Source organism: Camelus ferus, chromosome 2 (genome assembly GCF_009834535.1).
Source record: "Camelus ferus isolate YT-003-E chromosome 2, BCGSAC_Cfer_1.0, whole genome shotgun sequence".
Classification (NCBI taxonomy): domain Eukaryota; kingdom Metazoa; phylum Chordata; class Mammalia; order Artiodactyla; family Camelidae; genus Camelus; species Camelus ferus.
In genome coordinates, this window is record NC_045697.1 from 6,868,660 (window position 1) to 6,940,748 (window position 72,089).

Here is a 72,089-nt window from a genome sequence, read left to right on the forward strand (position 1 = left end):
AAGGGAGGTGGGGGAGTTGAGCCAGCAATCTCTACCCTCTGCGGCAGTGGAAAACTTATTGGCTTGAATGAATTCTCACAATGTATTTTTACAGAAAAATAGCTGCTCTTAAAATAGCAGAGACAGTAGGTGTGTGTATGTGTATGTGTGTGTATGTGTATGTATGTATGTGTGTATATACCTGTGTGTGTGTGTGTGTGTGTGTGTGTGGTAATTTTATTTACATCGAAAATGATCTGGAAGGATGTGATCTGATAACAGATCATCTGGAAAAATGAGATAATGAAAATTTCAATTTATTTTTGTGTCTCTGCATATTCTAATTTCTTTGTAATGAACTTACATGGTTTTGAAACTGCAGGACCAGTTAAATAGAGAAACGAGAAGTGAATTGCCCCCTCCTGGCAGGGCAGACAGTGAAACCCACTTGAGAAACCCATCTTGAGCTAAATTCCATCCTGTCACCAATTTTTCACTTCTCTCCTGGGTGCTGGTGACAGTTGCCTTTTATATCATTTCAGCCAGGCCTTATTCATTCCTCTGTGGGGCCAATTCAGTTAAAAGCATGCTGACCCCCAGAAAAGGCAACATTCTGGGTCTGCCTCCCCAGGGAGATCTCCACATCGCAGCTATGAAATAGGGCCGTGCAAAACTCATAAATCCCCTGCCTTGTTAAATTAACCATCCTGCAGGGTGGCGAATACAATCCCCATTGCCAGCTCATCCATCTCAGGGAGCTGAAAGCAGCAGAATCGAAAGCAGGGACAGTGAATGGAACCCTCTCTGTGGCAGTGAACTCCCTGCTTCACGACCCAGCTGTGGCCTCACCCGTTGCTCTGCTCCTTTTAGGAGTTGGAATTCTTCCACCTAGAGAGGCAGTTTCCCCTAGTGGAGAAGTACATGGGGCCTGGAGCAGACATACCCCGAAAGGAGCCCTGGCTACTCCCTGCCCTAGTTGGTGACCCTTCTGCGGTTGGATATACTTGGATCTTACTAACATGCAACTTCTGCATCTTCTAAAAGGGATGATGGTCTGGACCTCCAAGTTTATGACAAGGATTAAACATACAGGAAGCATTTGATTTAGAGGGCACATCAGAAGCACACACGGTGTCATCCCTTGTTAATTATTAACCATGTTTATCATTGCCATCCTTGTCTTATAGGTTATCTCTCTGGGATGCTTTCTAGGAAATGTCACCTCCTACTCCCAGATTTGCTCCTCAGGGTGGCTTTTTCAGGGGAAAACATTTTTTATTTATGTATGTAACTCAGCCAAATGCCAAAAGGAACTTGAAGTAGCTTATAGAATTTCATAACTTAGTACAAAAAACTCTTGTCAATGAGTAAAGGTGGTGAAAGATGAATTGAGATAGGAAAATAGCCAAAAGTAGATGACCAAAATGGTTAATTCCCACAGCTGAGCAACTGGTTGTTACTATCCAAATTCTGTACCTTTGCTAGGGGCATGCTGTACATTTGGTTCTGGATTTCTCAGTGGACCAAGAAAAGAGGGAATGATGGTAAGTTAAAAGCCTAGAAAAGGTGTGGATGTCTTTATTCTAGGACTGAAATCTGAAGGGAATTCCTCTGCAGCACTGCAACAATGGAAACAACTCAATAATATAGGGGGAAGAAAAAAGCACACTTTTTAAAATGATGTTATTGGTAAAGCACAAAATATATGCATAAATGCAATTACAGAAGGTCCAGACTCACACTACCAGGGAACACCGCTCCCAGGGTTCTGGCTGTGTCCCGCAGCGCGGGCTACAGCGTTGAGAGAAGCAGCGGACTCCTCACCCACAGGAAGAGAGCAGTGCTTTGAGTCAAAACGGACTCAAAGCTCAAAAGTCCCATCTCAGCGGTGTAATGGTTTTGTGACTCGACCCAGTGACTGAATAGTCCCTGAACATTTTGAGTTTCTCTTGCCTCATCCTCAACCTGGAGGGACAAGTCTCATCATGTCATTGACCTTCTAGGACTAATGTGAAGAATCAATGCAATTTTTTTAAAGATGTGTGGGATAGTTAATTGTTGTTCAGTCCATGGCAGATCCCTCTTTCCACTTCCTCACTCCAGCCAGTCACTAAAAAAAATATATAAAATAACAATCTAAAAATAAGCAGGAAACCACTTCAGTCTTGCATAAAGCCAAGTGAAACTGTGAAGGTAAAAATGCTCCTCTGCAGTAAGACTGAAACCAGTTATTTAAGGCAGTATTCTCACGGTCTAGACCCTTCCTCTATCATTCTTAACCCCATCAACACCTCTGTTTCCTCCTCTGGGCAGATAATAATAGTTCATATGTGCTTGGTTTATTGCAAGAATATAGGTCAGAGTTGGTGACAGGGAGGGAGCTTGTGCTTGCTGCTCTCATTACTCATGGCCTCATGATCCACTAATGTTCTGACACACAGAGAGGACCCTCTGCGTCCTTAGAAAGCCCACCAGTGGAGGGCCAAGAAACATCTCATGCCCTTTTTTAATAAAGATTAAAAAAATAAAATTTCACCACTATGCAGAATTTAGTTGCTGCTGGAAATAAAAGGGACCACCTTGTGGAGACCTGTCTTGTAATTTTAGGGAGTGAAAATTAAGCAGATTTCTGAAAGGACATGGCAGAGTAGTAACCACTATGCAACGGGAAATGATGCAGGGTCGAAAATAATGGGATGTCAGAAATGCACACCGTCAGCAAATGTGTGAATAAATTATTCAGCTCCAAGGAATCACACTGCTCTACAGATCACAATGACATTTTGGTGATTTTGCAGAGGATTCGGTGCATATACTCAAGAGAAACCTTCCTGTACTGTCGCTGTTTGCAGAGTGACTTCTTTATTCCAACTTGGGAAGCTAGATAGGTCATTGTGGTTTTGTCAGAAAGCATGGAGGCAGCATAGTCTCATCCCAGCTCTATGATAAGATCCTATGACCCATCCCTGCCACCAGCACAGACCTCTTTCTAGACTCAGCATTTTTCATCAGGGAACAGTGCTGAGTACACATTTTTGCCTCATTCAACCCACCTCCAATGAGTACCAGTAATGTCCTAGACACTGTTGTGGGTCGGGGGATACAGATGTTACTAAGGCTCATCTCTGCTTATGAGGGTTGTAACTTCCAGAGGGGGAGGCCTCAGAGCAGATCAGTTCAATCCACAGCCCATCCGATTGCTTGAACTCCCTGTTTTTTTTCGGGGACTTGTGGCTGAGCAGATGGTTATGTGGCACACATTTCTAATTTTCTTTCATATTTCCTTTCTGGAGTATAAGCCCCATGAGAGCAGGGAGTTTGCATGTTTCCAAAGCATCCCATGTAGAGGAGACTCAATATCTGTTCAATGAACTCCTGTGCCAACCTCAGTAAGCACTTCTCTTAACAATATTATGTTACTGGAATTGTTCTGAGCCTCAGAAAGGACAACGACTACACATGTAATGAAAGGTGGATCTGAAATTCAAACCAGATTTGTTGGACTCCTTGTGTCAGGGCTGTTGCAAGCTGTTCTTAAGAGGAAATGTTGCTAAGACTTGCAACAGGAACTTCAGACTGAGCAGTGAACAAAGTATGTTTCCCCCAGTAACCCCCATAACCAAGAGAATGGCACCACTTTGGCCAAACTGACTAAGTCAGGGAGCTGGAAATGAGCTTTAACTCCTTTGGTCTCCCCTTAGCCCCATGTAGCCACCCAATCCTGCTGACCCTGTACCTGTGTATCTCTTCCACTTGATCTCCCTGTTCTGTTCCCACCCATGTGGTCCAAGCTGTCATCACTTCATCTGGACCATTGCAAATAACTTCCAGACTTTTCTCTCCCTTTCCAATCTCCTCCCCAGCCCCCAAAAGCCATCTCCCAAGCCCTGTATATTATGCGTGTATTTAAAAGCACAAATCTCATCCTGTCCCTCCCTGTCTGAGCCCCACTCATGCCTTGTAATTCTAGGGACAAAGTGCAGTCTCACCTGGAAAACATGGTCCTGGTGCTACAAGCCCTGCTGCTTCCTTCTGACCCCTTCCAGGCTTCATCCTTTCACATGTGTGTCCATATTAGAGTCACTTGGACTTGCTTCCAGTTCCCAACCATATCAGAATGGCCCTTACTGCCAAGCTTTTTCTTAACACTCTCTCCACTTGAAATGCTTTTCTGCATCTGACCATCTGGAGAGCACCAAATGGCTTGGTTAATCATGCAGACCAAGGGCCAGTCAGCCTGAGTTCCCCAGCTCCACCACCAACTGATTGTATGACCTTGGGCATGTTACCTTTTGTGGCTCAGTTTCTCTATCTAAAAAAATGAGATAATAAAGATTTCTGCCTCAGGGGATGCTTGTGAGGACTTACGGACTTAATATGCATAAAGCACTTAGAGAAGAGACTGGCCCAGAGTAGGCACCCTGTCAGTAGTGCTCGGATGATGGTCCCTAGATCATCAGCGGCAGATCCCTGAGAACTTGTTAGAAATGCAAATTCTCTGGCCCCATACCTTACAAAATCAGAAACCGTGGGGATGGGGTCCAGCAGCTGTGTGTGGCTCCTCCTGTTTACTCATCTGGGAAATTTTTGCTCAAACCATTGATTTGATTGCAGCCTTATGAGACCCAGAAGGAGAGGACCTAGCTAAGCCATGCCTAGATTCCCACCCCATAAAAACTGTGAGAGAATAAATGTTTGCTGTTTTAAGCCTCTCCATATTGGAGCAGTTTGTTACACAGCAATAGGTATCGAACTACATCACACGTGGCCAAGAGTGAGCCATGATGGAGGGCTTTGTTTGTGGTCTCAACATCAGTAGTTCTAAACCTTTGTGGGGAAGCAGAGTGCTGTTAAATGCTAGACTTTTTGTTGCTGGATGTGAAGATACTAAAATACTCAAAAGTTATCAGTAATTATAGAACCACCTCTAGGAGTGAGCACCTGACTCTTGGTTACTTCACTTTATCACAGGCACCAGGCTGTTGTTGGGAAAAACAAAAACAACAAACAAAAAAACCTTGCAGTGCACCCACTCAGTTCTCTTACACTTGTTAGTTGAAATCCTTGCACTTTCCACTGCTAACTACACATTATGCTTTACTTTTTACCCCTTACCAAAAGCACATTGGACTTCATGCTTCTCTGTGTTATTTAACCAGCTTAGCTCTGTGAGTTACCAGGTAGGCATCATCCTAATAGTATTATACTCAATTTTAACTACACTTAATTTTGCACATGGATGCACACTGACTTGCATACCTATGAAAGTTTTATATTATGCCAGATGAGAGTGACTGTCCCAGATCCCCCCCACTAATACAGTGGAAGCCCTCCATGCATTGCCTTTGGCCAACTGAGGTATCCCAAGATCCATCTACCTAAAGCAGTAGCAGACAGAACCTTCTCACAAGCTCTAGGAGGGCGCAAGCTGGCTTCTAGAGTCCCACACTTTTCTGTAACTCTTCTCAGTTCCACAAAGGCTTCCTAAGGTCCATGGGTATATTTACACGCTCAAGCTGCTTCTGCTTCTAATGAAAGTATTAAAGGCTCACTCTCTGGTTTCCTCTTGGGCCATTATCTCATATATCTATTCGACATTCCTCATCTCTTAACTCAATTCATAATCACATGCTAGTGTGACTTGCAATGAGATTTCTTGAGGCTTCATTTAAAATGAGGAGCCCTGATTATTTTTTAATTATTCCTTATCATCATCATCATCATTATCATTATGCACATTATTTACTAAAGGTCTTTTATTGGTCAGTGACTCTGTAGAGTTTTTTCCTAAGTAATAATTATCCCATAATTATTCTGTTTTAACAAATGAGATGACTGAGATTCAGAATGGTTCTGACTTGCTCAAGAGCACATCACTAATTAGAGATGAAGCTAAGGTTCAGATCTGACCCTCTGCTCAGTGCTCTTTTTGTTCCAAGGTTAGCAAAAGGGAAGGGAATGTATCCTTGTGCATGATTAAAAACATTATAAAACTCACTTCTGATTATTTTACCTTTTGCAAAATCCTCACTACCTATTTTTTCTAAATTTTCCAAGACATGTTCTCTGTACTAATGGTTTGGTTCTTCCCGCTGATTCTTTCCAAAATGGTATCTGACAACTGCAGAGTGCTTCATCCCAGCTGCAGACGTGGCACTTCTTCTGGGAGAAGTGGCCATTGAAGGGCTCCCAGGCAGATAAAATAGCCTTCCCAGAACAAGGATTCTGCTGAACCAAAGGAAACCAAGAAAATGGAAGCATCCTATAATTAACGCTGTTAGTTGACTTGGCACATTGTCTCATTGGAAGCTACCATGAAATATAAAGAGAACCATTTTCATCATGAGAAGTTCTGACATATGAGCTCATCCTTAGCAGCTCCTAAAACATCACTCAGTGCGGTTACTGGGTATCAGTGAGACCTGCAGTCTCATGTTCCTTTTCGTTTCCCATCTGAGGTCAGGTCCCCTTGCACTTCGCATGTATTCCCATCTTTGGGATCTACCAGTGTCTTGGAGCTGATGGCTTGTCTGCCCCACACTGTGGCCCCTGGGAGCTCTTAAGGACAGAAATCACGTTCTGTACTTCTCTAAACTCTCATTGGTGCCTAGCACACAGCAGTCACTCCAGAAATACTTCTTTAAAAATGCTTAAGTAAACAGTAAATAGCCATTTAGAATGGAAATTTTCCTTAAATGAAACAGATTTAAAATTACAATAATTAGCGTGTATAGTGTGTATTTTCAGACGCGATTCTTGTAATTCTATGTCATTTAGTGCTCACCACAGTCTCTGACATAGGCGCTACACATGCAAAATTCAGAGAGCTCATATTTCTTGCCCAAGGTCACGAGGACAGTTAGTGTCCAAGTTGGCTTTGGAAGCCGGAACCTGAACTCTTTGCTTCCACGATGATGGTGTGCAATGATTTCTCATTTCCAGGATAACCAGGATATGGGCAGGTGAAGAGGTGGCCCAAAATTCCAAGAATTCAAACTATTTGTCCTTGGTTCTTTCAAGTGCATCATACCATTTCATCACGCTAATGAAGTCTGGCTAGCGAAAGACAGAGACTGGATGGGAGCTCAGATTTTCTGCATCTAAGTCCATCATCTTTTCCAAAATAAGGTCCATCAAGTTATGGTCAAACTGAGGAAAGACAGGAAATAAATAAGGAGAATAAATATTTATTTACTATCACACTGAGAATCTGAAACTCCAATGAAATTTTTTCTTTTCATTAAGCTCTCATGATAATTCTGCCAAACGCATTTTATCCTCTTTAATCTAGGCCAAGGTTGAGGTTCAAAGAAGTTAGGGAATAGGTTTAAGGCCACACAGACAGGAAGTGGCAGAGCAGGAATTCAATGCAAGTTTGGGGACTCCAAAATCCAGACTCTTTTCATAACATCACGCTTTTTTCAAAACGCAGCTTAAAATTGGCTTTTTCTGTGTATATTCGAGAGAAAAAGATCTACTGCAACCAAGCCAGAAACAAATCGTAAAAATAAACCCTTAGTAAGTCTATTTGACTCATGTTACAGGGTGAGTCACCACAAAAGATAAAGGCAGAAGCAGGAAGAGAAATTGGTCTGTGCCCCTGACTTTCCCTCCACCCTTGTGGAATTCCCCCTTTGGAGCTGAGGGGTTTGCAAGTCATACAATCACCGGGAGGGCACCTGACTCTGAAAGTGTTTCTTTCTTTCCTTTTTACTTTTTATAAGCTCCAGTTACATGGTTCAGTTATTTCAAGTTGTCTGATGGCTTTGGGACCAAAATAGGCTCTCCTGAAAGACACAGTGAGAACAGCAACTAACTGGGATGCTCTGCAGACAGTGAAATTCTGATACATCTCCGGGTCTGAATGTCACCTTCAACGTTCCTATTCTTGATTAGAGTTTGAAGTACAGATGCCTTTCTTGTTCTGAGACTTGCATATGGTCCCTTTATTAGGAATAACACATATAGTAAATAGCATTTATCAATTTGATTTGAGGACGGTATCCCTTCTGTCATGCACTGAATATATGCCCTTGTTCAGCTGATTCAACCTCTCTGTGCCTCAGTGCTTCACCTGTGAATTGGGATCAATAATGGGAAGTCAGAGGAGTGGCTCTGGGCGGTGATGAGTTAATAGCCAGCACAGCATGTGGTACAGAGCTGGCAGTCAATCAGTGATGCTCCACTGCATGCTGTATTATCTTATGGATGAGTCCCAACTGTAGCTCCAGTAAATCCTAGAAAACACTTCTTAGTGGTGACTTTCGTAAAAGAATGCACAAATTACAGATGCCATCTTCTATTTGCCGGTTTGTTCAGGTTTGCCATATTTGGTGAAGATGAATTATTGAGCAGCTGAAGTTAATGAAGATGAAACTCCCAAATTTAACTGGGTCATGATATTTAAAACAAAGAAAGGTGGACTCTCTGTCCTTGCACTATGATTTTAGATTCCATGGAAGTAGTAATGACAGTAGTGATCATATTATTGGCAACAGTAATAATAATAATATACTATAATATAATAATGGTGATAATAGCAATAGAAGGGAAAACATATATTATAGGAAATATATCATACGTTAAACACTGTTTTAACCATTTATATACACTAATTTCAAAATAATCTTAAAAAGTGGATATTTTAAGCATTAGCTGATGGCAAGTGTGAGTTTTTCTCAAAGGATCTTTGAAATAAGAAAGAAGTAAGTTAAGCCAAAACAATAGCATAAAATAGTCATTTTTAAATTGAACAGAATAGACAGTAGATATGTTAGCAATATAATAATGACAGTAACAACCATCACTGCAAGTAGCATGCACGGAGCATGTAGCACTTGGCACTGGGTTAAGTGATTTGCGTAAATTGTCCTACTTAAAACTTATGGTTGGAACATTCCAGTTACACAGAAGTTATACCTCATTATACTCCGAAAAGGAGGCACAAAATGCAGGATTCCATGAATTTTAGGCAGCAGGGAGGTACTCTGGGCTGTAGGAATAGAAGGTGATTTTTCTTTGTGCTCACCAAGCAGCAACAGGGTAATGAGCTCAGCCTCCCTATGCCCCTAGTTTGAGCTTCCCTCAAAACAGACCCTGAGACGAGGATTTGGTGAAGATTGTATTTTTGGGAAATGACTCCACCATTTAGGAGTGAGGAAGTGCTGAGAGTGAGATAATGGAAGTGAAAAAGTGAATGGAGTGTGCATTGTCGAGCTGGGTACCAGGCTCAGAGCTGGGCTTTAGCTGTACTGTGGGTCATGTCAAATACTCTCAGAATTGTCTCTCCAAGGGTAGGAGTCTGCAGCACTTATCTATCAGCTCATATGCCCCATTGGTTGAGGGCTTCCATGAGAGCAATGCCTTTCTGTACTTCTAGTTTTTCCTGCATGTGGGTTCGGATGGCATCAGAGAAGCCCGGGGCAGGAAAGGAAGAGATGTTGAGGTGAGACATGGTCAGCTTACGTGGAGCATCCTAGGGCTGTGTAGAATCAGAAGAAATGGGACACAGAGCACCATGAGTGTCTGCTACCTCCTACATGCTCAGTTCTAATCATGCCCTCATGAAGTCCATTCTGTCACTGACTCTTCAAGGTGGTTGCCAGAAGTAATCTCTAAGAACAATCTCTTAGAACAGTCATGAGGGCTAGTGGGACAAGTGACGGTGCCACACCATTGCAGGGCTCCTGGGGCTGTGACTGAGAGTCACCATCTCCTTCTTCCAACGTCCAACTTATATTTTTCTCACCCTCAGCCAGCATTTCAGATAGTCTACAGTATTTGCATGTTGAAGTGATATAGACCATCATCCCCCTCAGATCTTGCCCATTTTGGGCAAGTTTGCTGCAATGGACTGATCTCTGTTACAATCAGGCATAGGAGCACCAAAATGTGACTGTGAATTCTGAGTGGATCTCTTTGCTTTCATCATTATAACAGCAATCCTACTTCCCCATGAAGATATAGAGTCAGTTACCCAAACCAGTGATAATCCTTTTTCCTGATTGTATACTGGCGTGACAGTTCCAAAGGGAGCTGATGGCAGTCACAGCTGCAGGTCTGGCAACACGCTTACTGGGTTCCCCAGTTATGAGAGGAAGCACGGTGTCATTGGGGATAATGAAAGGGGCCAGTTTTACTTCCATCCATAGATCCTGTACCTGTGAATCCTGCTCATTGGGAAAAAATTATCATATATCAGTCATTGTGTCCAAGCATGGGTCTTAACCTGAAGGATAGCATTCCAGCATGCAAAATGTTTGTTCTCAAATGGTACTTTAGCTTAGGTTTTTATTGATTTTTCCAACATTCTATTAGTCTGTTGCTTCTAAGTGATGAAGACTGTGGTAGGATCAGTGGATCCCTTTTATGTGTTTCTATTGCACATTTTTTCTCAATAAAATGTTCTAAGACAATGTAATGCAGGATCTCATGTTTATTAATCATGTGCTCTCTACATCCTTGAAAATTGCTTCTGGCAGAGACACTGAAGTTGGGGAAGGCAAATACTTATCCATGTACTGTTCCATTTAAGACAATTTGCTGTCCTAACAACTATTGGTCCCAACATAACCAAGCTACCAAGTGTCAGGCTGGACTCCTTAAGGGTTAGGTACATACTGAGGATTTAGAGCTCATCTCTGCCACTATAAGTCTGGGCATACAGCAGCAGAAGAGACTGTAATAAGTTTGGGTAAGAATCCATCCTACTGGGCTCAAGGCATAGCTTGCATGCCTGCCACCATGGCTGTGCCAATCTTGGGCCCATTATCCAAGCAGTGGGTGGCTGAGGACACAGGAGCTGGAGGGGCTTGTTGCCATGCCCTGGATGAATCCTTTAGCTTGTCTGGTTATTCAGTGATTCTTCTGATGTGTCTATTTTCTGGTGGGCATTGACATGAGACACAAAAATTCATACCCTTTGGCTCTACTTCTGAGTGTCCATCTACATGTATCTTCCCCAGAACCCTTTGCCTCTGATTTTAAATTTTTCTCCTTCCTGGCTCCTCCTGCTAGCCAAGCTATTTGTCACTATTCAGGAGTTCATTTTAAACTGTGTAGCTGAGCCATGTCTCTTTCCATATACATTTGTGAAATTTCACTCTCTGAGTCTGCCTCCTTAGGACTGAAACTACATCCCCAAACCACAACAAATTCACCGTGCCATCTTGAGAGGCTTCACGGTGACCACAGCTCTCATTTTCCTTGCTCTCTGCCCACAGGCTGCTTCTTCCCATTCTCAGCATCTAGTAAAATGCACTGTGTCTTCTTTCTTTCCCCCTAGTTTTTAACAATGACAAAGTCAAGAAACATTTATTTGTTTTTGTTTCCACTTTTACCATGAGGCAACCAAATCTCATTCCTATTTTGGGGTGAGTTTGTCACTGGGGACTGTATTTGTAGGAGGCGATTTCCCATCTCTTGCTATGGAAGTTGAGGCAAAGTAAGGCTCTTATAATTTACCTAAAGCAACATGGTTCAGTCTCCACCAAGCAGATGGTTCTACCAGATTTAAATATTGTGTTATTAGGGCAACGAGGGATTGATTATGGAGAAAGTACCTGATTCATAGACTAGTCATGGTGTTCCATAGCAACTGAGGTCATGGCACAGATGTAAAGTCATAATCAGACAGTCCTGTAAGCATGACCTTGACTCAGGTTACTGCTGCCAGACCCCTTGGGTTGTAGCCATTCTCCACGTCTTGTTTTCTCCCAATCCAATGAGAGATTGCATATCTTTATAATAAGTTCCTTTTCTCCCTACATCAGAGTTATTCTTTTTTTGTCATTCACTACCAAAACCCTGACTAAAACAGTGTCAAACCCAATTTTATTCAGATGCACATGATGCCATCAAATTGAGGGAAAAGGTAGATATAAATAAGTTATGGAAGCTGTCACAATGTAGTAGAAATAAAAGACTGGACTCTGAGTCAGGAGATGTTAATAATGATAAGGAAAATATGCATTTATAATAATGACTTCTACTAGCATATGACTCTATAATTCTTAATTCTTTCAATTCTACTATCCTAGATCTTGCTCTGTATTTTGCTAATTATGTGGCATGCTGGCAAATGTTTAACAACTAGCATTCCAGAAAAGAAAAAGCCCTGAATTGTAGCATTTTGCCAATGTCTATAGTGTAAATACTCCCATGATAGCCAAGTTCAATCTATCAATCTGACATCGCTGACAGTGTGGTTAGGAGCAGGTGCCCACATTTGGCTCTCATAAACTGATATAAGTGGACCCCAGGACACCCCTACCTATGACTTTGATGAAGTAAATTAATTTCTTCACATTCAGCTTCGACTCCTTCAAAACCCCAGAGTGAAATGATATAATTTTAATTGTGAGTGGACGGTTGTGCAAAAGATGAATTAAGCACAGCGCCATCCTTTTGATCAAAATATTTGGTAAGATTTGTGGACTCACTGTAAATAGAATCAGCTGTAAATATTTTTGAATGGGTGTATCATGACAAGAAATGTACTGTGATTAAATTTCCATTTTTAAACAGAAAACATGAAATATGTTTCTACTTCAGAAACCCCATTGCCAGCTTGTTGGAAATTTGTGGAAACAGTATTTTCAGTTGACAACGCACATCAGCGTGGCGGGCAAGAGACCAGGAAAGAAGGCCGAGACTTGGAGATGTTATACAAAGTGAAAAACTGGAAACGCTAGCTAAAAACCTTATGTTTAACTCAGCCGATATCAGATGGTTTGCCTCACACTCTGGCAAATATTTGAATAAGTTGAGAGATTATCTAGACAAACCAAAATAAGTCCATTTAAATGTTTGAATTGTACACCCACTTCCTAATAAAATAGTGTGTGGCAACCTCCCTAACTATGTACTTCCCATCTTTCTTGCTATGAGAACTCTGTTATTGACAACTTCAGGCAGCCCAATTCCTGGCAGAGGTGGGAAAAGAAACTTCCATAAGCCCAAAATTGAGGAGAAGTCCTCCTCCTCAGTGAAAGTAAATTATGTGGCAAAAATAGTAAAGAACCCATTAAAATTTACTTGGCTAGATTTCTTATATGCACCTGATGTGGTACAATAATCACTAGAAAGTGGACTGTAATAACTTTAAAATGTATGCTATAAAGCCTAAAACAATAATTTAAATAACACAGATGTGCAGGTGATAAACCAAGAGTGAATATAAATGGAGTTATAAATGCATTCAGTTAGTCCAAAAGAAATCAGAAAAAGGAGACAGAGTACAACTCACACAAATAGAAACCAAATAGCAAGATGACAGACTGAAATCTGAACATATCAATAATCATATTAAATGTAAGTAGTCTAAAGATCCCAATGAAAAGGCAGAGGTTGTCATTTTGGGGCAGAGGGATGCAAAGCCCAACCATACCCTCCTACAAAAAAATGCACTTGAAATATGAAAACACAAATAAATTAAAAGCAGAAGGGTAGAAAAAGGTATGCCCAGCAAACACTAACCAAAAAAAGCTAGATGGCTAAATTAGTATCGAAGTGGATTTCAGAGTAAAGATAATGATAAAAAGGTTAATTTATCAAGAAGAAATAATAATATTGAATATTTATTCACCATAGAACAGAATTTCATAATACATGAGGCAAAAATTGATAGAACCGTAAGAAAAATAGAGAAATCTAAAATTTTAGTCATAAAAATCAAAACTGCTTTTTCAACAAGTAAATAGACAACAAGGATATATAAGATTTGAATACTATTGAATGACTCAATCTAATTGACATTTATAGAATACACACACACAGACACACACACTCATATCCTTGTCCACAGAAAATTCAACAGGAGAGCTAACACTATGGGTCATAAAGTAAGTCTCAATAAATGTAAAAGGATGAAAGTTACATGAAATTTGTTTTCTGATCACAATGGAATTATAATAGAAATTAATAACATAAAGATATCTGGAAATCTGCCAACTTTTTTGAAAACAAACACAAATGTATCAATGAATTGTATGTATTGTATCAAATGAAATATATCAACTAACACAAATGAATCAAAGAAGAAATAAGAAAGTATTCTGAACCGAATGAAAAATACAATTACATATCAAAATCTTAGGATGCTACTAAAGCAGAATTTAGGGTGAGATTTGTGGCACAAAATTCACACGATGGAAAATTGTCTCGAATTAAATACTTCAGCTTCCACATCAAAAAATAAAAACAGAATTAAAATAAAAGAAAACAGAAAAGAGATGGTAATTATTAGTAAAGATTAAAAAGACAATAAAATAGAAAAAAATTATTAGAATGGAAATCTATAAAGTAGAAAAAATCAGTAATAATAGAGGTTATGTCACTACAGATAGTAAAAAGATAATAAGGGGGTGTTTTAAATAAGTTTGTGTGTTTAGATTGATAAACTGTATGAAATAGAAAAATTCCTTGGAAGACACAAATTAAAATGTACTCAAAGTATCATACGATGGTGCTTACATGTGGAACTTAGAAAAAAAATACAAATTTTATTTAGAAACCAGAAATAGACTCACAGACAAAGGGGTTACCATGAGGGAAAGAGAGAGGAGGGATGGCTTACGAGTTTGGGATTAACAGATACATATTATTATATAAAAAACAGTTAAACAAGGACCTACTGTATAGCACAGGGAACAATATTCAATTTTTTCTAATGAGCCATAATGGAAAAGAATCTGAAAATATATACATGTATGTATGTATATGTATAACTGAATCACTTAGCTGTACACCTGAAACTAACACTGTAAATTGAGTACACTTCAATAAAAAATCAGAATTAAAAAAGTAGATAGCCTGAATACTCTCACATCTATTTAAGAGATTTAATTTTACTGAAAAATCTACAAAGACTCCCAGGCCCATACGACTTCACTGCTGAATTCCACCAAATGTTGAATGAAGAAATAAGAACAATTCTACACAAAGTCTTCTAGAAAATTGAAGAGATGAGAATACTTCCCAATTCATTGTTTGAGGCCAGCATTATACCGATAACCAGTCCAGTTAAGCAAATTATGAAAATATGAAACTACAGAACAATATCACTCGCAAATAAAGAAACAAAAATTCTAAACCAATGTTAGAAAATCAAAACCAAGAGCATAAAAAAAGATAATGTATTATGAATAAAGGGCTTTATCCTAGGAATACAAAATTCGTTTAATATTTGAAAATCAGTCAATATAATTTACCATATTCACAAACCAAAAGAAGAAAATCTATGGGCATATCAATATGTGCAAAAATTTTTTTACTTGAAGTATGGTTGATTTACAATGTTGTGTTAGTAATACCGTGTGATATTACTTATATGTGGATTCTAAAAATATGACAAACTTATTTTATTTACAAAATAGAAACAGATTCACAGACTTGGAAAAAATTGATAAAATCCAATATTCATTCTTTTTAACAACACTCATAAAATTGGGATTAGAAGGGATTGTCCTTAACCTGATAAAACGCATCTTTTAAAAAAATCTGCATCTAGTATCATACTTAATGGTGAAAGTCTGAATGCTTTACTCCCTACAACTGAGAATACCATTCTCATGCACAATCTTGCCATTTCTATTCAACATTGTACTCAAAGTTTAGTCCTTGCTACCACATAAGGAAATAAAGCATTTAAATTTAAATAAAATTAAATTAAGTAATTTTTTATTTGTTGATTATATGCTTATCTATGTAGAAATTTTAAAAATCTACAAAAATTAATAACTGAGTTTAGCAAGTTTGCAGGACACAATGGTCAGTCTACAAAAATTAATTGTAGTTCTTCATCTTAGCAAGGAATGATACAAATTTGTACATCAGAAGCTACAAAATTCTGCTGTCAGAAATAAAAGAAGACCCAACTAACTGGGGAGATACGCCATGCTCATGTGTAAGGAAATTCATATTAATACAAATGATGCTTCATAACTTGTTCTATGTATTTATTATAATATTAACCAATATGGCAAGATATATTTTTTGTAGAAATTGACAAATAGATTCCAAAATTTATATGGAAATGCAAACAACCTAAAATAGCAAAAGTTTTGAAAAATAAGAACAAAGTTGGAAGGCAAACAATATTTTATTTCAAAATTTATCCAGTTCTTATTATAAAGCTAAAGTGTAGGTGTGTATAAAGTTTGATGAATAGATCGAATGGGACAGAATAAATAGTTCATAAATAGAGCTACACATTTTTGTTTTACAAAGTTGCAAAACCAGTTCAGTGGAGAAAAAGAAGTTTTCAAAATATAGTACTGGAAAATTTAAATATACATACATAAAAAAGGTCCTTCAATCAATACTTCATATTATATACAAAAATTAAATCAAAGTATATCATATACCTAAATATAAAACATACACCTATAAAATTTCTAAAAGAAAAGATGAAATAAATCCTTTATAATCTTAGGTTATGCAAAGCTTTTGGATACTTTGTTTAAATTATACAGCTGACCCTTGAACAATGCAAGATCAATCTGTATGATCCACTAACACACTGGTTTTTTTCAGCCCTCAGTATGTTAAAGTACAGAATCCACAGGTAAGAAGGGCTGACTATGGGACTTGAGCATCCATGGATTTTGGTATCTGCCACAGGTCCTAGAACCAATCTGCCACTGATACTGAGGGACATTTGTAATCCATTAAAGAACAATTTGATAAATTGAAATTAATCAGAGGTAAAATCTCCTCTTTGAAAAATACTGATGAGGAAATAAGGCAAACCAAAGACTGGGAACTTTCTTGCAAAGCAAATACCTGATAAAAATGTGTATTTTATATATATAAAGAGCTCCTAATACTCAGTAATATAAAACAACCCATTTTTTAAAAATGGTAAAAGACTGGAAAGACATTTTGCCAAAGAAGACATATGGCAAGTACATAAGCATATGAAAAGACGCTCAACATCGTTAGTCCCTAGGCAATGCAAATAAAACCACTATGGGACACCACTATACACATTTCAAAGTTTCTAAAATTAAAAAAAGATTGATAATCTCAAGTGTTGACTTGGAACTCTCACGCATTACTGGTGGGAATGTAAAAGTGGAACAACCACTTTGGAAACAGTTTGACAGTTTCTTGAAAAGTTAAACATGACCCAGTCATTCCTGTACTGCACACTCAGCCAAAAGAAGTGGAAGTATACGTCTACATAAACACATGTACAGGAATGCCCATAGCGGCTTTATCTGCAATAGTTAAAAACTGGAAATGATCCAAAGTCCATCAACAAATTGGCATATTTATATAATAGGATCATACTCAGTAATAAAAAGTGATGAACTATTGATATATTCTGCAATAGGGATAAGTTCAAAATAACTATGCTGAGTGGAAGTAGAAAATACAGACCAAAAATGAATACATACTGGATAATTCTATTTACATAAAATTCTAGGAAATGCAAATTAATGAACAGTGATAGAAAGCAGATTAGTGGCTACCTGAATATGGGGCAGAAGGCATAGAAGGGTAAATGTTGGAAAAAGAATTACAAAGGAGCCAAAGGAAACTGGAGATCATAAATGCTTCAGTGTTATGATTGTGGTGTAGGTTTCATACATACATAAGAACTAAACAAATTATACATCTAAATAAATGTGATTTACTGTATGTCAGTTATATCTCAATAAAGCTAGTAAAAAAAAAAAAAAACCAACAACAAAACAAATGAGGTCAAACAGGAGAAGCAAGAGACAGATTATGCCCACCCCTGTGAGCCCTAGTGAGGAATTTGAACTGAGCTCAAAATGCTGTAAAGAGGAAGGACTTCAATAGCTCTTACGAGTTAAAGTAAGTGAAACAATTTTTCCCCATCCTCAAAGCACAGTACTAAGTGCTTTTGCTTAAATAATCTGTTTGTCTTTCTGACATCCCAGTAGTTACTACTTTTACTGATAAGGAGTCTGATGATTACAGGGAATTAAGTGATTCTTCAAAGGACTAGGCACAGGTGCTGGGATTTGATTATGGCTTGTCTTGCTGCAAAATCCACTTATGCTCAACTACACAGAACATCCTATCCTAATGAGAAGGCGCTTGCATTCCAGAGGGAAAGATGAGGTGACTCCCCAATTGACTGTAACACAAGGTGGAATATGTCCGTGGTTATTTGAAGACATCGAGAAAGGGCTGTAAGAGATCAGTGGGAAAGAGTGAGAAGTATTCTGATGGAAGGAGGTGAGCTGGACAACAGGGAAGCTTCACAGAGCTGGTACACTTTTCGTGGATCTTCTGGAATAGGTAGGATATGAACAGCTCAAAGTGGGGAAGGAGACTTTCTTGGTGGACCAAACTGTGTAAGTAAGGCTACAGAAGGAAAAAAAAAAAAAAAAAACTTTTGGAGAAGAACACATCAGATTTTTGAGAAGGGCATACAAGAGTTAAGGACACTAGGGTAAAACATATTGTTTGGAAATTTAATTGAAGTCAGATAATTTGGTCTAACACAAAGCACAAAGCTAAATTATGTATTCACTGGATGAATGCCAAGTTAGTCTTGATGAATGCTGAATGTGCAAGGTTCTGGGTTCTAATGGTTGTCACAGAGCCACGGTTGCCCAAATACTGTTCTTGTCATAAGAATCTTTCATAAATTTATAGAGAATTAATGCTGTAAGACACTAATAAGTCTCCTAATTTAATCTTTTTTATGGAAACAATAATGGCTGAGAGAGGTGAAGTGACATGTCCAAAGTGAGTTAGTAGCAAAGATATACTTAAAGCCATGCAGAGATTTCCCAGACATGTTGTCTTTCTACTGCGTCCTACTGCCAAGATTCCTCAGCCTATGGCCTTATCTTTCCTGAGTTTCCTCTACACAACTCTAATAACAAGGAGTTAAAGATAGGAACATTTGATGGAGGTGAGATTATCACAGCAAACAACACTTTGTAGGAAACAGATTGATGCTGTGCTTGTGGGCAGACGTCTAAAAGTAGCCCATCTGGATTGCTGGATTGAGACTCTCTTAATATAAATAAAATTTTTATGTTGGAAAATGAACACAGTTCATTGTGAGCTTGAAGAGTGCCTAGGTGTTGAACAAAGAAATAAGAAATAAACTTGCAAACACAAGACACACAGGGCCAGATTCTTTCTATGGAATCATAGAAGTCACTGATAGGATGAGAAAAATGAATAAATGTGAACCCACGTTTTGACCAATTCATTCAGTGAGTGAATGTGTCACACACTCTGCTAAGGGCAGTGATAGCAGGTGTTAGAAAACTGTTGTTATTTCTTTCTGGTGAAGATTGTTCTCTACTTCTTTTTGTCCCTCTCATTACCTTTCTTTCTTTGCCCTGCCCCATTCTTGTGTGGTTTAGGTGAAACTGACAGTGGGGCTCCCTGTAGCTATTGGGGTGAGCAGTTCACTCACCTAGACCTGCCCCCAAACACAGTACCCTATCCTCCTAACCTCAGAGAGTTCCACGAGAGTGAGCATGAGATCCAGTCCTGGCCAATCAAAATCCTTCCCCGGGAATTTATATTTGGCCACTGGAGAAAGATGTTCTCTCTTTTCTTTTAGTTTATAAAGTCAGGCAGCCACTAGTTGGCAAAAGCTCATTTGAATTGTGAGTGAATAAAGCCAGTTCTCAGAAACAGAAGAACCAAAGACAAGATATGTCAAGTTCTGACAGCGTGAGTCCCCAGATGCAGGCATGCCTGAGTCAATTGCCACCCTAGTGCTTCCCACTCATGTGACCCAATATACTCCTTTTGGCATTTAAGCTAATTTGAACTCTGCTGCTTCAAAAGGAGGCATTCAGACTGATGCAGTAACACAAAGGACAGGTTGTGAGCTTTCATTGTGTGCCAAGGTACATGCTGGGGAAGGAGCTGCAGAGATGAGTGTTATATGACCCTACCCTTGTGGAGGTCACAGCTAGTTTGTGGGAAGGTGTGCAACTCTATAATGGCAATGCTGTAGGATAATAACAATAGCAAAAATAAGTACCTGGAACCTGGAAAGAAGAAGAATAGGTCAAGAAAGTCATCCCAAACCTGGAGACACCAGAGCATGGTTTGTAATAATGTCCAGTTTATTGCTCTGAAGCAAAACTCCAGAGCAAATGCTTTTCAGATAGAAGGAGATTATCTGCAAAACGTGGGATTTAAAAGTAGCTTGGCACATCTGGGTACCTCTTAGAAGGATAGTATTGTCAGGGGGTAGTCACTAGAGATGAGACTGGGGATGGAGGGAGAAGCCAGATGGTGGAGAGCTTTGATAGAATCCAGCCTACCAGCAAGGGTAAATGCTAAGGTGTTTTAAGCCATGGAAGAGTGATATGATCACTTGATTAAGGAAGACTTGCACATTCAGGATATAGGGCTATAATGCTTCTGGAAGATTACCAGTAGACCCAGAGGAATGATACAAGTCCAGGAAAGAATGTCAGCTGTAACTATAAACAGGTTTCTGTCAAAGTAGGAGCCTCAGCTACGGGCACCCATTGGAGAGCAAACTCCTCTGGTCCTTAGTACCAACAAAAGTACCTCATTGCCCAAATCATCATCTGATCTTGGAGAAGATCACATCAAACCTTCATGGGACCTCCCTTTACCATTCTCATGGTTTTCAAAGGACCATTTTTCTAGTACACTTTCCCTGCGTTGGCCCAGGAAGGCCTTAAGCTGGTCTCAAGTTTATACTTGCAACTTTTTTCCATATAGAGGGAAATTTTCCCCTGAGGCCTATGGGATCTATCCACTTTTTGACAATATACCATGAGGTTTAAGTTGCCAAGGAGCTGGAGCTGCATCTTACTTATCTCTGAATCCCAATGCTTAAATTCCTTACCCATAGGTAAATGTGTAGTAAATGTTTACTGAACGGAATTGCTGGGCACACGCTTTCCCCACAATGAGGATACTCAGTGTATGAATTGCATACCTTCAATTTCCTGAAAATCTTGATGCATTATTTTGCCACTAATTATCCAGCAATCAGAGGTTTGGGTTTAATATTTTAAGAATCAGAATTTTAATGAGAAATGAAGTGTAAATATTTATGTCCAACAACATAGCTGCAATTAATCAGAGCTCTGGTGCCTGAGTGTCAGAGTTTCTAGGCGTTGTGGTCTCTAATTATATTCTCTAGGCTGTGTCTGTAGGCACAGACTATTTCTATTCCCCCTTTTGTATGGCCCCATTTTTGCAAGTACAAAAGTTCAGGAATAAATATAGGGTCTAAATCAGTCCCCAAGAACCAACCTAGGATAAGTTTGCTGAATCCACATAAGACATCCTATTATATCACTGTTTTTTAAAGATTGACTCCCTATGCAGACCTGCTATCAATTTCTATGTATAATTGTCTAAGCAGGTACATGTCTTTTCAAACATCTGCTAATACTGGCAGGCCCTAAAATAAACCTCCACATTAGCAACTTGCACTTAAAAAAAGAAATTTATCCGGAAACATCTGCTGAGCTATTTTCTGTTTTCTCCTGCCCTCCCTCCCAGGTCTGTGGAAGCAGAGCGAGGTGAGCACGCAGCTTGAGACTTCCATTTCAAGAAAGGGAGGCTGAGTAGGGAAGTGGCTGTTTGGAAGAGGGAAAATAAAAACCGGAAATTGCTCAGGGAAAGAAATGGGGAAGAGGGTGGGATGACAGCCTGTTGGGGAGCAGACACAGCTCTAGAAGTATAGGTGGAGCCCTGCGTGTACACCTCCACTCTGTCTCTTTCTGTCCGGGGAAGATTCAGGAAAGCAGCCTCACTCTGAGCCTCTGGGGCCACTTTTAAATGCTTATAATAATCACCAGTGTCAGAAATTCATCTTGCTGGCTTATCTAGTGTGATATATGTAAATGCACTTAGTATATATTGACAGTCGATGCAAAGTGATTGAATCTATTCTTTATAGACAAGTTACAATTTCAAGGGAAGCAGTCAATGAGGTGATGAATTGAGATTCTCTCTCCAAAATCACTCTGATATCGGGGCACTTGAAATGTTATTTGGCTCTTGTTCATTCAGTTACATTCTAATTCATGTGATAATGACCATGAAGGAGCACTTGAAAGACCCTAACACCATCGCTCATTACCTGCTTCAAGACCAAGTCCACCCTTCTATCCTTAGATGGAAACTCCTTGAGAGGAAAGAAAAACAACAACTGTGAATTTCACATCTTTGTTTTGCTTTGTTTTGCTTTGTTTTGTTTGTTTGTTTTTTCCATTGGCTTTAACACAGAACCCTGAGCAAAGAGCGGTGCCCAGGAAAGCATATTGAATCGAACCCAGTTGGATCAGAATATGATACAGCAGATGGAGAAATCACTCATTTGCAGCTTTGGTCTTTTCCATGGGTGCATGAGTTCTGGATATCCTGGGAAATCCCAGCACTTAAGAGTTCTTGAATACACACAAAACCCAGTTCTTTCTAAAATACAACTAGGTTTGGGGGACATTTTCAAGAAAATTTTAATTGTTTTCCTAGTTTAATTTCAGACGTCACCTCCACTAGAAAGATTTGTTCAGACATTCAATCTCTCTTCTGTGTGTTTCTAGTACAGTTTACATGTCTGGATATATTAATTATAGTAGTTGTTACAGTAGATAAATTTTGAAATCTCAGTGCTTTATCCTGAGGAGAACTGTAATAATATGGATAAAGGATGATGGGGAGGGGTGGCCATCTTAGTGACCCAGGCTGGTACAGACTCTGGTTGTCAGCATGTAGCTTCCAAGGTCATTCAAGACATAGGTGTCCTCCAGGCAGGCGGGGGAAGAGAGATCATAAAAGAGCATGCATAAAGTTTTGATGGGTGTGGTCTGGAAGTAGCAGACATCACTTTTTTTTGGTGGGGGGATTGTCTAGTTCACTGAACAGAGGATACAGGAGTGGGCTTGAATATGCAGTCATAGCTCAGCTACCCAGGAGCAACTCTACACAGGCTTTACTGATCACATAATAAGGGCAGAATCTTATGGAAATTAAAAGTGTGTCTCCTGGAATATGACTGCTTGGCTTGCCTCCCAATTCTGTCTTATTCACTGATGGTTTCTTGATCTGTAAAATGGACATAATAATAATTATTGGGAGAAAATCAATGAGTGAATATAGTCAAAGGGCTTCATATAGCATTGAGAATAGTGCAGGAACTCAACACATGTGCATTATTTAAATAGCTTCCTGAAGTTAGCATCTAGTATGTGATACCCACTACTGTAGCACAGTTACCTGGATCCTTACCTAAGTCCTTCTTCTGAATCTGGTTTCTCATTTATTCCTGTCCTTCTGTGAGCCACTTTCTTAACCAGTGTTGGTTACTGTTGCCTGCAATCAGAATTCCTTAGCTTACACTTTAGAGTACTATTTATTTATCTATGAAATTGTTATGAAGTAGGTAAAATCCATCTTAGCATTGATGTTCTAGCATCCCGATTCTCTTATTTAATTTTTTAAGCAACTGACATCTCGGATAGAGATAAAAAGATTGTTATACTTATGACAACTAATATAAGCATGCAGACTATTACAGCGAACTAGCCAGATGGCTGTTGTCTTATTATTTTTTTTGAAAATGCTATTTTGTACTCCATGTTCACAAACACAGGTGATATGCAAATGTTACATTTGCTTTCTTTTGTTCTTCTTCAGGTCTCTAATCACACTTTCTAAGATTAATGTTTTTAAAATAGATCAGTTTAATGTTAATATAAGCGGCTGTTAGAAGTTTCACATGATGCCCTTAAGAACTGTATGTGGGAATGTGTATGCTTGTTTCTCCAACTCATTCATATACCCATTTCTTTAAATTATGCGACTTTTCAGTCTTTTGCAACATGGTCAGTCCAGTGAATTTCATTCAAACACTCCAGACAAACTGAGACCTTTTTAACCGCTGGCCTCAGACCCCTCCTCTCTTCGCAGGTAATTACAAGCTACCCTGTAAATGTAATGACTCTTGATCTTTCCAGCCTGGTTTTAAAAGCCTTTATGTACATAGTGTTTTTTTTTGTTTTTTGTTTGTTTGTTTGTTTGTTTTCTGCAAGATTTTTTTTAACTTTTTTTTATTGATTTATAATCATTTTACAATGTGTTAAATTCCAGTGTTCAGCACAATTTTTCAGTCATACATGGACATATACACCCTCATTGTCACATTTTTTTCTCTGTTAGTTACCATAATGTTTTGTGTAAATTTCCCTGTGCTATACAGTATAATCTTGTTTATCTATTCTACAATTTTAAAATCCCAGTCTATCCCTTCCCACCCTCCGCCCTCCTGGCAACCACAAGTCTGTATTCTCTGTCTATGAGTCTATTTCTGTCCTGTATTTATGCTTTGTTTTTGTTTGTTTGTTTGTTTGTTTTTTAGATTCCACATATGAGCGATCTCATATAGTATCCGCAGGATTTTTTTGATCGTGACTTGTTGTGATTGTTGTTACCAGTTGAAACCATGCTGTTTCTCTCACTTAACATTATGTCTGTGGGAGCTTTACACGTTAATACAGATTGACCTTGTTTTTTTAGAGACCGGGACTCCCTTATTAATAGACGTTATTAGATAGTTGCCTGATGCTTTGCTATTCCACGCAATGCCACAATGATGGTCTTTATGCCTGATTTGCTAGGTCTCAAAGTGTTTCTCTGGGATACATACATAGAATCATAAATGCCATTCTAACCTCTGAATGGGCTCTGCACGTTGGTACATTTCCACCACAATGTAAGAGAGGCTCTGTTCCCCAACCCCTTGCTAAAAAATGGCTATTATTAAACTTTCCATTTTTGCCAAACTATTAGGTAAGGAATAGTATCTTGTTGTTTTAATACGCATTTCACTGGACTAGAATAGCTCTCCGTTTACTCCTTGATCTTTTGCAACCTTTGTCTATAACTTTCATGTTTGATTTTTCTATTGGGCTGTTTCTACGTTATTGATTTGTGGGAGTTATTTATGTATCTCTGACATAACTTCTTGCTTGCTACCTACATTGCAACAGTTTTCTTCTTTACAGTTTTCTACCCACCTTTGATTCTATCCGTCTCTGCCTTTGAATTCTTTGTTTGTCACTCGGCTCTTTGACTACCTGGTCTTCATGCTGACATCTATACTTGGCTCCACTTACCTCTGATGCCTGTGAACAATTTACAATTGCCTAGCTTTTGGCCTTGGAAGTGGCCTTTGGTGATGTCTTACCAATAGGTCATAGGTCTCCCCCTGGCTTTATACTGATTGGGTCTTTTTGGGCAACTGGTAGGCATATTGAATTTAAGACTTCATTCCTCCCAGGACCTGCGCTATGCTGAAGAGTATGCAGTGGATCACATAGTCTGTGTCTGCTATTTCCTTAGGCCAACTCCTTTCCTCTCCACTCCAGACTTAAAAAGGAGAGGCTGATATTTGTGAGCAAATCACAATTAAAATACACTCTGTAATTATTATGACATAATTACTATCACTCCCTAAACAGCCATAAGTCTTCACCATTGCTTCCAGTTTTCTAGAACAAGTTAATGTTCCTGTTTAAGTGAAGAAAGACAAACTAGAAGCCTGATGTTACAGTCAATGTCTCCTCTTCCTTCCCTCTCACAGCCCAGTGTGTATTAAAATCTGTCCATTCCAGCTACTAAACTATGGAACCCCGGATGTACAAAGTACAAAGCTACAAAAATTTTGAGTGTTCAGGACAGAATCAGAAATAGGATGGTAGAGGTGAGGTACAGAAGGAAATCTGTATAGGCAGAGAGAATAATCAGAGCTTCGTAGGGCAGAAAAATGACTTTGAATTCAGTTCCAAATGAAATGGGAGCCACTGGAACACTTTAATTGGGGGAGAAATATGCTCAAATGTTTGTTTTCAAGAGATTATCATGGCTTTTGAGTTAAGGCAGGATAATAGTGGAACAAAGATTTTGGAAGATATAAGGGCACAAGGTTTGAAGGTGTGTTCAATGGAGAAAAGAGTGAGGATGCAATGATGTAATTATATTCAAATTTGTCCACCAACGTATCCACCACAGAAAATCAATGTCTTTGAGTTATTTTATCTTTATTGTTCTCTTTGAGTCATTTCATCTTCAGGTGTTTTTTTTTTTTTTTCTTTTCAACCATCAGCTAGAACCCTAAATTTTGCCATTTGTAGATATGTCCAAGGGTAAGGGTGTATTCAAGAACAAAAAAGTAATCATTAGTTTTCATTTAAAAAATTCTATTAGGTTAATACTATATTGTTTAGACTCACTACTAGTATTTTGGCATAGGAGTAATTGATCCTGTCAACTTAATGGAAGTGATTCATAAGTGGAGGGAATTCCGGTCAATACAGCAAGGTCAAAGGATGATTAATTCAGCTATACCCTACATCATGCTTTTCAGTTTAAAAAATGAACTTATTTCAGATAAAATGGATTGGAGCAAAGTGAATTTTTATGTGAATTTTTCATACTGTTCTTGGAACTCTTTACTTTGCTATTAGGGGGTCTGATCATGAACAAACTAGGCTATGCTTCTCTCACAGGCAGAATTCACTAGTTTTGTTTTCTTTTTCACAGTTTAGCAGGGTGGAATGACCTTATCCTTGGGGTGAAAAAAAGCTAAATATGCAAATATGCACACGCACACACATACACCCACTAACATCATTTACGTAAGATTCAATACCATGTAAATTTCTTATTTTGTCTAAGCATCCTTTTCCTTAGGGTATCTTTTAAATGAGGATAATTATCACTTATCTTCTTCAGTCACAGAGTCTTGAGATGATCCAATGAGCTTCATGGTTATAAAGATTATGGGATATAATTATCACTGATGTTGCTATTATTACACAACAAGACTAGATATGACGCAGCATCAGGATACAAACCTGTGCTACATGAGGTGTGTTTCAAAAACGCTGCTCTGACAGGGCATTTTTCAGTATATTTTCTACAATAACCTGTCATGACTGTTGAACTTAATGCATTTCAAATTTTTCTTTTACTCAACTAATATTAGTTGAATGAGTGAATGATGCCACCAAATCATGTCAATGTGACTTTAATCCTTAACAACGTTCCTTAATTTTATCCACTCTTTTTCTTCCCATGACCTCGACTCTCCATCTCCTACTCTGACTGACTCAGTACCCTCTTCACCAATCTTTCTTTCACCCAATCTTGCACTCTCTCTTCCCAGAGAACATACTGTATAGAGTTGCCCAAAAGGTTTATCACAAATATATCTCATCTGTCGCCCCCTCTGGTCACATATCTTCCACAGCTTCTGCAGTATGACAAGCATCTAGCTCCCTGACATGGCTTGTAAACCCTCTACTGAGCTAACCAGTCTGAATGGTCCATGGCTGAGATAGGCCAGGTTATTTTAACCTGCAGTGCAGTTACACCTGCTACTTCTCCTTGTTTGGAATGTCCTTTCTTCACCCTTTACCAGTCTGATCCTTATTCCTTAATGGCCCAGTTCTGAAATAACCTAGATGATGTATTTCGTGGCCTCTCCCCTTTGAGTCATCAACCATCCCCTCCACTTAGCTATTTGTGTACTTTGTATGTAACTCTGTCCTTTCATTGATCTTGCTGTGTCACAACTCTCCGAGGACAACATGAGATTTAGGATCTCAGGGTCCACGCACTGCATCTACCTTGGAACTCAGTCACATGCCTGGCATCAGGCACTCAAAAATTCTGGTGAACTGATTCCCATTAGCCTGAATTTCATTGGTTAATTCTTTCCATTTCAATTTGGCTAATATTTGTCTTGAACCTGCTGTATGACACAGCTGAGGGAAGACCTACAAGATCAGTTATGAACAGATGGATCTCAGCCTTCCTTGGAACCTTCATCTACAAAGAGACAGCAGGCCAGTACAAGGAATGACAACTGAGACTGTCGACTCAACTGAAAGCTTCCTGAGAGCAGGGACATGTCTCTCTTCTAAACTGCCCTGTGTGCATCTTAAACACCCATTTGCACTCAATATGTACCATTGAACAAATTATTGGGCTGATTGGATCCACCCCAACTCCTACAGATTAGGTTAATGCTTTGCAATTATGTCTATTTGCGTTTTTAAATCTGGAATCCACTTCGTGTAATGAATCACATCAGAGTCCCTGGCTCTAATTTTAGGAGACAGAATGTTACAGGGCTAGCAGCCATCTGTTTCCTTTGAGCAAATCTGCAACTGGAAAGTGTGAATGCAGATTTTTTATGGCATTTATTGCATTTTTATTATCAATTTTTTTTATTTTATTGACTGAAGGAAGTTTAGAAAATAAAATTAGATCCAGAAGAAAATTAACATTACCTGGAGCTATTCTCTGTGAACATTTTGATATGTTTCCTTTCAGCTTTTATGTGTGTATGTAAAATGTGTGTGTATGTATATATGCATATATATGCAAATCTTGAAATATAGGCAAATACATAGTAAATAGTTAATTTGTGGTATATTATAACACTTGACAAAATAATATTATCTATGTTTCCAGAGTTTATGGCATGTATGACATATGGTAATTGACCTAGGTTTGGTGAGTACACATTGGTAGCACTCTTCTCACAGAGTTTAGAAGGTGTTGCATCCTCTTCAATTTCACTATCAGATGGTTTGTTACAATAAAGCAGAATGATGTCAGATTCAGGCTGAGTATTTGTACAGAAGCACAAAAATAATCTCACTCATTTTTCTGTGGTTCAGGGAACTCCTCCTCCTACTCTCACTCCCCCAGAGCAGTCAGACTGATGCTTAGCATGGAAGGTGGAAACAGATGTTTAACACAGAATCCATTGGACTTGTGATTGGGTACAGTGATAACCCTACATGCCCTCCACATTTAGGATCAGTGGGACCCTGGACCTCAAACAATGCTCAGATGGTATTAAGGGACTGGTTTTGCTGTATTGATGCAACATTGGTAGATCCCTTGTAATATTCCTAATCACCTTGAATGTTACTCTTTTCATCAATAACATGAATTTCTACCAAAATTTATGCTAATTAATACATTCTCTGGTGTAAATTTTAACAATATTATAAGTGTCATGTAACCACTCTGAAGGGAATGATTCTTGATATGCACACTCTAAAATGCTAAGTAGCAGCTTGGAATTAAATTTTACCCAGAAACATCATACTATTTATACAGAAGTATTTTAAAATAAACTACCTTGCAGACATTATAAGCAATTAATAAATATCTTTGAAATATGCACATCTCTATGTAAATAATTATACTTGTTATATAAGAATCTATCTGTAGATTACATATTTGACCATTCAGCCATAAACACAGACATGCTTGAACATAACAAATTTATGTTATTAAGTTTCAGCTCCAAAGATTTTTTAAAATTAGTGTTACACAATTTTCACACCTACCTACTATTTCACATCCTGCTTTCTATAATTAGCAATCTATCTGTTTTGATTGAAGTATAGTCAGTTACAATGTGTCAGTTTCTGGTGTACAGCATAATGTCCCAGTCATGCATATATATACATATATTCATTTTCTTATTTTTTTCATTAAAGGTTATTGAAAGATATTGAATATAGTTCCCTTTGTTATGTATTTAAAAGAACAAACTTTTAAATCTATTTTTATACATTGTGGTTAACCTTTGTAAATCTCAAACTCCCAAATTTATCCCTTCCCACCTCCTTTCCCCCAGTAACCATAAAATTGTTTACCATATCTGTGAGTCTATTTCTGTTTTGTGGATGAGTTCATTAATGTCCTCTTTTTTCTTTTTTTTTTTTATTTTTTTTTAGATTTCACATATGAGTGATATCATGTGATATTTTTCTTTCTCTTTCTGGCTTACTTCACTTAGAATGACGATCTCCAGGTCCATTCATGTTGCTGCAAATGGCATTATTTTACTCATTTTTTTTTTTAGCTGAGTAGTATTCCATTGTATAAATATACCACAACTTCTTTATGCAGTCATCAGTTGATGGACATTTAGGTTGCTTCCATGTCTTGGCTATTGTATATAGTGCTACCATGAACATAAGGGTGCATGTATCTTTTTGAATTAGAGTTTCCTCTAGATATGTGCCCAGAAGTGGGATTGCTGGATCATATGGTAAGTCTATTCCTAGTCTTTTGAGGAATCTCCATACTGTTTTCCATAATAGCTGCACCAAACTACATTCCAGCAAGCAGTGTAGGAGGGCTCCCTTTTCTTCTCATCCTCCCCAGCATTTATCATTTGTGGACTTTTTAATGATGGCCATTCTGACTGGTGTGAGATGATACCTCACTGTAGTTTTGATTTGAATTTCTCTGATAATTAGCAATATTGAATATTCTTTCATGTGCCTATTGGCCATTCACACGTCTTCACATCTTGAATGTTGTTTCCTTGCCATGAATATTCTTCAACTACAAGATGAAAATGAAACAAAATGAAGCTATTTCTTGTGGATTTTCTTTCCTAGATAATGTACAGTCCACTTCTTAAAGTAAAAAAGTGACTATTTATTACATGATCCTTATATGTCAGAAACAGTGTTGGAATTTTCAAACATCATCTCATTCCATTTTCATAATACGTATCTCAGAGGATTTGTGTAACTTTTCTTAGTTTGTTTTCTAATATTGTTGCAAATGTTTTCAAATATGTGATACATTCTTATTATACTAAACTGTCTTAAAGAGCTTTTGAAAAATTGATACTTAAGAAACAAATACCAAATATCCATTCTAGGCAGCACATGGGGCCATTTTTAAATGCTAACTTATTCAATATTTATTCTCTCCTATAGCTGAGGGCTTGTCAAACCTTCTTTACAACTGCGCTGTCCTTTGATTCTTTAATCAGACACCTGAGGTGGTCTCATGGAATCAAAGAATCTCAGAGCTTTGGGGTCAGCTGGCCAAGTGTTCACCTAGTGCCCGACCATCTCTAGGACCAGGGACCTCCCTGCCTACTGAGACAGCCAACTCCCCTGCTGGCTTGGCTCTGACTGCCAAAGCCCTGCATCATAGTTAGGAAAGGAGGTGATAGTAATGTCAGAAGATTGACACATTCTGGCTATCAGAGTGGCTTTTTCTTGCTGAAATCCAAAGGTTGGGCTTTCAACCACAAGATTTGGGTTTTAACTTTGTTGTACTCCAAGCTGACCGAACACTGTCCCTTCTTAGAGTAATGCCTTCCCCTGATCAGATGGAGCCCACTGCAATGTTGAGGTTAGAATGCTGGCTTTGAAATGAGACACTTGTTTTGTGTCCCACCTACCATTAACTAGGAGTTGACAATTCAATTTTCCCTCTATTAGTCCTCTATGAATACCTGTTAATTTCTAGGTTCTGTAATCATTTTCAAAGATCACTTAGTAGGTAAAAGAATCTGAGTTAAGGAAAGGAATGAACTTCAGAAATAAGATAATGAATCCTCACTTCCTCCATTTTCCATAGGAAAGAACATCTAAATTAACTTAAAAGTCCCTTCTCAGACATAAAAAAAAAAAAAAAAAAAAAAAAAAGTCATTTGCAGCAATACAGATGGACCTGGAGATCATTATTCTAAGTGAAGTAAGACAGAAAGAGAAAAAAATACCATATGAAATCACTCATATTTGGAATCTAGAAAGAAAAGAAAAGAAAAGAACAGGAAAAAAAAGAAGACACTAATGAATTTATCTACAAAACATAAATAGACTTACAGACATAATAAACAATCTTATGGTTACTGTTGGGAAAGGGGGTGGGAAGGGATAAAATGGGAGTTTGAGATTTGCAGAGACTAACTACTATATGTAAAATAGATAAACAAGTTTCTGCTGTATAGCACAGGGAACTATATTCACTATCTTATAGTAACCTATAATGAGACAGAATATGAAAACAAACGTATGTATGTATGTGTATGACTGAAGCATTGTGCTGTGCACCAGAGATTGATGTAACATTGTAAACTGAATATACTTCAATTAAAAAAAACAAAACATTGTATTAGTTTTCTAGGTCTGTCATAACAAATTATCAAACTTGGCTTAAAACAATAGAAATTGATGGAGTTATGGAGGCTAGAATCTGAAATCCAGTTGTCAGCAAGACCATGTTCCCTCTGAAGACTTAGGGGAGACTCCTTCCTTGCCTCTTCCAGCTTCTTGTGGCTCCCTGTATTCCTCGGTTCCTAACAGCATAATCACACTCTCTGCCCCCGTCTTCCCATGACCTTCTTCCCCGTATCTTTTTCTCTGTTATCTCCTTTTGTGACTTTGTAAGGACACCTGTCATCAGATTTAGGGCCCAGCCTAATCCAGGATGATTTCATCTCAATATCCTTATCTTATTTACATCTGCAAACACCCTTATTCCAAATAAGATCATGTTCCCTGGGTCTAGATGGACTTACCAGTGGGGAGCTACTGTTCAACTCATTATACCATGGATTCCAAATCTCTGCCTTCTGGAAAATGCTACCAAACTCTGCCAAGTTCAAGCATTTGTGTATAGAAAAGGGAGCAAAGACATGGGACAGACTATCACCACTATAAATAAAAGTATGCTGTTATTTTTCATTAAATCTCAGTGGCCTTCCAGCTCTTTTCTCCCTCTGAACAATGCTTTGAATCCAGAGAGACCTGCATTTAACTGGCTTCTCTGTTCCTTAACTTGATGTGAGAGTTCGGGCAAGTGACTTAACCTCAATGGGATTCAGATACCTCATATACAGAATAGGAATATTGAAGCTGACATACAGGGTTGTTGTGAAGATTAAATGACACCACGTGCATAAAATACCAAGCTTCCTGGCAGACACATCACAAAACACAGGGATGTTTTCACCCCCTACCTTTTCTGACTCACATTTCCAGTCTGAATTTCTACCACCGACCACATACAGAAAATCACATTCACTGAGTGTAGATTTAAATTTAATTATCAGTGGCCATTTATTTCCTCTTTTTCAAAGTTCTTGTGAGGAAGAAAACTCTTGTGCCCATGTCCCACCAAAAAATGTGAGCCTAATTCTGTTGTCCTGAGTTTCCTTTCATTCCTCCAAGGCCATTCTCTTAGCTTATCTGGAATTCGTTTAATCACTCTTTCATGTAACAGCTCCATGACACCAGGGTATCAGTTCATTCTGTATGTCTCAGGCCCCACTGTGTATCTGAAATGTGGTGGAGCTTTGTGCATGTTCACTGCCGGCTTCTAATTTCAAACGGCTAAAAGGTGTTCATCCCTCAGGTCTATGTCCTCTTTTTCACTCGAGATTGGAACCTTGTATTTCCTCCAATGTGTTTTAACCCCAGACAACCCTCTTCCTTCACCTTGCACGTGCCATCTGCCCCTCTACCTCTTGTATCCACCTGGTGCAGAGCAAAGCCCAGAACCATCATTGCACTGGGCTGGGAACTGGTGCAGCCCTGCCTTTGTCCTGAGAGGCCTCCAGAGATGCTCTAACTCCCAGGGCAGCCATACCCTCAGGCTTGGGGTTGTGTTTGGTGTTGTTAGAGGAGAGAAGAGAGCGGCAATGGTAAGGCACTGAAACCATGAAGAAAGTGATGTTGGAGGTCTTGCTTTCCTGACTCCTTTGGGGCTGGGTTGCCCTCTACCAAACCTCAGCTTTTATCAGGTGGTTCTTTGCATGCATTTCTCTGTTTGGAAGCTGGTATCACTCCCTTCCCTTGTCCCTTCATACCCATGGGTGGCAACAGCGCCCCCCTTTTTCCAGCACCGGAACTGAACTATCCCATGTCGTCCTCCTTAAACTCTGACCACATCTTTATAATGAGACCCTCTCCTCAAGCTTCCCAACTGGAGTATACCATCTTTTTCCTGTCTGGACTCTGGCAAATGCAGTAAGTTACATCGCAGGTGGCACCAGAAAAAAAAAAAGACCCTCAAAATGAGATGCTGGGGTTAAGATGCTCAAATATGTAAGGTGCACAAATAGCAGTAGGGAAATGGAATAGGGGAGTCTGTGTCCTGCAGAGACACTGTAATTATGAAATTATCCCCAGTAAAGGCATGGGGTGCAGAGAAAATGCAGAATGCAGCATTGGCAGAGCCACGACAACTGGGACCACAGAGACATGGCTCTGCGGCTCTCCCCTCACTCCCACGGAAGCTCGCCCTGCTGGACTTTTCACTTAAGGATCAGAATCAAACACTTCCCTGCTTTCTTTATTGGGGTTTCTGTTATTTGCTCCTCAACCCCATCACATACACACACACATGAACAGACATATTTCGGTGACATTGAGAGAGATCAGAGGAGTGGAAGAGGGGAAGGAAGTAAAGAGGGGAAAAAAAAAAAAGATGCGAGAGATTTTATAAGACTTGTCCAAGCTCCCAGAGCTGCTAAGTGGGAAAACCTAAACCCAGACACCTAACCCCACATCTGCAGTACATTTCCACTCTCCACCACTGCCCCTTCCAGTGAGTGTAGTTTACCCCTATGGAAACCACCGATTCAGTCTCAGCTGAAAACTTGCTTAAGGTTCTTAAATTCTTGAACAGGTAGCAGTAGTACAGAGATCAGCATCCCAGACTGGTCTCTCCCATTTGCAACATTCAAAGGACAGCTCGCTTGCTGTGATGTCTCTGTGTGGGTAGCATCTTCCCCAGTGTAGGACATCAAACACTTAATCTCTGAATGCTGCTCTGGATCTCCGGCTCTCTCTGTAAATACCCTCGTTACCTTTGAAGGAGCACAGCAAGTACTTAAGATCCTTTGATGAAAGGCCCCTTAATTGAATCCTTTGAATAATGAGTCATTATTATCCCTTTCATGAGGAGGATGCCGGCAGTATCCCGTAATGGGAATTGACAAGATCTGAGAAGAGTCTAAAGTCAGGTCTTCTAAACTATCACTGCTCATAATTAGCATAGATATGATCATTAACAAGCCCCATGTCCCCTATCGGGAAGAGAAGCACATGGTGGATTCTCTCCGGAAATTGTGTCCGTGGGTCACGCAGAGAAACCCGGAGCCAGTCAGGAGGCAGACGTTGTGATGCCGAAGGCACTCCCTGAGGAGTCAGGGGACCCTCACTCAAATCTCAGGGCTGCCTCTGGTCTTGGGAAAGCCGTGTGGCCTCTGTGTCCCAGATCCTTCATCTGTAAAAGGGGAGTAAGTTATATTTTGACAACCACATGAAGAGCATCCTCAATTTGAAAAATGCCATGTGGTTGCAAGCTGTCTTCATCAGCATCATCCTTGTTGCTGATAGTTAAACGTAGCAACAGAGGTATGGTTTCTGCTTTATCCTTTCATGATTATTTGGTTTTGATAATTGCATTTATTATATAGTCAAACTCCAAAGATCTTAGACATTGCAATTCAGTCAAAAAAAAAAAAAAAAAAAAGCAATTCACCATGATTTTCTCTTCTTTCCTCTCTCCCTCTTTCCTCTGCCCACTTTTTAAACTTTTTCTTATTTTTCTTCCATTTTTCTTTCCTTCCTTCATGATCCTCAATTCTCCCACAAGAGAGGTCAAAATAATTTCTCTATCTTTTCACCAATATCAAACATGGTTTCAGTAGCTTTTGCTACAAGGATCCTGTGTAACACACCAGACTGAACTTAGTGGCATACTTGACAATGTAAAATCAGTTTCTCACTCACATGTCTGTGTGTTGGCTGGAGTTTGACCCATCTAGTCTGGGCTGAGTTCAGCTGAACTCCAAGATACGAGTCAGGTTTAGATCTGCTCCAGCATCTCTCAACCTCTTGGCTGTTTGAACCAGCAGATACTCAAGGCGTGCTCTTCTCGTAATGAAAGCAGTTGTACAAGTGGGTAGTCCCTACCACATGAACACATGCTATGCCGTTGCTCAAATACCATCCATGAACACCCCATTGATTAAATCAAGTCATGTGGCCAAGCCCCAAGTCAAGGGGTGAGGAAGTGTAATTAACCCTCCAATCACACGGCAAACCTAAAATCAAGGGAGTAAAAAGGGATGAAGTATTCGCTGTACAATCGTCTACTGCATCACAGATAATACCATTTAAGACCCTTTGCCAAACTGACGCAGTACATTTCACCTGCGTTTCTTTCATGCCTTCCAAAAAATACTTTATAAAAGAGTTTTTAAACTTCTTTTGCCTTTCTACCTTTGTGAATAACTCTTTCATGTGGTTTCTGTGGGGGCATTTCTCATAATGAGTCGCTAGAGAATTTTATAAACTGGGGATATTCGTCTTTTCATGTATCAAGGAAAACTACTGTAGGTTATCCTCTGCTTCTCATTTTCACTTTGGTCGGCAAATTTAAATTTCTTTCTATGTTCAAGTCTATGAAATTTTATGTTTATGATTTCTGCCTTAGATATCATGCTTAGGAGACCTTCCCTGTCACAAGGTGATAAGCCTACGTTTTTCTTATGGTTCTATTTTGTGTTCATGCTTTTAATACATACACACACACACACACACTCTCATCTCTCTCTATAACACACCTATATACATATATACACACATGCACATATATCTCTCTATACATACACACAGATTTATATACATATATATTCCCCCTCTAGTACAGTTTTGAGAAAGTTGTCCTTTCATATTCCTAAATAAATAACCTATTTTATGTCTATGATGAGCCGTAAAGGAGGATTTAACCAAAGGGGTGAGTGCTCTGAGCGGGGGGCAGTGTGTGGGTGGTTAAGGGAATTAGGCCACCCAGGGCACAGGCACCATGTGAGCGGGGCAGGCCTGCTGCAGAGTGTGTGCAGGTGGGGCTTTACATGCTCACAACCCCCAGAGCACAGGCTTGGTGTGCCGCAGTGGTGAGAGGTCGGGGGCTGAATCACCGTGGACTCAAGGTCACAGTGAGGACTCCAGCAGTTACTTCATGGACGATGGGCAGTGTCCTCTGCTCCACATTTATATTAGTCACTTCGGACTCCAAGAGGCCCGGCAGCAGGGAGCAGGGTAGATAGCCAGCCCCAGGAGCACACGGTCTATTCTTAGCATCCAGCTTCTCTCTCTGCTAGAAGAGAAAGAAACTGCCCTCTGTTCCTGCTGGACCACTCGCCAGACTAAAGGCTTGACTCGGAGGAAGGGAGGACTGCTGGGGTTTGGGGCAGGGGAAGCAATCCATTTGATCCAGGAGAGGAGGTCCATCCCCATGGCAGCCAATGAAATCTGCATATCATCTTGACTGTCTGAGATCAAAAGGCTCACATCAAAAGGTGGCAGAAAACTCTTGTTAAAATAGCCCTGTCTTGATGCTTCCAAAGCGTTAGATTGAATTCAATCAAAGTGCAACATTCACGGGGAGCCCCTGAAGAGACATTCACATCAGGACAAGCAGTTCCTGAAGAGGCCAACGATTCCATTCAGGAAGTTTTAATTCAAGACTGGTCTAGGCTGTCACAAGACTGAGAACTCTGGGGCCGCAGGGAAACAAAAGAAGTTTCTCAACCCCAAGGAGTTCACAGTCTAATTGACAATCAGGAATATATCGCAATCACAATGCGGCTCGTGCTAAAAGACAAATTTAAGAAAACTGCTACAGGATTAATAGAAAGAAAGAGAGAGACAGGGAGAGAGATTGAATTGGATCAAGTAATCAGGGCAGCCATCCTTGAAGCAGTGGGATTTAGGCAGGCCTAGATTTATTCTCAGGGTGAAATATTAATAGTAACACAGCCAGGGTCAGCTACATAATTTGCAAGGCCAGAGCAAAATAAAAAAAAAATGAGTCCCTTGTTCCAAAGGCAGAAGGAGTTCCACTAAAAAACAAAAATTAAAGCTTTTTTTTTTCCCTTAGTGGTGTCTCTCTTAACTTGTCATGATTTTTTATTTGCATTTAATGCAATCTCAGTAAATACAAATTGAAGTTTTAAGTTATTAACACAGAATTTCCCACTTGTCTTTACATGGTGCAGTATTAGTCTTAAATGTAAGTATAAGAACATTATCTCATAATCAGAATTGCCAAAACTGCACAGTTCATGTTTTATAACTCCTATGCCCATATGCATTTTGTTCTTACCATGATGGTGGAAGTAATGCACAAAGCGAGCTCCACTGTTTTCCTCTCCCTTCTTTATAAGCACATATTCAACCAACATGCCCTACCTTTGTTTTACTGATGAATAAGGAAGGACTAAAAGGAACAAGACAGTGGGATGTTCCATCTTTCTCTTTCCTGCTATGTCATCATTTTCAGGGTAAGTGGTTGGCTAATACACGGTAGTAACAGGAGCAGGAGAGAAGATTGAGTGCCTCCTTGGTCTTTGTGTGTTTCTTTGAGTGACATTGCCTTATTTCTGTGTTTGAAGCAAGTTCCAGTTCAAAGAGAAAATACAGCCTTCCTGAGCTGTTAGCACATTTACTTCATCAAAGACATAACACAGTTAGCCTGTATTGGCTTTGAATCTCCTTGAACGTTCATGCAACATGAATCTACTAGAACTCTGTGCTCACGGAGATTGGCAGCGCCATGTGCAATGGAGTGAAGAGGAATGGTGGACGGACCAATCGTGCTCATCTCCTCAACTTATGGGCAAGCTCTATCGTGCTGCGGGACTTTGCTTACAAAAAACAAGCTCAAAGATAAAATTATAAAGAATTTCAAGAAGGTGATAATGGAACATTAAACGGAGCAAGATGCTCTTCTGAGAACCAGGCTCTGTGTGAGCCCCCAGGTCGTATCTAAAGCTGACTCTAACAACAGCTGTTATTTGTGATCGAGCACTTAGACTTGACACTGTGATAAGTACTCTCTCCCTATATTACTTAATTTAGTTTTCACAGTAGTCTTTTAAGTATCCCCATTATATGGATGATAGGACTGAGGTTTAAGAGATTAAAGTGTTTTGACCAAGATCCTACAGCTGGCAAATGCGGGCACCAGACTCAAACACCTGCTACCTGACCCCCCAGCTCCCAAGCCCTGGACCTCTGCTGTCTCTTTGTGGGGGTGGAAGGGGCAGCCAAAGGGCCTTCCAGACAAAGCGGGGAGAATGTGGGCTTGGAGAATGTGTATCCTCCTGAATTAACCAATAATAAAGGAATTCATACATTTCTCATTTAATCAGCACCTTCTAGGATATTTGCATTGTATCAGCATTTGAGCAATTTCTTGGGGTAGAGTAGAACTTTTTTTTTCTTTCTAGCAAATCTTCCTTTGGAAGTAATTCTATTCCCACTCTGAGAGAATCCCATTAATTCTGTGATGTTCAGAAGCAACAATGCTTGGCATGTAAGATTACTGGGAGAATGAAAGGAGGGAAGCCATGAAAAGGTCTTAAAGCAATTCTTAGCACAAAGCGCTGTACAGATAGCAGGCAATGCTTTTTTTTTTTTTCTTTAAATTACCGTTTCAAGAAAAATAAGTTACCCAAGACAAGCCGATCAAAGTCCTCCTTGAAAATTTAGCTGAAACTCTTCATAAAAATGATTCCTCTTTCTCTGGAATCATAAGCTGTAAAAATCAAGGAAGCCTACAGCTTCTGGGGGCCAACTTGATTCTCTATAGAGAGAGTTTGTTTAAGAACGAGGCCAAGCAGCGAGAAGAAGGTGACCTGAAAATGGAGAGAGAGGGAGGGAGAGAAAGACAGGGAGAGAGAGAGGGAGAAAGATTACGTTACTTGAACTATTATATCTTGCCATATCTAATGCTAACCCCCTCAGATTTCCAGGCACACTTCTTTTCTCCCTTAATTTAACTTGAGTTGTGCTTTTGCCACTTGTAGCCTATAAAAGAGTTCTGATTATTTACTTTAGGAACACACTAGGGTCCACACATGCAAAGTTAAATGGAGAGTTGTGATGATTTGTTCACTCTTTATTCACTATTAAATGAATCAACATATTCAACAAGTCAACTTTTTTTTTTCTTTGCTTGCCAATTGCATCCTTGGTATATGGTAGGCGCTATGCATACAACATTCTTAGGGAACTTTGAAACACTAACAAATGCTGACAAGTTCTACAGTCGGTAGTCAAACATTCTAGATTGCCATGGATAGGACTGGTTCATACCTGTCGTCCGGTAATAATTACTAATAACATTCTTCTTACTCTTGAAAGGGTTTTGGTTTGGAAGACAAGTCATGCGGCCCCACAGTATGATGGGATTATATATAAGGTGCAGTGGCAGCTTAGGGAAAAGAAAGTGTAAGCATGCAAGTTCCCTACAAGCAGGGGTTTTGTCTGTTCTGTTTTCTGCTCCACCTTTATGCTCTACCCGTATGCCTGGCGTACAGCCGAGGTTCAATAAACATTTATTGGCTGAAAGAGTAAAATGCAGCCTGGGGACGTGCAAAGAAGGTTGCGCTAGGTTTGAGAAGAGAAGAGCAGGGAGGGGTTTATCATGTGAGAATAGACAGAGGGAACAGCATTTACAAACAAAAAGGTTCAACCGAGCACACCTGAGCCTGTGTGAGTCTGACAGTGTGGGAGCACTCCCAGTGTGAGCTGGGAAGTCCCTGAACCCCAGGACCTAGAGGGTTATGCCTCTCTTAGGAGAGAGTATAAACTCTTCTGAGGATAATGGCGAGCTACAGTGGGTTGTGAGCAAGTGAGTACTTTGCATATTAAGATCATTTTCTCTGAAGTAGCAAGAAGAAGTCAGCGTGGGAAAACTGGAGTTAGGAAGATGTTCTAGAAGACTATATGAGAATCTAAGGTTTTGATTTGACCGACCTGCTTTTTGAGGAAGTTTTCACAGGTCTCTAGCAAAATGAGAAGGGTAAAGACAATACAGAATGCATCTGATTTAATGAAATCCAACGTGTTCAGTTAAAAAGAACACATTTTGAAATTGTGATTTTACATGTTTTTCTGACATTAAATGTATCGTTCGTTTTACAAAATGTTGGTTGATAGTAGATGGTGTGCTTTTAAAATATTTTTATTTGGCATAATAAAATGCCAGTCCCGTGTCACTAGTGACCTATACAAGGTAACAATCTTTACAATTTGAGGGGAATTTTTACATACGTGTTAAATCACTCAGTTTATTATCCCCTCTGATCTAAGGAAGAGTTGATACATTTCTGAATTCAGGAATTGGCAGCAGGGTTGCAAATCAGAGGATGGGTTTGAGTGGTGTTTAGGACATACAATGAACTGTCAGTGGTTGACTCTGTAACAGGGGGCAGCACACTTCCACTTTAGTTATCTGGATTCTTCAAGTGCAGGTATGAGTTTTTATCCTAGTCCAGGTAATGCAAATAATTTCCTCATGTATCCTTTCTGATTTTCACGTGTAAATATTTCCCACGTTGACACTACATGTTTTTCCCTTGTTGAATATAAATATCTCCATCTCTTGGATGAATAAGCAAAAACGTGATGTGTGAATCCATGCTTATACGTGAAATCTGGCACCCTATATTCCAGGAACAAGACACATTCCTTTTTTATACAATAGCATGCCTGCCATTTGATATATATTGATTTATGTAAACACTTGGGAAAGCAGAGTTCAGTTTACATTTTTAAATAATTTCTTCACTCCTTAAAGAAAGGATTGTTCAAAGATACACGGCCCAAGGGCCAATATTCATCTTTCAGATTTCAGTTTTAGTCAGCAGAGAGAAAGGTTGCAGCTGTTAACTCATCGGTTCTTATGAGCTCTTTATTGGGATCTTGAAGTTTTGTTGGCGCAAACAGGCAAGTCTCTGCTCATGGTGCCCCTTCCCCCCACGCACCCCCACTATCTACTCTACCCATCTGCAATTTCTTTGTTAAGGCAAAGAAGAAATCATACTCATTGAACTGTCATTATTGTGATTAACTGGAAGACCCATTTTGACATGAATTAATCCTCCATCTGAGAATCTCTCCTCACTTGTCAATCATCTTTGGGAGTGGGATACAGATGCCTGGTGTTTTTGTTTTTTCTTTTTTTGAAGTATATTTGATTTATAATATATTAGTTCCAGGTGCACAACATGGTGATTCAATATTCTTATAGATTATACTCCATTTAAAGGTATATAAAATATTGGCCATATCCCCTGTGCTGTATAATACATCCTTGTAGCTTATTTATTTTATACATAGTAGTTTGTACTTATTACTATCACAGCTAAATCCTGCCCCTCCTCCCACCCCTCTCCCCACTGGTGATTACTAGTTTGTTTTCTGTATCTGTGAGTCTTTCTGTTCTGTTATATTCATGTGTTTGTTTCATTTTTTAGATTCCAACTATAAGGGATAACATATAATATGTTGTTTTGTTTTTCTTGAGTAGCAGAGTACAGGCAGGTGAAACTTATAACTCATTGTCTTGAAGACTCCTACCCAGAAGTTCCCTGCAAAAAACGTTAAGGCAATTCAGAGGATGTTAAAACAACAACAACAAAAAACAAACAAACAAAAAAAACAACTTAGAGGGACATTTTTTTCTTCTAAATCAAATGGGTAAAAACAACAACTGAGCAGTTCTAGTGACCAAAATGATGGAAAAGTACAGCCCAGTTCACGTTTGGGCTAACACTTGTGGGCCAAGGCAGAAAGTAAGGGCCATGGCCAGAGACTATGGACACACCCTTGAGGGAGAAGGTAAGTACTGAGAGGGAGACCAAGCAGATAAATGAGATAAAGTCCCAATTAGAAAGCAGACTCCATGAACTGTGGAGTGTAGCAACAGTCACACTGTGGTTGGCCATCAGCGTGACCTAGGATGAAGTGGAGTGGATCAGAGTCACCTGAGCCTGGAGACCAGGAAGAATCCTGCTTCAAAGATCCAGGATTCTGGAAATTCTGTCATCAGCAAAAGGAACAAAAGGTGTGAGAGGGAGGTTAGGGGAGTGATCTGAAGTCATGTGGGCCAGCCACCAGGGACTCTAGGGTAAGAGAACTGGAGGTACAAGATCAGTTTCCAAGATGAGTGTCTGGACCCACTCCAACCTCTTCAACTGGGTTCCCCAGCAGAGGTGCTATGAAATGACTGCTCCTGCCCACTGGTGCCCCAGGGCACCTCTGTGGGGACCTTCACCCCAAGTCACTCCCACTTGGTGTCATTGATTGGATCTTTCATTTCAGAACCATTGTCACTTTTCTGGCTCTTTTGATGGATTCTTTACAACCATATTCTATCTGCTTTCTCTCCCACCACTACCTTCTGCCGCTAGACTCCATGAGTTCCATGAGTCCAAGGATCACGTCTACATTTTTCATTGTTATATTTCCCCCCAGTGTCTGGTGTGGTACTTAGCAGAGTACTCAGTACATAGTAATAGTTAAGTAATATTTATTGCCTGGATGAATGAGTGAATGATTATGTATTTTGACATTATTCTTTATGCTAGTTTTGATATCCCTGCTAGGACAGAAAAGGATATCACTTGGCACTACAGTAGCCTTCATTCTTTATATCAGAATATTCCACCTGGGACGGCAGTTTAGACACAGGCCCAAGATGACAGTGAGCAAGATAGGAATCATATGAATAGATCAGAGATCCAAGGAACAAAACAAAAATCCCACATCCTAAAAGGAGGCCCAGGACAATAGCTGGACCAGAAACAGGCCAACTGGATTCTACCTTTGGGCCGGAATATCCTAAATCTCTCCATGTTTGAGTAAGGTCTGAGGATCATAGTGAGACCGGTGTCTTTGATGGATACTAACGGACTCCAGCTCTGGGAAAAGAAGCAAGTAAGGTAGACGATATTTACCACTGAATTGGGCTACAGTTTGGCTAGCCATACTCTGGCAATGGGAGAAGAGTATGAATGAAAGAACACGACTCCTATATTCTCCATTATACAACCACCCATCCTCTCCCCTCACAGCTCCATACATCTAGGGACTGTCAACATAATGATAAAACTAGGCTTAAAACTCCAGTGCTGCTACATTGAATGAGTCAAGTCCAGAAGGATTTACTGGACACTTCCCAAGTTCAAGTGCATAATTCTGGCCTCAATAATGGTTAGAGATATTCTTTCCCATATTGACCCAATGGGTTACCAATCCAGGGAACTCTTGAAAATGCAAATCTGACTACATCAACCCCTCTTTGTATTCTTGGAGTGACTTACCATCAGCTTCACCATGAAATACTAACACCTGACAAGAGCAGAACTTGGACATTGTTTCCCTCTAGGATCTCATATCCTAGAACACCTCTCTTTCATGGTGCACTAGCCTACTGTCCTCTAAGGGCATTGCATCTGCTGTGGCTTTAGCCTAGGATCATCTTGCATCAAATCATAGCATGAATGGTCCAGAGTCATACTTCAGGCCTCGACTCCAATGTCACCTCTGCAGAGAGGCCTTCTCTATTCTATCAATAGCATCCCTCACTCATTGTTATGCCCCACCTAAGCACCTAGTTTCCATTGTCTCCAAGTCAGCTATCACTAGATAAAATTATTGCATAGTGGCACTTATTTACTTTATAATTTGCTATCACTCAAAAATGTAAGCACCAAGGAAGTGGGAATCTTGAGAGCTTCTTCCTTTCTCTGTCTCCATCACTTAAAAGAGGGCTTGGCAAAAAGTAAACAATCAATAAATGCGTATTGAATAGATAAATAAACAAATGAGTGAATGAATGAATGAATGAACAAATGACTCAAGTTGGAATGACAGTAGCCACATACTGGAGGCAAGTCCTTGGAGACAAAAATTAAAAGAAAGTGGAAGACTCTGCACTGTTCAAACCCAGATCTCCAAATTCAAAACCTGTGCTCCTTCTTTGCCACCATTCAACCCAGACCCTGCTGTTCTCCAGGCAAACAGAATCCAGATACCACAGACAGGGGACCACACTATCTGTAGTCTTCTTCCGTAACTCCAGTCTGCTGAAATCACGCTTGTTCGTGAGAAGCACACATACCCAGTACTTCTAGCTGCGAATGCATTTTTCTCTCCTTGATATCCTTTACAACTCTCTTATTTATCACCTCCTCCATGAAGTCTTCCAGGACTCCTAATCATTCCATCTCTTTTTCTGGGTTGCATCAATATACTGTATTTACCTATCTCTGCCCTCAAAAAATTCTGTATTTTAAATATTTATAAGCCTGTTAGTCTCCTGTTTTTATATGGTGAGTTCCTTGCTGTCAGGAACTGTGTATAATTCACCTAGAGACACTGTGTGCACAATGATTGGTTAAACACATTGTCTCTAGAAATCTAGGTTTGAATCTTGACTAGCTAGGTGACTTTGGGCAGGATACTTAACTCTTTGAAATTTAATTTCCTCATTTATAAATTGGGGATGGGAACAGTATCAATATCACAGTTCTGTGTTTTATATAAATTATTTAACACAGGATCTGGCATGTAGTAACACTATATCAGTGCCAGGTATCTTTACCTTTTTATTCCTAATGACTTGCATAATGTTTGGCACTGAAGTGCTCACTACATAGCTGAACATAATTTGGGAAGCAGGAGAAAAATAAAACATAAAGCAGTCATAAAAGGCCACATTAGTTTCTTAGGGCTGCCACTACCAAGTGTCACACACAGTGTGGCTTTCAACAACAAACAAGTATTGCCTCGCAGTTATAGAGAATAGACGTTCAAAATCAAGTATCAGCAGGGCTGTGCTCTGAGACCCTATCCTTCCTTGTCTCCTCCCAGCTTCTGGAGTTTCCCAGAAATCCTTGCTATCCCTTAGCTTATGGCTGCATCGCTCCAGTCTCTGCCTTCATCCTCACAAGGCCTTCTTCCCAGCATCTGTGTCAGTGACTATCTCCAAATTTCCGTCTTCTCGTAAGGAGAGCAGTCATTCCGGATGAGGGCCCACTCTATTCCAGGGGTGTAACCTCGTCTTAACTACATCTGCAGTGAAGTACCGGGGGTTGGGCCTTCAGCATAATTTTTAGGGGGATGGTTCAAACCTTAGGAAACGCTCTCGCTTGGATAGCACTTTGTGAGGTACATATTCCTACTCAACAATCTGTTGTTTTGTGTAATTCTCCCAACTAACCTTTGAGCTAGGCAATCTCCCGAGTTTACAAAGAAGAACACACAGAAATAAAGAGCCCTCTTGGGGATCGAAGCTACTAAACAACATAGAAGGTGCAAACTCATGCTTCCTCAGCTTGCCTTCTAGAGATCCCATTCTCCCACCATGCCTCTTAACCAGGTCAGAAATATATGCAGAAAAAAACATATATAGAAAGAGAGCTTGAATTCTGTGTCAGGTACCACACTGCCTGCTGTGGGGCCTTCAAGGAATGAGGTACATTCTTCAGTGCTGGCTTTTGTGAATGATGACAGTTCTGTTGAGTCAGACACGATTCCGGGGTTAGAGAGAAGCCAGCCACTGCATGTGGGTGTGGGAACTTTATACAGTGTCAAGAGAGAGCACCCAAGAGCCTGGGGCTGAGGTCCCCTCCCTTGCCTTCCCTTCTGTTTATCCTTCTCCCCCTCCCTTTCCTTTCCTTCTCTCTCACTCACCTCACTCTTGCTTTCCCTCTGCCCGTCCCTCTCACACCTTCTCCTTGCATTTTCCCTTCTACATTTGGAAACTATCACTCTATATTCAATGTCTAATTATTTTCAATACATATGCCGTGAGAAACTACCATCTTGATAGTTTTCCAGGAAGTTCCATCCATTCTTCCCAAATTTAATTGGAGCTACACTCATAACCAGCGATGTTCTTATTTTATAGATAAAGAGACATACTCAAAGAATTACTTGAGTTGCCTAAGTCAATGCAGATAGGTCAAAGATTTGCAACATTCCTAGCAAACCAAGTTCTCCGTCCCTCTCACTCCACTGTAGCTGGTAAGAAAAGACTGTGAGTGATTTGACACCAAAGGTAAAGGAAACAAAAGCAAAAATAAACAAGTGGTACTACACCAAACTTAAAAGCATCTGTACAACACAGAAAACTATCTACAAAATAAAAAGGCGACCTTTGGAATAGGAAAACATATATACAAACTACATATCTGATAAGGAGTTAATATCCAAATTGTAGGAAGAACTCATATAACTCAATAGCAAAAAATAAATAAATAAATAAATAAAAAGAAAAAGAAACAATCTGGTTCAAAAATGGTGAGAGGGCCTGAATAGACATTTTTACAAAGAAGACATGCAGATAGTCAGCAGGTACATGAGAAGATGCTATCGCTAATTATTTAGGAAATGCAAATCAACACCACAGTGAGATATCATCTCACACCTTCTAGGATGATTGTCATAAAAAGACAAGAGATTACAAAGTTGGAGAGAATGTGGAGAAAAGGAAACCTTTGTGCATCGTTGGTGGGAATGTAAATTGGGGCAGCCACAATAAAAAACAGTGTAGAGATTCTGCAAAAAATTAAAAATTGAACTACTATATGATTCATTGATATCACTTCTGGGTATATATCCAAAGGAAATGAAAACAAGATATTAAAGAGGTATCTGCACCCCTGTGTTCACTGGAGCATAATTCACAACAGCCGAGACATGGAAACAATCTAAGTGCTCATCATAGATGAATGGGTAAAGAAAATACTATATATACATGAAATCCTGTCATTTGTAACAACATAGATGGACTTTGAGTGAAATAAGTCAGACAGAAAGACAAATACTGTATGGTATCACTTATATGTGGAGCCAAAAAAATCAATCAAACTGACAGAAATAGAAAGTAAAAAAGTGGTTGCCTGGGGCTGGGGCATGGGGGAAATAGGGAAATGTTGATAAAAAGGTTCTAACGGTCAGCTATAAGGTGAAAAACTTCTAAAGATTTAATGAAAAACATGCTGATTATAGTTGATAGCACTGCATTTAAAATAAAAAACAAAAACAAAAAACAGACTGACACCATGAGTCACAAAGCTACACAATACACATTTTAGCATCTTTCCTGAGATTATTTCCTTTCAAGAAATGCAAGAACTTTAGAGAAATATGGGGTTATCTCAATATCTTCTCCCTCTAACCCCTAACTCATGAGGATAAATTCTTAGTAGTTAAATGTGGATGTGGATTCACCTAGAGCAAATGGCAGCACATGGAAGTTGGTCTTAAAGGAATTGATTCAACAGACCTTCCTGACTCCTCAGTTGGGATGAAAATCTCTCTTGCTTACTCAACAGGAACACTGGTCTCACAGCCTACCAGGGAAAGCCAAATGCTGCATTGCTTTCTCCAGGAGTGAAAAAGTAGCTGGCCAACCGTCTCTAGTCTTTAGCGATTTTGTTTCACAGGGAACAAAGCTGCTTAAAACTGTGGAAACTGACTGGAAACAGTGTAAGGAAGAATGAATATTTTTTGTAAAATAAAAAGACATATCTTTTGCTGTTAACATGAGTACACTAAAAGCATTTCTTTTTTTTCCCTACTGTGTTGGAAATTTATTGAATACAATCTATTGTAGTGGACAGAGAATCAGCCTTACCTCATTTCTTGAGAATGATCCCATTATCTTTCCTATTTTATAGTGTTTCAATGGTTCTTCAATATTTAAAATGATGTATAATCGGCTGTGAAGTCAACTATAGACTCTCAAGATATAACAAACAAAAAAAAATGCTGGGAATATTCATCATTTTAAGTATCTATATGATACAATTTATTTCAGGGTGTACCATTGCTTTTCAGCTTTTCATTTTTGCTATCAGAATGTAGGTTAGCCTTAAGCATAATTCTGGCTAGATGTGTTAGTTTATCATGAAGAATTATTATTTTATTTTTAGTGTGATTTAGCATCAGGATAATCTTATTGAACCTATTCTTTTAAGCCAATTGTATTTTATTTGGGGGATTTTATTTTGTCCCTTTATTTTGCTAAGGAATATACTTTTTTTAGGCACAGGGCTCTATAAAATGTAGAAAGTGTAATATAATCACAACAAATTCTTTGAATATACACAACCAAGAGATATGGAAAAGAACAGACAAGACCATTGGATTGGTTGTGTTTCTAAAATTTTAGATCTGGAAGCAACTTGAGACTTACTCAGTTTGAAGCTATCGTTTTGCCAATGAGGTAACAAACAGGCTCAGATTAAGTAAGATTCTTTGGGTCACATGGCTTGTCAGTGGCCATGTGGGTCATTCAAGACCTGGACCCATCCAGATAACCTCGATGGTCCAAATATGCTCTTCTGATAAATAATACACCCCTAGAGCCGTGGGCTTTCTGCCTCTGCTCATAAGCTCTTCAGTCAGTTCATTCATTGAATCCAACCCTGACTGTTGGAGTTCTTCCTTAAGATGATCCAATTCTCATATCATGTAAACCACCCACTGGTCCAAGTTATGGCCTCTGGAGAAACCCAGAGAAAGTTTCATCCACCTACCCCATTGACACTGTTCTCATATTTAAGAGAGATTCCCTGTCCCACGTGTTCAGAAGAACTACTTATTTACCACTCCTGTGATGATCCTCAGCAGGAATTGACTCAAAGTCATCAAAAGTGGGTAACAATAATACCCAGTCACTTTAGTCTTGCCTTCTCTTTTGGACCTGCCAGGTTCAGAATAGATATGTTCTAATCTTTTCTCATCCAGAAAAGTTAAATTAAACTAAATTAAATTAAAAATTTCATATTCCTGTAGGTCAAAGACTGAGTTTCCACAGGCTGCCTATTACTGGGGAGGGGGTGGGAAGGGCAGAGGGGAGTAATTGTGGAATTCAGTGCTGTGACGCTAAGGGTTCTAAAACACCTTTTCCATGTCCTCCAACCAATTTTGGTTTATTTGAGCCACCACGGCTCCAGAGAGTTCTCTGCCTGATTCATATGAACATCTCATAGCATTTCCAGTAATTTAACAAATCCATCAGTTAGACATGGAATGGTCAGAGTTTCAAGACCAAAAAAGCATGGAATATACAAGCATGAGGCTCTGGACAGTCACCGCTTACAGCATCTCAATAAAGGATGGGGCTAAAAACTACCATTTGTGGAACCCTTCATAAATGATCTCTTGGTCTTCACAGCAACCTACATTTGGAGAATAAATAGGCTGAAAGTGCTTAAATAACTCACAGGAGATAAAATACAGCAGAATCGTGATTCTTGGGAGTTTCTGATGCCAGATCTTATGTTTTTATGACTACAGGAAGGAAATAGCAAATAAATTGAGCCCTAACTGGGGGAAGAGAATATGGTCAATGGCAGGTGGACTTCCAAGAGGAGCTCATGAAGAAGCAAAGGGCAGCAGAAGAGGTTACTAGGCTAGCATCTAAGGCAGATACTAAGATGATTTTCCTCAGCCTCAGCTCAGGTTTTCAGCAGAGCATCATGGACAGGGATGTGGATTCCAAGATCGAGTTTCTCTGGATCCCTAGCTTGGGTCCATTTTCTTTTGGATGAAGAATCTTGAATAAGTCTTTTCACTTTTCTGTGCCTTGGGGTCCTCACCTGTGAAATGAGGGCATAAAATTGTCATGTTTGATGAAATAATCTAAGTAAAGTAAGTAGCTAGTACAACGTAGGTTGGAGACAAATGTTAGTGTTTCGTTTGTTTGTTTGTTTGTTTGTTTTTTACTTACTAGTACTTTACTCTCCAAGGCATAAAATAAACTACTTTTTCTTCCCTTTATTTCTCATTCTGTCTCAGAAACTCAACCTTCTTTTCTCCCTTCATTTCTTCCTCTAATTGCTAAGTACCTGTTATGTTCCATGTGTGCATAGACACTGGAGACGCAGATATTGATATATAAAAGAGAGCCACGGCTTAAGATACGCACAGTCCAGGTGGGTGGGAGGGAGGGAGATCAGAAAAAAAAAATGACTACAGTTTGTAGTAAGTTTCAAATAGAGGTTTTAGTGGTAAGAAAGTGTTCAATTTAGTTTAGAAACATCAGGGCAGCTTTCAAAGGGAAAAAAATCTCTAAAACTCTTGAGTTGGTTTTGAAAGAATGAATAGTAGTTTTCCATATAGACAAAGGAGCTTACAACAAAGATAGAGTTTGTTCAAAGTCATGAAGTCTTAGTGCAACACAGCAGGTTTCAGCAGATCTGAGACAGTAGATAAAGTTGGGCACAGAGTAAGAGTTGTGTGTTGCTGCGAGAGATGAAGTAAGACTCCAGGTTGTGCTAAGCCTAGCACGTGTTATAAGGTGATGATAGACATTAAGACTCCTCCACCTCACTTCTGTGGGTCTGCATAGGCTCATGAGCATACATGCCTAGGAATAGGGTTATTTTAGTAGGAAATACACACACACACACACACACGCACACACATGCACGCACAAGCGCACTCAATGTCAATACTCAGCTGTGATTTTCCAAATAGCCTTTTGATGAAAACCGTGGCATACATAAGATTCTGGAAGTCAATGTTTTATTTCCAAGAAATTCTTATAATTTGGGGGTTTCATAAATACTGAAAGACTCAGGACATAAAATATGCATTTCATCTAATAGACTGAAGAACACTCAATGAAAAGGAATTATTTTCCTCACTCTAAATTTAATAAAGCTCCCATTGGCAGGAGAAGAAGAAAATGTATGAAGGTAAACAAAAGGTTAAACACGGGTCCCTAAAAGAAACCTGAGCCCAAATTCTTCTCCTCTTTTGATCCATGGGAAGGGCAAGACAACGGATCTGCAAAATATAGACTATATGGACAGATTTAAGGACCTCATGATCAAAAACCACATGATTCATTGTTCTGAACACAATTAGTGGCAGAATTGTTTGCAAATCTTGCAAGATTTCCTTGCAGAGACTGACAGAGGTATGTATAGTCAATAATGTTGTGTTGCATGTGCAGTAAAAGAGGGTCTGAGCTGGGCGGTTGAATACTCAAAAGGTTAGAGGAGAGAATGTTCAAGTGTCCCATGTCCTTGGGAAGGGTGCAGATGTTAGCAAGTTGGATGAGTACCCTCAGGGTAAGGAGGAGAGGATTAAGAAAAAACACCACGGACCAATGGGTGAGGACCAGGAAGAGCATAAATAAAATTAGCAGATAGAAAAGTGAATAGATTTCAGCAAGGAAGGACCATAAGCCCCTGTACTTATGTGATTGGCATGGCCCACTGCCCTGAAGTTTGAAGTTAAAATCAACCCAAAAACATGATTAAGAGCAGATGAAAACCCTCATCTTGGCTGAGAAAACTCTAAAATGCTTGGGTTTTTCCTGACTTGATTAAGATGAAGTTTTCCTTGTTAAATTAAATTAGATTCACTTATTAACAATAATCTGAAGTATATTTTGTTCACTGTCTCCTCCCACATTACTGAAGATGTAGGAGTAACAGCAGAGGAATATCTACAGCAACAGTGCAAAGGAAAACTTGAAGGAGGAGACATGGTAGACAGTGTCTGGATGGATGAGCAGATGAATGAATAGACGGACAGGCGAGTGTGTGGATGGATGGATAAATGGATGGAGAATCAGAAAAGAAAACTTCACACCAGGTTGAAAGTAATTTTTCCTGTTTCTCCTAACTTACACAGAAATACCTGGTATGTACAAAAATATTTGTCTAAAACCCTTTTCATAATGTGCATGCAATCAAGCTTCGCTATCTCTCTTGACAGACTCTGAGCTTCTGACAGCAGCAGACTTATTGTGCGTAAATTTGCATCTTCCTTCTTTGACGTGTTACTTTTCCTTTGTCATCTTTCTTTGTGTGAACCTCTGGTGCCGGCCCATCTCAGAACATGAAATCCACCGTGTCTTCATAACCTGTCATATGTGACTGTGCACTCTCCATCTTACAGGCATTAAGCAGTCTACATTATGCTAAGATTGAGGACACTTATTTCTCAGACTCTCTGTTTTATAGCCAAAAATCCATTAGATCAGAAATATCAGCCTTCACACAGACACATAACAGGAGGAACAGGAGACAGACACCCTGGTGTTGCTTCCCAAACTGCACCTGGACGAATGGAAAGTGGGCTTTGGTAAGGTGATTACTAGATTCCAGACAAGACGTTAAGTCTCCACAAGAAGCGGGTTCAATGCAGAGGAGGGCAGAGTCCACCCTGCGGGCCAGATGCTGTCTGACGCCTGGGGAAGCTCTGCATTGTGAATATCCTTGGACTCCAGCCTCTTTTTCTGAATTTTCTTTTCTTTTTTTTTTTTTTTTACCCTTGCAGAAGGATTTTCCACTGGTCTCATCCCCTGACTGCATACTAGCCTGGGACTTGACCTACTTTTCATTGTCAGCATCTGGTGTCATTTTTTTGGAAATCGTGTCTTTTCTCTCCACTGAATCATAGTAGTCACTATTTCTCCCATAATCCATATCCCCCTCAGGCCCTGATCCAAGCCATGCCCTGCTCTTCAGGCAGGATTTGCAATAGTGCTGATTCAGCACAAGTCCTCTTGTCCCTTCTTGGATACAAAAACAATGGCATGGGACAGAAGTATGACAAGATTTGTTAAGGGTGTGTCACCAGGGTAAACTAAATAGGCAAAGGGGTGCTAAATGCTGTGGGCAGGGGAAGGAGTCCTTCACTGAGAACGGGCAACTCTAAACATATTAGAGAAAGATAAATCAAGAGAGAAAGCGTAGAAAGACAAGTGGCTGGACATCTGAGGCCTCTCCATCTCACCCTGGGCTCTGCTCTTGTTCTTTGTGCATAAACAGTGAGTTTGCCTGCAGCGTTTTAAAGGCGTTGTGTGTCTGTGGCACAAAGGCCATATCCAAGTAAGCTCGAGCTTGGGAAAAGCTTTCAAAAGAAAGAGTTTTCAAATATTGAAAAGGAAACACGTTTTTGTGGTTATCTAATATTTAAAAGTCTCTTTGAGTGGGGGATTTTGTATGCTGGAGAGCCATACCTCTCAAACTATCTGAGGAGGGAACCAGTTTTGTTTTGTTATTTCTCCAGTTTGTTTTTTGCAAAATACAATAAAAGTTGGGGAATTCCTCTGATCACAAGCCTAGCTATCAGAGCACTATCATATTGCTCTAAACATTTCTAAACACACTCTTCTCATTTCTGCAGGAAAGTGAGATATCACTGCTAACCAGAAACAGACTCTCCAGGGCTGGTGCAGGTCCATGGAACCTCTCTGCTCTCATTTGCTGCCTGACTCTAGCCCTCACCTGCTGCGAGCTGAGGCTGCCTCCCCTCCTAACACTCAGCGTGGTCACATATGCAACCTCTATTCTCTGATGAAAGGAGATCAGCAAGCATGGCTGGGGGCAGTCTTCCCATTTTACAGATGGGGCTACGGAAAGTCAGAAAGGTCGAGCCATTTAGCTGACAACCATACAGCCAGTGAGTGACAGATACAGGACTCCTCGATTCAATGTTGTCTAATGGCCCATCAAAGAAAGATGTTATTGGAAAATGCACATGTTCAATACTGCCTGTGCTCTTCACAATACTCATGGAAGCAACAAAAGAAATTTCCAAGAAGTCCTGCAGAAAAGACACCTGATTGAATTTTGTTCCCCAGATATGTTCCCTCAGGAATCACCTAACAGTATCCAAACTGTGGAAATGACTGCTACCCTGTGTGTCTGGTTGAGAAATGAACGTCACTACCCCTGAAGATTTACCGGCTAGATCTGGAGATCCCCTTGCAAAGTCAAATACACCACAGTGCATTGCTTTTCATTATTCTCACTTCTGGTACCATCATACTCAGAGACAAAATGCATGATCACTAGGTATTGCCCCAAATCACTTAAAAACCCCAAGTCCACTGTTCGTCAAGACTGTGAGAGTCTGGCAACCACCCACTGCTGACTAGGCTGAGGGTCCATGGGATCTTGGTGAAGCTATACGCTGTCTCTGTAATCCCACCTTCCCTAGAAGGTCCCAGTCTTCTGTGGGGGAAGAGCAGACACAGCAGAGGAACAAGCACAGGATTCGACAGGCACAGAGGAGGGCTCCAGAGACATATGCTCAGTCAAAGCAGGTCTGTTTTGCTAACATAAAGGTCCTGGTTGGAAAAACCTGGGGCCCTGTAAACTGGAGCAGGGCATCTGGACAGATGCTCCTAAGGATTTCAGTTCTGCACACTCACCTGGACCATCAGTGGCTTCAGAGTTGATGTAGCCTAAAGCATCTCCCCTGTGCAGGAAGATCCTACAAAGGCCTTTCCCCAACAAAACTGTGAGATCTCTCTGGAGCTGCCTTGGGCTGCTCTCTTTGGATGATAAACCAATGACTATGAATAAATCTCACTCTATCAGGGTCAGCTTGGGATTTGCTGGGTCTGATAGCAATACAAGATATTATACCCTAAAAGAGCTGTGAATATCACCTAGTGAACACTGGCAGGAGCCAGGGGAGTATCTCTGAATCTCGATTTTAAGAGTGCTTGATCAACCTGGTCGGAACAGAAGCCTGGGCAAGAAACAACTCATTGTCCTGAAGCACTTTTTCATGACATGGTATCTAACCCTCGGTATCAGAATGTAGGGCTCCCTGAAGCCTGGAGAAGGTGACGCCCCATTCTGGATAAAGCAGAATTTCCTGAGTTGCTGTGAGCAGCAGTAGAGGAAGGAAGAAAGAGGCTGAGAGAAGTGGGCATAGCAAAACGACCGTGTTACATGGCGCTAGAAGATCCACCAGAAGGGGATATTCCACCAAAGGCTCATTCACATCCATTCATCAGCACAGTCAGAACTAGGCTTGTGAGACAGGCAGTGGCATTTCTGGTAATTTCCCTGGTGACTCTCCTGTAAAGAGCAAGGTGGGTGGTGGAAGAGTCATCACAGAGCTGGGCTTATTAATATTCATGGAGGCCAGGTGGCAACACTTAACATTTAGTATTAGGGGCTGCAGTTCCCATTACAGCCCATGAGGGTGGAGGGAGGGATCTTGACCAGGAGTCTTAGATACAGTTCATAAAATATTATATCCTTAGAGACAAAATAGACAGATTGGCAATGAAGGGGTTGCCTCACATCTGCTCTCAGAAGAAGATAAAAATGAAGGTGCCTAAGGCTGGGGACAATTGCTCCAATTAAAAAAAAAAAAAAAAGTCATGGATCATTGCTCAGTTCTTGGACCTGAGATAATTTTCAGATCCAGAACTCCTTGCCTTTGTAGAATGGACACCACACAGCACATGTCCACAGTAGAGATGCCCTTAGTTCTTCCAAAAAGGAGTCTATGGCCTTTCATTTAGAATGAGAAAAAGAGAATCCTGGTTGGCCTGGTCAATGATATAAGTAGACTTACAACTTGGACCATACATTCAGCAGACCCTACAGTGCTGGAGGTGCTGATAGTGGGAAAAGATGCAGTATCGAGTATGGTCATAGCAGGAGAATCAAGATGCTGACCCCTAAGGCTCTAAAGCCAGGGCATGCTATCTGCAGCAAAGAATTGTAACTAGTCAAGAAAGAACTCCTGACATGTTACAGGATGCCAATAGAGATGGGGCACTTGATCATGGAGCACAAGTCATCACACATCCTGCCCATTATGAGCGGATTCTGTCAGCCCTGCCAATGTAAAAGTTAGACAATCCATAACTGTGGAATCTAGCAGCAGTCCAGCAGTTCATTATAAGATGAAAATGACATATCTAGGAATAAGACCAAGCAAAATCAAATGCCATGAACAAGCTTCATGTCCAAATGTTCCAGACTCATTGTTACAGAACACAGTGGCACCATTACTGCCCCCCTCTTCTAGTTCACACTTATAATTGTGTGTGTGTGTGTGTGTGTGTGGCAGGGAGGTAGCATATGACCACTTGAAAGGAGAGGAAAATATCCAAGCTTGGTTGATGTATATGTCAGCTTGGGATGTGCATGCAAATCAAAAACAGATGGTGGTTGCCTAAGAGCCACACCAAAGGGTGGCAGCTGAAAGACGGTAGAGAGGAAAATGTTTTCCAATGGATAGAAATATGAATACTGAATCTGGTTATCCTTTGTGTGCGAGGAGAAATATTTTGTGATGAGAATACATATATTCAATATATAAATTCTATATATATATATATTCTATATGTTTAAAGATTTCTGGGCAGTAGCCAATTTCATCCCAGCTAGATAGAAAGCTAAAAGGAAAGGCAATTGACTTGATAGAATGTTAAAACAGCTTAGTGAAGACACAGTAGTGGCATCTGTTTGGAGACAATTCTTTGGAAGTTTGGGGTGTCCTTATTCAGAGCACAATATTGGCATAAATCAGAGACCTCTGTAATCAGGAGGGGAGGTGGGACCAAGGGAATGGAAGCAGGAGGGTTTCCACACACTGTCACCTTAGACATCCACAGGGGGACGTTGTGTTCCCTTGTCCCCAAAATTCTAGGCTCTCCAGAATTAGAGTTCCTGATTTCCCAAGGGGCTATACTTTTCTACGAAACAGCAAGTGACCATTGGACCACATGCTCTGGTGGCTGTCTGGGAACTTTAATGGCCCTTGGGTCCAAAGAGTCCTCCTGGCATGAAGACGAATCACCATCTTGCCAGTGGTAATTGATTTTGATCAGCAGGAAAAAGTGGAGTGTTTTTTCAACAATGTGTAAAGGAAGACTGGATGGAAACAAGGTGGTCAGTGGGGAGGAATCTTGGCACTCCTTGCCTCGTTGTAACTGTCAGTGGACACGTGCAGGAATCCTGGCCTGATGAATAGTATGAGTCCCAGGGGCTCACTTAATAGACTACAGTATAGTGCAAACAAAATTTTTATATGCATTGGAAACACAAAAAATTGTGTGACTCACTTTATTGCAATATTTGCTTTATTGTGGTGGTCTGGAAATCAAACCCTCAGTATCTTTGAGGTATGTCTGAGATATTTCAGTTTTTTTTTTTTTAAAGGCAGAAACTGTCTCTAAAGGATTTTGAAAATTCTCTAAGGTGACAGAGATAGTGAATGAGAGTCCAAATATACACCTTTATTGGGTATACCAAAAACATTCCATTGAAAGCCTGCAACTGTGACAGAGTGCAGCCAGTCCTGCTATGGGTATAGGGGAAGTTAGAGAGGACTTCTGAGAGGAAGTGAGCTTTTGTCTCTAGTAAGCCACTACATTTTTGCAAGTACAAAAATCCAGTTTCAATATTTTGATATCCTTTGGGACAGAAACATTTTTGTTATTCAACCGAGGTCATGTGTGCCTTGAGCTCCCTCCGTTCTGAATGGCTCCTTGTCCTGTGTCTGTCCATCACCCCCGGAACTTCCTGTGCCACAGCCCTTCTAAGAAGACAACAGCTGCTTGTTTTGCTCATTTCCTCGTCCATCCTCATCACTAGAGGGAAAAGAGAAAGCTACTTATTCACTAATCTGCACTTGGAAAATATTTCTCATACTGTCTCAGTAAAAGTCAGTTTGTCATCTCTGATAACTATTACTCAATGGAAAATGACACTGAATGAGTTTCGCTGTCTTCAAGGCTGCTCCCTCAGAATGCTAAGAAATATGGATATTTGGTAGATTCCAATCAATAACTTTGAAAAAGCCATCTGATCCAAACAGCTCAGTCCAATCCTGCAGCTTTGTTCCTCCAGCCCAGAACAGGCAATTCTAAAATGTTTAAGTAAATGACAAAATAATTACTATCGCCTCTTCTCTTTCCTCTCTCTGGTACAAGTGGCACAACATAGAAATCAACTATAAGGAGAAGCGTATTTCATTTAATGACCTCCACCTAAACTTCTGGTGTGATACTAGGCTCTTTCCAAAAGCCACGCTGGGTAAATAATATTTCCTTATTTTATGAAAGCTCCTGTGATGAGTTCAATGGTTTCAGGGTTAATCTAAAGAGAGACAGAGTCACAAAAAGCAGTAACATCGCTTTTTTGGGCTGTGCCTGGACAGAGTTAGATGGGCAGAGTCCCTCCCACCAAGAGATCTTCCAGAGACAACAGCACATAGTGTTTTGAGGGTTAGAGCAAGCTCCTTCCAAGGGAGAAGAGCAAATCACAGATGGAGCTTCCATGTCTAGGTGATGCCACTTGTCTTTCGGCAGCAGATGAGGTTTGTACATCAATAGCTCCTAAGAGAGGCAGCGGTTGGGATCTAGCTATAAGGCTTGTCTCATTGGTGGTTGGGTGGCAGATGTTGGGTCCAGTTTTGTGGGAAAAGTACATAAGCTCTAGATGGCTAAAATGCATTTATTCAGATTTTCTTTCCTATATATATGTAACAGTTGTACATGTAAGATTTAGGTTAATAAACAGGGGCTGTCTTTGGCCCACTTACGTAACAGACTCAAAGTGTTTTTTTTGTTTGTTTGTTTGTTTGTTTTTTGCAAGATGGTACAGCAAGGGAAAGTTAAAACTGGAGTGTGAACTCAGATTAACGTTTGTTATTCCATCAGGCAAATGGTACATATACCACGCCTGACAATAGTACATTTGCCTACCATACCAATTTCGCATTTTCAAGTATTAAAGGGACAACTTTATCTCCAAGTGCCATAAAAGAAGACAGTAAGGCAAATGTTCAAAGAGTGGTCACTCACCTTGCACTCTGAAATGTCATTGTTAAAACTCTGGGTTGATGACAGAAAGAGAGAGAGAGACAGAGACAGATGAGAGAGAGCTAACAAAGAGGGGAGGATGGAAGAAAAGGAGGGAGGGAGGGTGGAAAGACAGAAAGGAAGGAGAAAAAGGGAAAGGGAAGGAAGGGAGAGATGAAGGGATGGAGGGAGGAAGGACGAAAAGGAGAAAAAAAAATAGTGACCCACAAAGTTTACCAATCTGAAACAGTATGCCATTGGAAATCAGAGGTATATTTTGAAATACATTTTTTAAACGATTTAAAAACTCATTCCATAAAATTAATTCACTTTGTCTTACCCACACGTTCAATGTTTCCCCCTTTCTTTTGTGAGTATTTACCTTTACTTTGGCTTTCATTTGAGTATGAAGATGAAAGCAAACAAAGCCTATTTTTTCTTCTCTCTCAAAATAATAATGAAGAAATTAATCTCATTGGTAACTTTCAAAGGAAGAGGGCAAGCCATTGGCTCTGGTAAGTGGAACTGAATTCTTAAAATAAAGGTGGTCATTAACTGTTGAATCTGACCTGCCACAGATCATCATGTTTTGACCCCACATGCCCTACCTTCTTTCCAATGCCTGAACTTTACTTCTTGTTCCCTCCCACATGGGTGTCACTTGGATGCAAGAATGCTCACCTCTCATAGCAGGTTACGCCATTGAAAAGATAGCAAAATTTGTCCCCTCATTACCTACCAGCCTGAGGGTGTAAGTACAAAAAGGAGATCTCGAAAAAAATCAATTGAAACTGGAATCAGTAAAAGAGGTGTTTACTCCCAAGTGTATAACTTCTAATAGACTTTGTCCCTTCACTGAGCTTCAGTTTTCTCATCATAAACTTTGGAAGGGGATGAAACTCATTAGTATTTAAGTACCTACAAGTTGCCAAGAATGTAAAATATACCATAACATTTAAACTTCATGATAACCATTGAGGATGAGGAAAACAATCAAAAAAGCTCATAAAGGAAAAGTGTGTCCATGTCTACACTGCAAGTGACAAGAATCTACCTTTAAATGTTTGTCCAATTGACTTCAAAGCCTGTAGTCTTTAAGACCCCACATGCTAACTTTCTTGGCTATCGACCCATGAAAGAAGTAGTCCTAGTGGGCATTTCAAACCTTACAAGTCCAAAACGCAACCCCAGATTTTCCCTTCCAACACTTGCTCCAGATTTTCCCAGCTCTTCAGTTGGCACTAGCATAACCCTAGTTAATCTCAAATTCCAGAAAGCATCTTCGTTTCTTTTTCAACGTCATTTCCATCTCCTGTTTAATCTATCAGCCGATCCTCTGGACTTGAGCTTCATAACACTGCCCGCATTGCCATGTCCTCTGTCCCTCCCTGGATGAAGCCATTCTCCAGCCTTAAAAGTATCCTCTTACCACTCTTTTTCAATGTTGCTGCAGCCTTGGATAATGATCAACAAAATCTTTTTTAAAAAATTATATCAATCTACATCATTTCCCTGTTTGGAAGCCTTCATTGGCTTCCAATTGTATTTTTAATAATAAACTTGAAAATCCTTATAGCTCCCCAGAGCTTTATATCTGGTTGCCTTCCTTCCAACTACTTTGTCCATCACCTTCTCGCACTTCCTTTCATTGACCCAGACAAAGGGGAATTTCTTTTTCTTAAAAACTCCAAGGTCACTTCTTCATTATCACCTTTATGCCATTTTTCCTCACTTCTTTGGATAATTTTGCCTTTTTCATATTATTCCATAGAGTATTCATATATTCTGTACACAAATCCTTTATTAGACTTGTGTGTTACAAGTACTTTCTTTCAGTTTTGATTTGTCTTTTCCTTCTTTATGACATCTTTTAATCAAAAAAGTTTTAAATTTAATGTACTTATACTTATCGATCTGTTGATTAATGGTTTATGTTTTAAGAAATCTTTTTCTGTCCTGAAGCCATGAAGATAATCTCCCATATTGTCTTATAAAGTTGTGTAGCTTTTCCTTTCACATAAAAATAATTTAACAACACGAGTTTTGAATATTGTGAAATAGAAATCCAATGTCATGTTTTCCCGTGTGGATACTGTGAACAAAGAAGACCCAAAGAGCATTGTTCACCACTCAGTTCTACAGAAGCTAAGTTGTTACCCATTGCAGTTGCCCACTGACAGTGCAACTTGTGAGGAATTCAGGTTGATAAATAGGACAAGGCACCTGAGTTCAGATAAACTCGCCTTAGTTAGATGCACATCTCAGGAAGAATTTCAGTGATCCTGGATTTGGGCATCAACCCCACAGGAAAGCACTAAAATCATTAACTGGAGATATTTATTCTTTACATTTAGCAGTATATATATATTTTTTACACAGGTGTAAGCTTGGTTGCATGTATTTACTAGCCAAAAAAAAAAAAAATCATATGTAAACTGGCTTCTCCCCTACCTCTTCAAAACAATTCCACAGTGCTGAGTGGCTGTCTCCCATGCTAGTCCTCAGTAAGACCTGAATAAAACTTAAACTCACAACTCTTGACATTGTGTATTTTTCTTTGTCAACAAAATACAATCTTCACAGCATATGAGGTTATCTTACACAACATTCAGATAAATATATTTAGGCATTTCAATATAATTTTGTGATTTCTTCATAAAAGGCTTGTAATGTTTTGTTAAATTTATTTCTAGGCACATGTTTTTCTCTCTATTATACATGATTTCTTTTTTATTACACTTTTCACTGGTTATTGCATGTGTAGAAAAACACACGTGACACCTGAATATTTTGTATCAGTATCCCTACTAAACTGAAAAGCTTCTAAATTCCAAATTCTCATGGTCATTTTTTCATAGATAATTTCATTATCTGAAAATAACAGCAGTTTAATTCTTATGTTCCAGTTCCTGTGTCTTTTGCTTCTATTTCTGGACATACTGCACTACTTTGGATTTCAAGTACAATATTGAATAGGTATATTCACAGCTTTTAAAAGATCTCTATTGTGTTCCCAACCTTAAATAAGTAAGACTTATATTTGCTATTAAATTTTATATTGTTTTTAAAGAGATGCCCTTTGTTAGGTGTGAAACGTCCTTTTAATTCTTTTTTTAAAATTGAAGTATAATTGATTTACAATATTGTATTAGTTTCAAGTGTATAGCAAAGTGATTTAATGATATATATACATATACATATGTGAGAATGTATCTATATTCTTTTTATTCTTTTCCATTATATTTTATTACAAGATATTGAATACAACTTCCGTGCTATACAGTAAATCCTTGTTGTTAACTTTATATATGATAGTGTGCATTTGTGAATCCCATATTCCCAATTTCTCTCTCTCCCCCTTCCCATTTGGTAACCATCAGTTTGTTTTCTGTGTCTGTGAGTCTGTCTCTGTTTTGTAAATAGTTCATTTTATCATTTTTTAGATTCCACATATAAGTGATATCGTATGTTTGTCTTTCTCAGTCTGACTTACTTCACTTAGTAGGATAATCTCTAGGTCTACTCATGTTGCTGCAAATGGCATTATGTCACTCTTTATGGCTGAGTAATATTCTATTGTGTGTGTATATATATCTTCTTTATTCATATGTTGATGGACACTTAGGTTGCTTCCACCTCTTGGCTATTGTAAATAGTGATACTGTGAATATTGGGGTGCATGTATATTTTTGAATTAGAGCTTTTATCTTTTCCAGATACATGTCCAGGAGCTGGATCCTATGGCAACTTTTCCTTTCGTTTTTTAAGGGACCTCCATACTGTTTTCCATAATGGCTGCACCAATTTACATTTCTACCAACATTACAGGAGAGTTCCCTTTTCTCCACACCTTCCCCAGAATTATTATTATTTGTTGACTTTTTGATGATGGCCATTCTGACCGGTGTGAGGTGGTGCTTCATTGTAGCCTTGATTTGCATTTCTTTGATAATTAGCAATGGTGAGCATTTTTTCACGTGCCTATTGGGCATCAGTATGTCTTTGGAGAAATGTCTATTTAGACTATTTAGGTCTTCTGCCCATTTTTTTTTTTTAATTTTTTGTTGTTGTTGTTGTTATTGAGTTAAATGAGTTTGTATATTTTGGAAATTAATCCCTTGTTGGTCAAACCGTTTGCAGATGTTTTCTCCCAGTCTCCAGGCTGTGTCTCCATTTTATTCATAGTTTCATAGTTTCCTTTGCTGTGCAAAAGCTTTTAAGTTTGATTAGATCCAGTTTGTTTATTTTTGCTTTTATTTCTGTTGCTTTGGGAGACTGACCTAAGAAAATATTGCTATGATTTATGTCAGTGAATATTTTTCCCATGTTCTCTTCTGGGAGATTTACAGTGGTCTGTCTTATGTTTAAGTTTTTAAGTCATTTTAAGTTTATTTTTGTGTATGATGTGAGGGAGTGTTCTAACTTCATTGATTTACATGCTTTCCCAGCATCACTTGCTGAAGAGTCTGTTTTTTCTCCATTGTATATTCTTGCCTCCTTTGTTGAAGGTTAATTTTGTGGTTCCATAAAAACTTTAGAATTATTTGTTCTACTTCTGTGAAAAACATCTTGGATAATTTGATAGGGATTTTACTAAATCTGTAGATATTTTTGGGTAGTATGGCCATTTTAACTATATGAATTCTTCCCATCCAAGAGCATGGGATATGTTTCCATTTGAATCATCTTTGATTTTCTCTATCAATGTTTTATAGTTTTCAGTTGTTAAGACTTACACTTCCTTGGTTAGGTTTAATCCTAGGGTTTTTTAATGCAATTTTAAAAGGAATTTTTTTTTTTAAATTTTCTCTTTCTGATATTTTGTTAGTTTAAAGAAATGCAACAGATTCCTCTATATTAATCTTGTATCCTGCTACCTTGCAGAATTTGTTTATTAGCTCTAGTAGTTTTTGCATGGAGTCTTTAGGATTTTCTGCGTGTAGGATCATGTCATCTGCACATAGTGATCATTTTACCACTTCTCTTCCAATTTGGATACTTTTTATTTGTTTCTCTTGTTTGATTGCTATGGCTAGTATTTCCAATATTATATTTAATAGAAGTGGTGAGAGTGGGCATCCTTGTCTTGTTCCAGAATTTAGCAGAAAGGCTTTTATCTTTTCACTGTTTAGTATTATGTTGCCTGTGGGTTAGTCATAGATGACTTCATTATGTTCTTCATTATGAGATATGTTCTCTCTGTACCCACTCTGGCAAGAGCTTTTAATCATGAATGGATGTTGAATTTTTGAAAATGCTTTTTCTGCATCTATGCAGATAATTATGTGGTTTTTGTCTTTTCTTTTCTTGATATGGTCTATCACATTGATTTGCATATGTTGAACCACCCTTGTGACCCTGGGCTAAATCCAAGGTCCTTTTCATTCTTAACTGGCTAAAAGATTTTTTTTCCTAGTTCATGAGTGGATGGTTAATTGAATCTAATAATTTTTTTGTTGTTGTTCAGTAAGGTGCACTGATTAATATTTTAATGCTAAGTCAATAACTTTTTTTTGTCTAATTTTGCATTTGCTTTTATTAATAAGGTTGGCTTTTCTAGTTTCACACTTAAACATATGTTAGCTCCATAAAACTATTAAAAGACTTTATTCTTCCTGTTCTCTGAGTTTGTGTAGGTTGAATTGATTTATTCCTTGACTTTGATAAAGCACACCCATAAAGTCTCCAGATTTGATGTTTTGGGAGATGAAGTTAAATATTGTCAGTTAACTTCTTTTATTTAACTCTTTGTCTTGAAATAATTTCAGACACACAGAAAAATTGTAAGAATAATACACTAAATTTCGATACACTCTTCACTCAGATATACCCATGCTTAACATTTGACCATATTTGCTTTATCATAAATCAATGTGTTTCTTAACAACAGACATTCAGCCTTATTACCACAGTAAAATTATCAAAGTTAGAAAACAACACTGATACAAACTGGCTAATTTCTTAATGATTAGAGGAATAGTCAGGTTTTATGTTTCTTCTTAAGTTGATTTTAGAAATATATTTACTTTAACCTGCACATTAATCAGCATAAAACTGTTCACGATATCTTGTTTCTTCCCCCAGTAGTATCTGTTACCTTTAAGATATTGTGCTGTTTATCATTTTTATGATTTTGTATTTATGTCGTATTTGTTTTATTGCTAAGTATTAATTATAGAATTTTGTTCATTTTTTTCGTGTTTGTAGGGAACCAAATTTTTCTCCTCCAATTTAGATGCTATTTTTGTGCAGAGTGTTATTTGGATTTTGTTTTTTTTCAATACCAACAGTTAGGTATTATTGTTATTGTTTTATTGAGTCAATGTTAACTTTTACTCACCCATATAGTCATTAATTTCTTTTCTCACCATTCCTTCTTGCAAGGCTGACCTTCCCTCTCGGATCACTTTCTTTCTTTCAAGGTACAACCATTACAATTTTGTTGATGAAAGGCTTCTGGTGGTCAATTCTCTCAGTCACTATTTGTTTAAAATATCATTATATCACTCATGTCTGAGAAACAACGTTGCTCCAGATGGAATTTGAAGTTGACTGTTAAATACCTTGAGCAGTTTGGATGTCCACTGCCATGTTCACTAACTGACCTCTAATGCTGCTGCTAGAAGTCAGTTATTACCCTGTCCCTTTCTCAAGGTTATTTAAAGTCTTCTCATTTTAGTTAGTTTTCTATAGTCTTATTAGGGTGTCTCTGAGGGTGAATTTGTGTTTATTTATCTTGTTTGAGTTATTTGGGCTTTGGGATCTGAAATTTATGTTTTCAACAATTCTTGAATGTCTTCAGCTGTTGTCTCACTGAACATTTTCTTGTGTCTATTATCTGCTTCTGATGCTGATTAGAACATTCTAGATCTTCATACTTTGTCCTCTCTTTCATATCTTTCTTTTCTTTGTCTCCTTGTGCTGAGTCCTGGATTTTTTTTTTTTTTTTTTTTACATTTTATCTTCCAGTTCATTAACTCTTTATCTCTTACTAAACCTTTTGCTTAGTATGTTTATTTTGCTTATAAGATTTAATTCCTGTGGTTTTGATTACTAAAAGTTCTATTTAAATGATTTGAAGATCTATTTTGTCATGTTTATAGTCTCTTCCTCCTTACATATATTCTCTAGCAGCTCCTTTATTTCTTATTTATAAAACATGTTTTTAAACTCTATATTTCATAATTCTGAAACCTGAAATCTTTGTAATTCTGCTTGTCTTATTTGTTGTTCCCACTGTTTCTCAGGTACTTCGTGATGATGGGGTTTCCTTGTTTGGTTGTTTTTTTTTTTTATTGTATATGTGTGTGTTAGGGAGAAAGGCAGAGAAGGATGAGGGAGGGAGAGAGAGAGACATAGAGACAGAGATGGAGAGAGAGAGGGGAAGAGAGAAGGAGAGCTAGCACACAATGGAGTGTCTGCGTTCTTTGGGTCTTTAGTTTCTTTGAAACTCTTTGCACTGCTTCACTAAGATTTAGAGTATGTTTAAGTCAGCCATCTGGGGGACATCAATGATAGATCCTTTTGAATAAAAAGACTGAGGTTTTTCCATAATACAGGCAGTTAAATATCTGCCAAAACAAATATAAAGGGAAGTTTCTGATTATGATTTTTAAAAGATTTTCCCCTTTTCCCTTCCAAAATCAAGACAGGCAGCCCTTTCAGTATGGGATTTAGCCTTCATCCTTTCACTGAGAATTTAGACCTTCGAAATCTCATCTTTATGAAGTTCTCCTAGAATCCCCACATTGGGCAGGCCTCGGGCTTTACTTCCTGTCTGGCTGGCAGGCTATCAGACTGCAAGTTCATGGTCACCAAAGGATTTCAGACATGCTCAGAGCAGAGTCGACTTTGGCATACCCTCACCCTTTGGTTTGCCACCTTCACCTGGCTTGGGGTCTCTACAGAATTATTCAACTCATGACGATCTGCACCCTTTTCTCCAATTCAATCAGTGCAGTTTCTTTTTAAATCCTTCTTTAAAAAAATGCATGAAATGTTTTGCATTGCAATTGTCTCCTGTTGAAAAGAAAATAAGGCAGGAAGAAATGGAGGGACAGAAAAAAAAAACACTCATTTAAATCATAATAGGCACACACATTTAATCTGAATTTTAAAATTAATATAATTATCCCCAATTTTTCATTATTAAACAAAATTTTATGAGTATAATTTTCAATGACTTAGATAGCCTTCAACCCCATCTATCCAGGACTGACATGTAGCATTTGATCATTTAACTGCCCAATATTTGAGTCATTTCCACTCTCCTGATATTGTACACATTGTGATGGTCATATTTCTTTCCAGGAAACATACATTCCTAATTACTAAGAATCTGTTATTAACAATGAATTAAAATTATTGCTATTTAGTACTTGTACCTACTGTGTGCTTTATCATTGGTGTACATTAAATACCTTGTGCCAGTGAAAAATATTAAAAATTAAGATCCTGTAAATGGATGAACTGCTCAACAAATTGATAAAGATCATGATACACACCTATGCATGCATAGATTAATAACACACACAATATTTGATCAATAGCATAATGATATCTGTGTGGAGGAAGTGTGAGTGTGCATATCTATGTGTGAATATATGAGTGTGAGTATTTGTGAGTGTGTGTGGGTAGATATATTTAGACATATGTGGGAATGAATGTAAGTGTGAGTGACTATCTGCATGTGTGTCTTTATGTGTGTCAAAATAAGAAAAACAGTGTTCCAGCTAAGGCTTTTCCATATAGCTGGAGACAGATTCAGTTGGAGGAGTATTTGTATAACCAACTGTGAAAAATGCATTTTATTTTCTCTCCTAGATGTGAGGAAATGAGAAATCACTTGGGGAGTTTTTGTTTTTTGTTTTTTTAACTACAGCTTCTCTTTTAGCCCTATTCCCAGAAATTCTGATGCCATACAGCTGGTTTGGGACTTGGAAATACATTTTAAAAAACTGTTCAGGTGATTTGGACAGTTAGGTTTGTGATACGCTGAATTATTTCAAATGTCTTTTGATATTGATCAAGATGAACTCAGAAGCTAGTGAGTGATAGATTCTGGATTAGAACTCAGTTTCTTGCCCTCTGGAGCAGTATTGGAAACAATAACAATATTCAAACTTGAGAATTCACTCTTTCTCTGTATAGTCAGTCTATTCACTGTTTATTAGATGGAATATACATGTTTTGATGAGTGTCTTGCTTCACTGACCAAAAAAAAAAATATATATATATATATATATATATGAAATGGGACTTAATTCCCCAACCTCCTAAACACAAGACTTCCGTCCTCCACCCAGAGAAAAACAAAATTTCCACTTAAAAGGTGTTCTGATGTTGATTAGTTGAGACTAAAGTCCCACATAACTTAACTGCTTGTAAATAAAGTCATAGCTAATGGCTCTTCCTGGATTCAGCCAAAGAACTAGTGAGCAGTGTCTAAAGAAACATCTGTCTTTTCATATGTATGAACAGTTTTTGTTATAAATCCTACAGGATTCTTGAGATTCATTGTGAAGGAAAATCTGTATGATCATGTTAAAGGCCATCTGCTTTGAATGTAAGATCGTCACCTGGCTGGGCTTCCTGGAGCGCTGTGTCCAAAAGGAAATAATAAACACACTGTGAAAGTTCATAACACTGCTGGGTTTTTTCCCCCCAAGATTAATAATGTAGATGCCTTTCTTTCCCCTAGATTGAAATGTGGTTCAGAAAGAGCTGAAGTTTTTCCACTCCTTTTGGGCAATTTTCATCTCTTTGAAGTAACGCTACCTTGTAGATAGGAACAATTTTTAGAGATCTAAAGCTTTGGCTATCAACAGTGGGAAATTTATTTTTATCAGTTCTTTTTCACCCCCATTTGATATATTGTTGGGCTCTTGAAAATATCAGTTGAACACCATGCAAAGGAATATTTGTCAAGTTGTCAGCACCTTGTGATTAATACGAATGTGGATTGGGGAGAAAGAAAAAAAAAAAGCTCAGTTGATATTATTTGAGTTTTGAAACCACAGGGACATCAAAGTCTTTCTTGATGTTGCTGCAAAATGTTACCAAAGCAATTACATTTTACACTCTTTCTTCTAAGAGTGGCATCACACGGAAAACTTTGCAACTTTGTAAGATACAAAGGTGCCGCTGGAGAAATTTATTGTTGAAAACTCAGAAAGCAATTTCCTAAGAGAGTTGAAGTGACTTCTTTGTCTATGTAAAAAGCATCAGATGAAGTAAACTAGGGAAAAATCTATTTTCTCTGTACATTCCAGTTAAGATGTTGTTTGCAATTGTCAGCGCTACAGACTCACCATTCTCTTCGCAAATGCTTGCAGGCATCAAAATACCATTTTTCCAGGTGAGAGCGGAGACACAGAATTTTCCTACTTGCTCACATGCATACACATGTGTAACTCCTTTCCTGAACTCTGTCTCTTTATTTTTACTTATTTTTCCGCTTTCCATTTATTCTTCCAAGATATAAGCTTGAAGCTAGAATGCTGAAATTAGGGGGCATTCTTACTGTAATCCAGAGCCTGAGATTTGGATAGGAAGTTAAAAGTAAGAATATCTTGGTCTCCACTACTTATGAACTGTGTAAACTCAAATAAGTTGGTCATCTATTCTGAGTCACAGATTCTGAATGAAGACATAAGTCCTATCATAGAGTCATGGAGCACAAATGAGCCCACGAAGTGTGTCACATTTACATGTTTTGTATATATATATATATACACACACACCAAAGAATACATTGTAAGGACTGAAAGCTCTATGCTGCATTATTATTTTTTGTATGCTATTATTCTCTCCGAAGCAAGATTTTTAAGTTCCTCTGGGCAAGGAACCGAGTGCCTGCTTTCTTTTCATTTTGCTAAGCCATGTTTTGAGCTCGGAGGACGCAAGTCTATACGTTAGTGCAGACTGCTTGTTAGGTTTGCTTCATTGATTGAGTAGCTGGAATAGCAACACTCATTTTCTCTTGACTTGGCACTTCAGTTAGTTTGATTTTCAACCGTGACCATAATTCCCCCAGCCAAAAAAAAAAAAAAAAAAAAGAGAGAGAGAGGGAATTCCAATCAAGCAAGACCAGGCATGGGTAGCTTCTCTGCATTACTCCTGTGTTAAGCATTAACAAATACTAATCTTCAGTCATGAGGTCAGGAACAGAGGCCATCACTGCGCTCAGAGAGGAGCCTTGGCAGGGAAGCCTAGACTCACACTGACAAGAACCAGGGTTAATACCAAACTTCGTCAGCTCTTAGCTCTGTAAGATGCCAAGTCACTTGCCTTTGTCTGAGCTTGGATTACATCTTTGCAAAATAGTATTAGTGATAAGTGTTCTGCTTATCTCATAGATGTCTTAAGGAGTAAGCATTTGTCAAATGCTGAAAGAATGAAAGAGAAGCTCATTCTTTAATGTTGCATGTGCATTTAAGGAGGATTAGAGCCTTCCTCCCTGAAAGAACACATTTTTATTCAACCATTTATTCACAGATTAGAAAAGTTTAGATTCTATTCTGTTCTAGATCAAGCCCAGATGTGGAACCTCTATTTCTTCTGTTTCAAGCAAAGAGAATGGGCCTGGGGCAGCTTTTCTCTTTCTCCTGCCTGCTTGATGTGATATTGGGAAATACTGTGTTCTGGGAGGAAGAGCCCAGGGTGCGATGTTGGAAGTCGAGGGGAAATTCCAGTTCTGCCATTTGTACTTTTACTTCAGGCCAACCTTTGCCTTTCCTGAGTTTCCTCGGTCAAATAGCAGGGTCTTCTCTGTCTCTCCTGGAGTTATTCAGTGGGTTCAAAAGGGAAGAAATGCTGCCACAGTTACTCTCATATCCCCTTGACTGTCCACCTATGCCCACTGGATTTGGGGAAATTTCAGGGAGAGGTGCCCATTAGGAAACCTGGAGATACTGAATTCATTTAAAAGGAAACTCAAAGCAAGTGGTTATACATTCTATGGTTTGCCTCTGATTTTCAGATTAATAGACTTCATTAAGCTGGTCCCATCACCTGTGAGTAGATATCAGCGTGTGTGTGGGGTGGGGTGTGTACCATTACGTCCGATGAGTCTGATTCTCAGTCAGGTAGAATCCTTTCAAGTTTTCAGTTGCTCCACTTATAAGTGATGGTTTGCACCAAACCACCTCTGGAAGAAATGCATTTCATGAGATATTAGTTTTATACTTCAGCAAAGTCTCTTGGGAGGCAGAAAGGCTGAGACAGAGGACTCTTATAGGAACATGTAGACAGAAAAAGACTTACAGAACAGGGAACAAAATATAACAGGCAGTCCTCGCACAATGGGTTACTCATGTTACAAAAAATCATAAAACTGGTTGGCTCTGGGGAAAGAGAATCGTGAACCTGGAGGTGAGCTTCAAAGTCCTCTGAAGAACTAGCCCAGTCCATTTCTGAACCTGAGTTTTGCTTGCACAAGTGTTCACTGCATGGTTATTTGTAAACGGTCCATGCATGGATTTTACCTTTTCAAATGTACACTTCACAATAAATTTATTTATGACTTAAAAGGGATAAGAGGTGAAATATTGTGAACCCACGATCTTAAGTAGGATGAATGGGAAATGGTTACTGATCTAAAATTACAAACTGGAGTTAGAATAAAACATATCAAGTTGAGCTGGTTGAACTGATATTGGTGGCTGCCTGAAAGACCAACATAGGCTGCCTCTAGGTTGATTTAGCTTTTTATCATATTTATGTTAGCAGAAACAGGCAAAGAAAACACAAAAGGGTCAATACAGTGACTGTTTATGAACTTGGACCAAACAGCTATTGCTAATTAATTTATCTCAGTAAATAACTGCCAAAGTGGTAACAGGAATTTATTAAAGATGTTCTATTTTCCCACAGAGACA